Genomic DNA, 65,929 nt, shown 5'->3' with positions numbered 1-65,929 from the left:
ACACACACACACACACACACACACACACACACACACACACACAATTTCCTTCATAAGCACTGAGAGCTTATTTTTAAATCAGTCATTTTAAATCAGGATTCTCCAGTGGCCTGCAGATGAGAATCATCTGTGATCTCCAGGACTACAATTTTTGGAAAAGGTTCTGAAATGTAAATGTTCAAGGTCCAACAATGACATGTGCAAGGTCTAAACTTTGACATGTGCATTATTATTACTGATCTGTCAATGTCATCTCACTTCAGTGAGTTTATAATTTCTATGAAGCATGACAAGAAGTTGGATTTAGATTTAGCTATGTGCAACTGGACTGGTCCACATGTCCAGACCTTATTAACCCTGGTCCACATGGCAACCCCTCCAGCCCCTTGAGGACAGTACAGAAGGTTGAGGAACTCTGCTGAATGAGGTGAGGTGGGAAGAGGTGATCCCCTGATTTGGGCTGAGGCAGCTTCCGTGGAAGGAAGATCCTAAAGCTAGCTCATGTTTTTCTAGAACTGCTTCTCCTCTCTTGCAACGAGTCTCTGAAATGCAGCTTCAGCTATGGGAGCACGTGACACAGCAGATGCTCAGCTGGTTTGGGGCACTCAGTGCTGTGCAGTGCCCACCTTCTAACAACACAGGATGATGAAACTGAACTGACAGAGCTTTTCTGCAAGCAAACAGCACGTTATCTAGCCAGAAGCAAACTCGGGAGACAGGAAGGTCAGAATGGAAAGCATATGTGCTTACGATGTTTTCAGGCAGCCAAAGGATCTGGTGTAGTATTCCTAATCTATCATAATACTGACCTTCTCTGCCTCTTAAGCACTTCGGCACAGATCATCAGATGTGGTTTTGCTACGCGCATCTGTTATCACGAAGAGATGATTAGTTGCTCTGTGCCAGGTTACTGCTGTGAGTCACAGCTTCCCATTCCATTTTAAATTCTGTATCACTTTCTGCATAAACTGCTGGGCCAGAATCCATCACAAGAGTTAAGTGTGATTAAACTCATCGAAATCGGTGCGCTCACGTGTGCTTAACTTTTTGCTGGACTGTAGCCCTGCTATTGAGCAACAACTTAATGTGAACAGAAGATGCATATGAAATCTAGAGCCCAAGGAATGAACGGTTATTTCCAAAATGGCAAGATTTTTTTTTAAACAGTTACTTATTTTATTAAAATGGTTACATATGTGGAAACAAAGACCAACAATTCTAATGATGTTTGGTTTTCTACATCATAAATAACTGAGTCTCTGTTCATCGCTGGCTTAGTGCTGAGCGTGTTTCTTCTTGTGTTTTTAAGACAATACTTAGATCTGTGCTTCCAGAAACCATGTAGCAACAAGATGACTAAATTAAAGGAAAATATGTGTGGGGGAGGGGGCAAAGACAAATGTTTGTTAAGTTTAAAATATAGGTGCTTAATTGAGTTTTTGTTGCACGGAAAACAGAAATTTTGTACTTTCCCATGAATTTCTGCTCGTTTTGAGAAAAAGAGGCCAGCTAGCTTGTGGTGAACTATCCTCGTCCCATTTTTTCCTGTCTTTCTTCCAGAGGTGGTGCTGGGAAATAGTCTCCTCAGTCTGCAGAACTGAGAGAAGTCTGTTGCTTGCAGTAAGGCAGGGGGTCCAGCTGAGGTCCTGCCTCTGATGGACGCTCCAGGCTAGCTTCGGGGTCCTGGGGCTCTGCTTGATGTCCAGTTGAACCTAGAATGCCCCCTGAGCTTATGAAGAGGGGCACTTATGGGGTAGTGCTGAGCTCATGGGGCCCTGGCCCAGAATTTATTTCCTAGGGCCCAGAACCATTCCTTGGAGTCTTGATGCCAGGGAAAAATTAATCTCCTTAATTTTCAAGGGAGACTGCAGCCAGGGAGGAAACAGTTAACACTGCTCTCTTCACATGCTCAAACAGTCCCTGCACTTACACTGTGAATAAGCTCAGAAGCAAGACTTCCCTTGGTGTCAATGGAAGCTTTCCTTCTACACCTGATTGAGGTGGGGGCAATTTTCCTCTGGGGGGAGGCAGAAGTGACGTGGTGGGGGAAAGGAGAAGCAACAAGAGAATGCAGATTGACGGCAGTGAAGGAACTACTGGAGCAATATGCAATGAATCGAAGACTTGATTTTATTTCTATGATAAATTGAGGGGCTGGCTTTGCCTTCTGAGAAACTTAACTAAATCCTAGTAATTATTTCAAACTTTTCAGATGTTGACATAAATTATCATAATTTTATTATTACAGTATTATAATTACATTGCATTTACATCCTGCCTTTTTTCCCTTCTGCAAGGAACCCAATGTGACTTATTTCATGTTTATCCTCACAGTGACAACCCTGTGAAGTGGCTTAAGGTGGGAGACTGTGACTGGCCCAAACTCAATCCATGAACCTTATGGCTGAGTACTGATGGGAACCGGGATCTTCCAGGTTGCCAGTCCAACTTTCTGTGTAACCTGATCCTGGAACTTTGAAGTGTCTACCAATGCCCTTGGAGATATAAAATATCACCCTTTGCATTATGGATTCCTTGGATTGGCCAGGCCTGGTATAAATGTTGATTATACCTTTGAAATACTGATTATACATTTATTGAAATAAATATTGATACCTTATGTGATCAATAACAGGGCACTGTCAACAGTGACCAAAATATTTGCCCATCCAAACAGCTGCCCGGCAGAAACCAGGAAAAGTCCCCCAAAACCTGTTCCCCAGGCCTGTGGGGTACAGTTCTCAGGTGACATGATTTCTCACTGCTGCCCCTAAAAGGGCTGTGGCACTGGCCCTACAGGTCCAAAGAACTTATTACTTCTGTTGATCCCAATTTCTTTTATGGCGTCTGTTCTTTCATTTACTTTCTTTGTAATGTCATTCACCCAAATGAAAAACACAGAGATGACATCTTACAGAAAAGTTTGACGAGACAGTTTATTGTCACAAAATAGTTAATACCAGAATAACTTATTATAGTATGAACTAAAGTGAAGTGTTTACTCTGTTTTTATTTAAAAACTCACATTGTTATGACAAAATCCAGCAGATCAAGTCTTGAAGGCCATTGTTGTGGGGAGACCTCTTATGTGCGATGAAGATGCAAGTCACTCAAAAGTATACTTCAACTGTTCATACAGTCGTCACATAAATTTCCTGCTTTTATGTCAATGCAAAACAGCCCTTCTTTAAAAAAAAGTAAATATATATATATTTATGTACAAAATACTTTCATATCAAATCATTTAATCATACACTTTAAAAACAACCACCAAAAAATGCTATGTTACATCAAGACGCGTTCTACAAGTTACAGCAAGGTTGATGTCTGCTATCTAGGTTTTATTAGTGCAATTGGTACTGGCTACGCTCAAGGAACATTTTGCATACCTGAAAGTCAGCTTCACCAAAAGTTTGCTCCTCCTTACTATAGGTAGATTTTTGTACATGTCCAGGAAAGTATGGACAACTTAGGCTGTAATCCTATGCCCACTTTGCTGGGAGTAAGTCCCTCTGAATTCAATGAGGCTTGCTTCTAAGTAGACCCATTTAGGATTACACTATTAGGACCAAAAAGAGCCCTGTGAGAAGCAGAGGTTTTGCAGTAAAAATCTAGCAAGTTACTCACATGATAGGACCTGATTCAAACAGGAAAAAGGAACCTGGTTTATTTTGATCTAGCTGTCTTGGTGGTTACTTGGTGTAATATAAGCAAACAAGCAAATGTACAAGGGAATCATCCAGGCCTCACTTCATCCCTGTATCCTGTGCTGTCCTATCTGCAGGAGCATCTGAAGGCAGGAGAACACTGGCAGTCCTGGAAGGCTGTTTATGGAAAGAATGAATATACCCAGTTCATGTGTGGGGAGGTGGATCTGATCGGGGCCTAGGCTTTTTGCCTGGTAAACAGAGTGGTGTCTTTGCTTTGCCCACCACAGCTAGGGTTCCCTCAATGTTTTTAAATGGACAAAACTAGGTCCAATGAAGCAGGAATTAGCAGCTTTCCCAGACTGAGAACCCATTTACGAACCAGACTCTCAAAAGCGATTCACAAATTTAATCTGGATACTGTTATTTGGATGTAACGTTCAACCTGATTTACGGAAAATAAACTAGGTTTCAACTTTCCCCTGAACTGGACCATAGACAATCAACTCTTTTTCCAGTTTTCTTTTACCAACTCAACATAAACTATATTTGGCTTTACTGTTGTTTATTCAAGAGGGTGAACCTGATTAGAATATTTTTGTATGGTTGAAGAAAAATCCAGTATACCTCCATAAAAAACTATTTTATACAACTCACTTTACTAAATGGCAGTCAAATCCAGGGGTTTAAAATGTAGTTTTTAATGCCCAATTTAGCATCTACTTTGACTTTAAATTGAGTCTGTGCCACAATTGTTTGGTGTTTTGTGTACCCCACATGTTTTCAATTCAAGCTTTTCACTTTATATAATATATAGATTTCATTATGCCTTCTTCCCTCCCACCCTCCCTTCATTGAAACGGGGATTGTCTTCGTTTGATACATTCCGCACCAAAATAAAAACATTTTGGATGCATTAAGGCCATAACAGTTTCCGTCGTGGAAACTTATTGAGCTCCAGTATAAATAACACACTGAAGGATAGGTTGATTTGGTACCAAAATAAGGAAAAAAGAAAAAAGTGATCTGCTTTGTTTACTTACATAACAGCTTCAATAAGTCAAAAGGAAAGCATCCAAAATGGATTTACTGATGGTTTCATTGTGACATGGACTTAAAGGGTTTTTATACACATTTGAATGCTACATGAAGTCAAGTTTCAGAGGATTAAATCCCTTTCACTATTCACCTCTAATCAGTGTCAACCTGGAAGACAAAGCTGATGTGAATAACCATTCTGGTCAATGTATTCTTTTATATGTTTGTATGTACATTACAATATGATTGAAACAAGAGCTGCTTTAAGTCTCATGTAAATGCCCTGATGTAAAATAATCTGGATGTTCCTTTTTTAAAAAATGAGTTTTTTTCTACAGTATTGCACTTATCAAAGTTATTTATTTTGGTATCTTAACATACTTCAGATGCAGGTGGGGAAAAAGAATACATGCATAGCAAATTCTTTTTCACTTGGGCAGGAATATTTGTACACTACTCTAGTGGACTTTCCTTTATACGATGGAGCAATCGCATTGCTGAGATTTACTGGTCTCTAACGCATACAAGGCATTAAAGAAAAAACCCCATCCTTTCTGAGCTCAGATTTAAATTGATCAGGATGCATTTAGAACTGCATGCAAAGATTAAGCATTATGGCGTTGACACTTTGAGGCACGGCTGTCTTGAGCTATGCCCACGTTCTAGCTTATTGTAAGAAAGCAAGGCACTTATTGTTATAGCAATGCAGACGCTTAATGCGCAGTTTGATTAATACAATAAAATAAGTTAATAGCTTGACTTAAAAAAACTTGGGAGGGATTTTTCCCATAATTTACATGACCTTTAAAGAATTGATTTTACATTTTATTTAACAACAACAACAACAAAATACTTCAGCCTGAGGGAGTGTTGGTTTATCCCCGTAATTGAGCACAATTTTGTCAGGCAGTTCTCCTGCACAAGCACCACTGAACTGAATGGGAACCCCACCAGGAGTGCTTCCAAGTTCTCATGAAGTACCCATCTATTTTCATGCTGCTTGTGCCAAAGAACTTTCCAGCGGGCTGTGCCTATTATTATTTTTACTGACCATCATATAAAAGGTATCTGTTTTTCCAATACTTGCTCCAGACCTCCTGGTCCAATTTGATGGGAAAACCAATGGCAAGAAAAATGTCCATTTGTAGGCGGGGAGGGGAAACACATGACCCGCGCCCTTTAAAATGGCGGTACTAGTGGCACTTTGACAGTCTTTACTTCTGATATATGTGACGATTTCTGAATGATGCAGCTGGTGGTCCCTTGCAGCTTGTCCTTCCCTTGTGCAAGGTTTGTTAAGGCCATGGCTGCATTGATCTCCTTCCAATAGGTCTCGTCTTTGTTTGATCTCTTTCTGTTAGCTGCACTGGAATCAAGCAACAAGAAATGTCTCTGTGTCTGATTATTGTTACTATTATAACTGTGATGCACTGAGAGAATCATACATGGCATGTCACCATCTTCTCTGTCAAAATAAGACAGATTGTTGGACTGGATGGGCATGTTGGGAATTGTAGTCCACATATCTGGAGGGCACCGCGGTAGGGAAGGCTGGGATAAGGTTGAGCTTCAGGGAGGAAGGGTGCACTTCTATGCATGTTAAGACAGAAAGAAGTACAACAGCTTCCAGCCTTCCCCAGCCAATGCACACAGGAAAAAACCCCTGCTCTTAGGGTACAGGGAAATTAATCCTGGGCCCTCACAGGGAGGGAGCTGTTGTCAGCATCATTTTCCCAGGGTAGACTGTAAGATGGGCTCTGCCCACTAGTTCTCCTCCTCCTCCTCCACCACCACTTAGCAAACAAATGTGAAATGTGCAACTGGCAAAGGCAACTTTTACTCACCTTTCACACTTGTTAGGTCCATTCTCTGGAGTATCTGAAAGAAGAGAATAAGCTTGTTAGTTTCTGTCTCCATACATTTATTCTTAATGCTACCAAAATAAAAAGTATGATTATTGGACAATATGCTTTTTAAAGATTTTTTCCCCAAAAGAGCCTAGGAAATAGAAATTCTGATACAAGGTTATGGGTCAGATCTAGATTTGACCATACTGGGAGAAGTCCCTGTGAAATCAACATTTGCATCTCAGAAAGGATGCTCTCCTTCTTGCATTGACTTCTCCCAGCACTCTGCCAACCCTCTGGTGCTACTAGAGCACAGATGTGTAGCATATAGTCTGCAGATTATTTTTTTCCTATTTGTTAAAAACATTTGCTATGTGGTACTTTGGTCTGACAACTTTTAGGGTGGCTTGCCTTCCAATTCTGAAACCAAGAAACAATAAAAATAAAGAAATCCTAAAAAGTAAACATCAACACAGATTTTTTTTTAAAGCAATACTAAATAAACTAGCAGAGCAGAGATTGGATGAGGTTCTTATTATTTTAGCCATAACTTAGTCCCACTGAAACATATCTGCTCAGAAGAATAGCCCATTGATTCAATGGGGTGCACTCCTGGGTATGCATGTAGAGGATTGCAGCTTTCCTCTGGATACAACCCAGTAAACACATTAAAAAAACTTGAATGAAAAGGTCCTCACACATTGACAGAATGATAAAAATCTTGGCTTGAAGCAAGTTGCATTCTACAGATTTGGCATCGCACATGAAAAGTCCCTTTCCTTTGTTTCCCCCACCTAGGCTCAGAGGGCAGGGAACTCAAAGGATGCTGTGAACTTTTCAGGAGTTCATGTGCGGAGTAAGCAGCTCGTTAGATTCCAAGCCTCAGTGGTTCTGATTTGATGAAACATGTTCCATGTTGCTGGTCTTGCCCAGCAATCAGGCAGCTTGTGTTTTTGACTGCTCAAAGGGTAGGCAGTTCCATACAGGAACTGGAGAAGCTCTTGTTTGGTTCTTTGGTTTGCTTGGTAAGAATTTACCCGAAACTGTATTATTCCCTACCAGTCCACCTACCATCAGCTGGACAGGAGGAATGTAAGATTCATAAAATGTGGGTGACATATTTCTTCATACAGACAGAGAGCTTTCATTAGGCTGGCTTTGAATCACTGCATGTTCAACCAAGTTTATGGTGCTGAATTGGGACTGTCCTCTCCTATGCAAAATTATTTTAGGGTCAGGGTGGCCACCTTGCTCTGCCTAATAGTTGCTCTTGCCTGGTGCAACTATTCCCCACAGCTCCCCATGGCATTCTTGGCTGCTGTCCCCTAAATACAGTTGAGGAGTGATGGATGAGAAATCCATGATGGCCTCAAGTTCAATAAGAGCTTACCAAATACACATTCCTGTAGCTAAATACACACAAACCAGAACACAATTATACATCAATATCCACACATTCCCGGATTTTGCAATGCAGTCCACACATTAAGAATATTCACATAACAAAAAAAAATTTATGCAGTGGTTAGACTGCTGAATTGGAGACTTGCAAGATCTGGATTCTAATCCACACTTGGCCATGAAGGTCACTGGGTGACTTGGATCCATCACACTCAGCCTAACCTACCTCACATGGCTATTGAGGTGAGGATAAAAATGGAGAAGGCCCTTTCAAGCCACCTTAAGTTCCTTACAAGAGGAACAGAGCAGGATATAAATGCAATTTTATAATAACGTATTAGGGGAAAGTGCACACATGAGATATATAATTGGGGAAATTGTTCATGAAAATGAATACATTTGGAAAAAGACACACAAATGTGCATAGATTAGGAGAATGAAGTTCAAAAAAATGCATGGAGACTTTTTAGGGAAAAAAACTGATGCAGAAATGGCATGGAACAAAGTTAATGTCGGAAAAATGACAAACTGAGTGGAATCCAACTTGGCAGCCTCGTTCATCTGTAATGGTAAGTTGGGATTCTTTGCCATTTGCCAATAAGCAGAACCTGCAATTTTACACCGCTCTCCAGTAAATCCACACTGAAAAGGTTGTTTTGCTCATGGCGAACATTCCAAAAGCCCCATTCACTACGAAGAGGGGACAGCCGCCATAGGTGGCAAAGGAAGGCTGGCACAAGGAGGGTAACTGTGTGCATATTATTTTCCCGCTGCCATTAAGTGACTGGTTTGGCTGCATATTCTCTAAAGAACACAAAAGTCTGCAGCTCAGTTTGCACATCAGCCATAAACGCATTAGGCTGGAGAGTAAGACTGACCAAATGTGCCACGATACTGTAAGGGTTATTAGAGTAATGCGTGCCAAAGAGTGTACTGATTTATTTGATTAAATTTGCAGCCTACCTTTCTACCAAGAAACGGCACTCAAGGTGGACTAAGGGTACAGAGAGTCGCCTTTCTCTCTCTTGACAGTGATCTCACGGTGAGCTTGCATTTGCATCTAATGAATCAGCATGCGGTGACGTTCCAAACTGAGACTTCTGGGGGATTCAGACTGAGACATGGCAGAGCCTGACAGACATGTGTGGTGGTGTGCAGAGCACACAGAACAAAGCGCACATCAAACCATGGGAAGACCAACCTACATCTTAATACCTACGTCTTAATATTTATGTTGTGAGCCGCCCCGAGGCTTCGGCGAATGGGGCAGCATAGAAATGTTTTAAATAAATAAATAATAAATAATACTCCCAACAATGTGAGAGCAAAAAGTCATCTTGTATCTATAAAACAAATATGTGATTTGGAGTCATCTTTAATATTGCCACTTGCAGGTATGTGGGGGGAAATCTTAACTCTGTACTATTTGGAAATGTCAAATAAGAATTCTCATGCTAGACTGAGAAAGCAAAGAATTCATTTATGAAACTATACAATTAGTTCTTCTTTTGCCACCCTAGAGCAGAGCTTGCTGCTCCACTCCCACACTATGGGATGGCTGGAATAGCATGTCCACGTGGAAGAAACTCTTCAGAAATTTTGAAATATACAAGTGAAAAAATGCTCTTTTCTGTAGGTAGAAATATATATCTTTTGTACTGCTGTACTAATAATCTGTGCTCCTGTAACTTGAGTATAACTTAATCTTGCATCAAAGATTATTCCAACAGAGAATATGCATGTGTTTCACACAGGGGTGTAATATTAAATAAATCGTTTAGAACATTTACCAATTATAAAAGTGTCATGATTAATTAGCCACTTTTTTCCTAGAAAAACATAAAAGATGTTTTTTAATAAGAATACTTATAAAAAGTGTCAAGCACTCTCTTAAAATAGAAAGTACTCTCTTAAAAGAGTGACAGTCCTCTTCAAGACGATGAAGACATTGTGGCACCCCAGTGGATATTCTAAATAAAGGCAGCATGTTTTGTTGCAGAAATCTTGTTTCATTTCATATGTAATGTTAATCAGTTACACTGCTGTAAAACATGTGCAATTTATTGACCAGAGTTTCTTAACTGGGTGAGAACCCTAGTTTCAGACATATTTTTGTTTGCAAAGCATCAAATCAGAATCACATCAGACAGATCTCTGATTTGTACAAAGCTGAACACACACGCGGCTTCATGTGAGGCTGAGGAAATTTGGTTTTCAGAGAAAGGTTGGGAAGAAAGCATCTTGGTCCCTAAATAAGAGACCTGCTGTATTAGGAACAACTAGACAATCTGGTAGGAGAAGAGATCACAAGAAGGGATTTTCTTTATAACCCTGAAATGGAAGAATCTTATCAAAACGCATCCACCGTGGTCCTGGTAAGTCAGACAGCGCTTGGAATCACTTCTAGATCAGATAATCTGGATGCACATCTGAATCCGAGTCGAAATCCTTGCACAATTTGGGCTGGCTGTTTACCTCTTTACAAATTCATCTTCTTACTTGGGACTAGCTAGCTCAAGGCTTGCTTCACTCTCTTGCTTGCTAAGAACTTACAGCAGTATAGTTGGGCATCTGCAGTGTGACATGGATATGACATTTTTAAAATTCAGTGCAGTCATGGCCATAAAAACGGGATCTTTCTTATTTAATTGAGGGGAAAGTACTGTAAAAGAAAAGCAGTAAGTGGACAAAAATAAGCCCAAATGATAGATTGCAGCACAGGAAATATATTCTAAGGCCATTGGAAGTTGCATGAGAGATTGCATACTCTCATCAGAATTCAATATGCAACACTAAAGCTATGAAATCTACCACTGAAGAAACTGGGCATTGTCCAGACCAAAAATATGCAGTTAGAGGTGCAACAGTTAGTTGATGAATGGATTTTTTTTAGAAGTCAGCTATGTTCATGTTACACTGACTTTGGTGAAGGTCTGAGTTTCAAGCACATTGCAAGATGAAACCTCTTTGAAAGACAGAGCTGCCGATGTTTTCAAGGCTCTTCATCACTGATGGGTGAAGAGATCTGTTCCTAAAATCCTTAAAGATAAACGACACTCATGGAGCATCTAAAAATCCTGTGCCCTTAACTGTGCAACCTCGCCATTCCATTGACCCCAGGGGAGAGCTACTGTCTGGTCGGTTAGGCACATCTCAACCCATTTCCACCATTTTCTTGATAAGACTTGAATGTCTGCCTTCCTTGTTCCTAGAGAGTTATGACTCTCTTACAATTATAATTCTAGACAGTGTCGATAGAAGCTGAGTGTTCAGCAAGTGATTAATCTTTGCTCAGTACTAGTTCTGTGTTGCAATGTGCTGTTTTTTGGTACCACATATTTATCATTAGCTTCTAATTTTGTATTTTGTGTTCTGCTGTAAATTGGAGGTTGCTTTTGATTGTTAAATCATGGACTTCACTGTAGGACATCCAGAACTTCTTGTGGTTAGGCAGGGAATAAATACATTAAAATTATTTAATCCATGCCAAGATTCATCTGAATGCTGTCTAAGCACACTAGGGTTATCACATTCATAACCAGAAAGCCAGTGTGGCATACTGGTTAGAGCGCTGGACTGGAACGCAGGGGATCTGGGTTCTGGTCCAAGTGGCTTTGGGTCAGTAGGGCTCTCAGCCTAACCTACCACACAGGGTTGCTGTGTGAGGATAACATGGAGAGGAGCAGAAGCTTGTACATCACCTTGAATTCCTTGCAAGAGGAAGAAAGGCAAAGTATAAATGTAACAGCAGCAGCAGCAGCAACCAGAATAGATCAGGTAGAGACTAATTTAAAGAGGCATCTTAGAAAAATAGGTAAACCATACCATTTCCAGCCTAGAAATAATTTTGGCTTTTGTTATTTTTCCAAATGGTTGCTAGGTGCCTCTAAATCCAGATTATGCCTGGAGCAAGACTGAGCCTCCTAGGTCAGGGGTGAGATGCGGCATCTGATACCGTGAATGACCCTGCTTTGGCATGTCAGGCCTTGCCCTGGGCTGGGGCTTTCAAAGGGTAGTCAAAGGAGCTATTGAAAGGGTATATCCAGATTTTATTGTGCAACCACATGGCTCAATCACGGAACTTTGCAGTTCACACCACGTGCTTTTCTACTTGCAATCTTTCCATATTTCCCCACTCCTCCTTCTATCTTTCTCCTTACAACAGAAAAGGCATATAGGACAGAAAGATCCAAGAGCTGCATGGTGTTGGCCCTCTGGAAGCACCCCGATCTAGAACCTGCCACTGAAATCTGGATTGTTCTGATTTTGGCAGCATTTCTGATTTTTAAGTGACTTTATATGGAACAACCTGCTGAAAGTCTTTTGGTCACTCTTCATGAATTACATGTTTTTTGTTTCGTGTTTTAAAAGATTCTCCTTTTCTGAGTTATTGTGTGAAAAATCCTCCCAGTAAAAGAGGGAAATGAAGAGCTCAGCTGTATAAGAGGACTGGAAAGTGACTCCACACATAGCAGCCTATTTGTATAAACAGTATAGCAAAGGAGCAAGAGAAAGAGAGTTAGTTCTTCTTCTGATAACTTTCCAATTTTTCCTTCAGCAAATGGAGAAACCAAGACTTATCACTCATTATGTCTCCTGGGTATGGAGTGTAGTGCTTATTTTGAGAGTTTTATGTATTGCACACCACTCCAAGGAACATTAATTGTGTACAAAGAAACAGTGGAATTTTGCAAAAATTTAAACAATGGAATAATGCTGTGTTGAATTAAAGCACAGCTGGGTTAAATAATGCAAGTGTTAAATAAGTCACTCATCCACAAAATTGTACATCTCTTGGTGTACATTAGGCTTGCCAGATGTGCCTTATTGTGCTGTTTTTTTAATCCTGTAAAGGACAGCACTTTGTAAGAGTAAAACTTGCTGGGTTGTCCCAACTCCAGATCAGCAGAACCTCTCTGCCCCCAGCTCCCTCTCTATATTCTGAGCTGGCTTCCAAGTTTCCTCAGGCACAATTCAGAGTGGAGTATACACACACCACTCAGCTTGGTGCCATGTTATTTGAAGAACCACCTGCTCACATCTGCAGCTGCCCTTCCCCTGAAAACTTCAGAGGCCCTTCTCCGTAGTTCCAGCCTTCAGAGATTAGGCCAGGCCAGGGATGGCGGTAGGTGCTGAAAATATGTGCGGTGTGAACCCAGACGAGAAAATCATATTTGCATATCCTAATTAAGTTAATTAAATTAACTTTGTGCATGCATCTTTAAAAATGCTTTTCCTGAGCACACCCTTTTTTGTTAAATGGGATGTGCGGGTGATGGAAAGGAGGGCATTTGATTTTAGGGAAAAAACTTCAGCCAGATTTGGTCAAAAAGCCAGCTGCTCAGATGCAAGAGGGGTCAACAAGACCCCAGTGTCTTTATCTTAGCAGCACCTGTGGTGGTGCGGGCAGGTGGCTTCCCAGAGATCTGGGGCTCCAAACGCAAGGCTCAGGCCTCCAGCTCCAGGGGGTTGACCCCTGACTGCTTCTGGACTGGGCAGGTTAAAGGTCTCTTCTGTAGCGATGTCCACGGGGACAGGTGCAACCCTCGTTGTCCAGACACGGAGGGCCATGGCTCCGTGGCAGGGCATGTGGTTAGCATGCCACAGGTCCCAGGGGCCTCTCCAGGGAGGGCTGCTGGCATCCTGGCCAGTCAGGGCCAACAGTACTGGACCAGATGGACCAGTTGTCTGACATAGTACCAGGAAGCCTCTTATGAGGCTCAGGACAATTTATCCCCCCAGACCTTTACACTGGCCCTTACTCTGGCATGGCATGCAACTTGGCACGGCTTCCATTGCTGGAACTGTCCTATTATTTTAACGCAGCCTTTCCCAGCCAGGTGCCTTCAGCTCCTATCAGCTCCAGCCAGTCCCACTGAATGCTCTGACTTACTTCCAAGTCAACAAGCAAGTAAAAACCCAAGAAAAAGGAGCAAAGGATTTATTTTGTTGCTTTTTTGTGCTCCATGAGAAAAGACCTCCATCTTTTCAGTAAGAGAGCCAGCACGGTGTGGTGCTTAAGAGTGTGGGAGTGGGGACCTGGGAGATCCAGGATCTAGTCGAGTCCCCACTTGGCCATGAAGTTCACTGGGTGGCTTTGAGTCAGTCTCTGACTCTTGGACCGTCCTACCTTACAGGGCTGTTGTTGTAAGATAACTTGGAGAGGTCAAACATGTAAGCCTACGTAGATTCTTTGCAAGACAAAAAAGGCAGGATATAAATACAGTGTAATACCAGCACAGACTCTAAAACAGAGGATTTCTAGGGCCACCAGTTTAAAAAACAATGTGCGCTCTATTCCATTTCCCTCCTTAACAGATCTTCTGCAGAAAGGAAACAAGGCAGACTAAATGGTAGGAAAGCATAGCCGCCTATGGAATTCCTTGCAGAAGGCTGGGTATTGGCACAGCAAGAAGAATTTTGTACTTCTGTAAAGTTCAGGGCTTATCCAAAGATAGCAATGTGGTGCTCTTTTTTTGCGGGGGCGGGGGGATAGACTTATTTTGACTAAAATCCCAATAGCGCTCACCTGTAGTGATGCCACTGAAAATCAGACAAGTCAATTCCTAAGCTGAATGCAGCGTTTATTCATTTACTGTGTTTCTGTACTGGGCCACATCCAAACAGATTCCAGAGCAATGAACAAATGAAATGACAGAAACAAAGCATTAACTTATTTAAAAACAGAATAGAATTAAGACCACAACTCATCAGCAAGAAAATACTTTCTGGAGTAAGACTGTCTTTAGCAGCCAGCAAAAACAGCACATTGTTGGTGCCTGCCTGAGCAACCAAGGCGGGAATTCCATAGAAATGGGGCCTCCACCCTGAAGGCTCTTCTCCTGGTAGACTCCAGTCAGGCCATGGGTCCTCTGATGGCTTCAGTGACCAGGCAGGGATTTAAGGAAGAAGGCCACTCTCAGGCACCCTGGTCCCTAGTTGTTCATGGCTTTGCACACTGGTACAAAATCCTTCATCCTGACCAGGCAGTAAACTGGTAGTCCACACAGTTCCTCCAGAAAAGGAGAGGCAGCTCCTCCTCAACAGCTGAACCTCTGCGTTCTGCACTAAGTCCAGCAGCAAGCAGGGCAGCCCACACTGAGCACATTACAGTCCTGAGGGGACCCACGCCTGCATCACTGTGACCAAGCTGTCCCTGCCCAGGGGAAGCTGTAGCTGGCAAAGCCATCAGAGATGCTAAAAAGGCATGGAGCCCCAGTGACGGCAATGGATCTAGGAGGGCCTCCAGACAATGATCTTCCGGGAGTGTGCAATCACATCCTGCACAAGTCCTAAACCTAGCTCCTAGACACAGGGTCCACTCACCCACAGGTGTCCAACTTGCCAGGAGTCAACTTCAGTGTATGGGCCCTCATCCAGCCCATCACTGATCTAGGACTTGCACAGCTTCTCCTGCTGACGCTTGGGAGACAGGAGGCATCTAGACCTTAATGACCATTCCTAGAGGCTTCGCATAGATGTTAAATAACAGTGGGAGAGACAGCGCCACGCAGAACGCCGTAGCTCAATTGCCAGGGCTTCAAGGAACAGGCACCCAATGTTCCTCTCTGGAACCGACCCTGCAGGTAGAACCAGGGCCACTTCAATACCCAGCCCACAGAGTCACTCCAGGAGGATACCACTGAGAGATCAAGTAGAATCGACAGGGTAGCACTCTCCCTGACTCACTCTTGGTGAACGTCATCCAGCAGGGTGATCCAGGCTGATTCTGTCCCATAGTCACATCACAACCGGGACTGAAATGGCTCTAGGCAATCGGCATCCTCCAGGAGTGCCTGAATCACCATGCTCTCAAATGCCTCTGCACAAAATGGGTATTTCTTACTGGTTATCACATTCCATTTGGGCTTAGCCCCCAGCTGCTGGGGTGGCTGCACTGCTGCCTCCCTGAGGTTAACAGGGACCACCCCTTCACACAGAGATGTCTTTGTCACCCACGGGGCCCACCCAGATCAGCCCCACTCAGCTAGCCTTGAGCAGCTGGGAAAGGCAAAGACTGAAGGAGCATGTGGTTGGCCACATGGCCGCAAGCACCTTCTGCACACTGTGGACCATCAGAACTGGAGCTGAGTTCCATTTTGGTAAAAGCTGCTTGTGCAGACATTCACAGTCTTGACTCAGTGCACTATTAGGGGATGCTCTGCCTCATTAAAATGGCTCCGCCATCTGTTCCCTTCTCATTTTAGTTCTTTCCTCCTTCTCCAAAAGCGCCAGAGGTGCCTATCTCCATGCTCTGCAAATGCATGTGTGTTGGGGCCAGAGACATACTCGAAAAAGTGCAGGTAGTTGTGGCTAAATCTTGTACCCACATCCTGGGTTTGTCCACAAAATCTCGCTAAGGAAAGAATCACAGAAAGACAGAAAAGGCCCAATCACGTTAAAGATGACCATCACTTCGACACCTCTCAGGACAAGAGCACTTCACCTTCCTGGAATGCACATCTTGCTACGCTTCTTTTGGCACTGGCTGTGGCTCACGTTAGCAGGATCAGGACCAAAGGGGTGGGGCAGGGCTGTCGGTCCTTCCACACCCCCATCCTACCCAGTCACTGTCATGCTGTCCTTCTCAAACTATGCTTGCTCTGCTTCTTCCCCTGTGACAGCTATTGTGGTATTTTCCATGAGATCCACCCCTTCTGCTGCAGACTCTGACAAACAACAACAGCAACAAATCCCGTTAAAGAATGAGCCATTACATATTCAGGGTGGGGAGAAGATTGGGTGCAATTGAGCAAATTTGCATAGCGTATGTGATATATTATAACAACTGCCCAAATGCTGGCACTGTTGGCAATCCCAATGGAAGCGTGACAGAGCCCCACAGGTCTTTGGTAGAATTAGAGAACTGGCAGGAAGCCCAACAAGCATCTTCTATTTACTCTCTCTCTCTCTCTCTCTCTCTCTCTCGCTCTCTCTCTCTCTCTTCTCTAAAGCTTCAAAAAGTCCTCATCATTTAACTGCCCTATTCCAGCTACCGTTCCTGTTGAGCTGCTGAGGAACAGAGCCTGCTCCCAACTTCAGGCCCCACTTCCTTGCGCGGTCGTGTCCCGCAGGCCCACTTGTCATCTGCAGCAGAAGGTGAGGACAGTCCCCACTCCAAGGCCTTGGGCACCATCAGGTCACCTGGTTCTCCCAGGTCTTCAGCTGCCGCCACACCTTCCCGCAGCCCTTCCCAGCTCTAAAGCGGCCCCTGTGACCACCAGGGACGACTGCTCTGCTACTGTGCACAGTCATTTTTCTCTCTGCATACATCTTGGGAACCCTCCGGGGCTGTTCGCTTTCTCTCTAGCAGGATGCTATTCAAAATGGTTCTTCTGCACCCCTGCCAGAGGCGGCTGGCTATGAAAGAGAGGTCCTTTCCTGTTCTACAATGTGCTTCCAGAGAGGCTCACTGGATGTCTACTTTATGAAGTGCCAGGTGCCTTCACTCCCAGGTGAGGACCTTATTTTTCCAGCCTTTCTAGCCATTCAGTTTTTCTCATGTTTGTTTGTTTGTTTAGGGAACTTCTATGCCGCCCCATTCGCCGAAGCCTCCGGGCAGCTCACAAACATAAATAGATACATCATATACAACAATATAATTTAACACATTATAGTTTTAAACGTTTAGAAGTTTTATTGCACTGTATTTTAAGTTTTTTATTTTTGTGATGCAGCCAGACTGCTTCAGCTTTTTGCTGGTATAGAAGTGCAATACATTAAATGAATGCCTGAGCAATCAATTCCCCACCGACACTTTGAGCCTATCCAAGCATTCCTGTACTAGAAGGACTACAATTAGGCTCAGGGATGTAGGCCCTAAGCTTGTACCTGCCAGCACATAATCAATATGGTTGGAGTCTGGGCCCCACACGGCCAAGGATGGGAAGCTGGCAGGCATGTGGTGGGAGAAGAACGGATAAAGAACGGAGCACTGATATGGATCCCTTCTTCTGGGGCACTCTGAAGTCGTAGCAACTTCCAAAATCATGCACTAGCTTCTTCTACCAATAAGAAGCGGAAACAAGAATTCTTAGCTTAGAAGAAAGACAAAGTACATATTGTATGTTTGGGAATGGAGCAGCTTTGATTTTCCTATCAAATCTGGCACAAGCACACTCAACCGTTTTGCTTCCCATCTCGTGTGAACTGGCCTTTGTTACTTTTGGATATGGCTGTGTTGACCCAGATTTTCCAAATAATCTGAAGGAGGAAATCGTGGGAAGGAAAAAAATAACAGGACATGGCTGAATGACACACACATATGTGATTTAGGGGTGATCTCGTGTAACTTGTTAGGTTACTCACAGTTCTCCCAAACCACAGTTTACAGGCAGATGTGAGGTATGCAGCGTGAAGATTCACAGGGTTATGGCAAAGGGCAAGCTGTGCTAACGACAGTTCATGCAATCATATTGTGCTATAAGAACAGACAGGAATGTTCACAAGGAAGACATGTGTTTATAACTTTTTTAAAAAAGCCAAAGTCTACATGGAATTTTACCAAATGATAATATAGCCAAAACCATTTCACTGAACGACTCAAAGAGCGCGGCCCTTTTTTCTGTCTAAACTTGCATAGGATTGCATCCTAAATGATCTAAACATTTCAGTGAATGACTAAATTCCACGGCTGATCTTAATTTGTTTATTATAGTCCCATTTTAGGTAGACATTTTTGAAACATGCCTAGACAAAGTGTCTGGCAGGGCAGATACAGTGACTGAGAATGCATCCCATATACCTTTGTGATCCTAAATTGATAGCGGATTAAAGGCATTCTTACTTCATATTAGAGATGGTCTTGTCTGGGCTTTAGACATTATGCAATTAGTGGCAGGCAAACTTCCCATGGCTTAATTTGAAACTGGGCTCAGTCAATCAAGCTATTTCCCAAGCAAGTAAACAAACCTCAATATAACTCCATTTTTTCCAAGTCTGATTCCAAAATTCAGACCCTGTCATGTGCCCAGTGACATCACGGGAGGCAGAATAGATTCTCCAGCCCTGGGCCCTACGGCCTCTTTTGCCTCTCCTTTTAACTCCTTCCTCTGACAGCAGAGATGGAGTGAGGTCCCCCGGCCCCGGCACCTGAACCCGGCTTGCAGCGAGGATGCCAAACATGCTGCTTTTCAAGGCACCCCCATCCTTGATGCACAGTGTAGAGAAAGTGAAGAAGGAAGCATTTTTCTCCCTCTCCCATAACACTTGAACCCAGGGTCATCCCATGAAGCAGACTGGTGGGAGGTTTAAGACAGATAAACTTCTTCACACAACTTGTGGAAAACTATGTAATTCGCAGCCACAGGAAGTAGTGATGGCCACCAATTTGGATAGCTTTCGGAAGGGACTGGGCAAATACATGGAGGAGGCGGTGGTGGTGGCTATCAGTGGCTGCTTGCCTTACTGGCCAGGCGCTCCCTTCCCCTTCACCCAAGGTGGCCTGCCTGCCTGCCTACACCAGTTGCTGAGGAGCCTGGACAGGCAGAGGTCTTGCACGCATCCTGCTTGGAGGGATCCTGTGGGCAGCTGGTCTGCCACATGTGTGCCCTGCTGGACTAGATGGGCCTTTGGTCCGATCCAGCAAGGCTTTTCTTATGTTCTTATATAGGTAACAAGCACCCTGAAAAAGAGATGTCCCAGGTTTCTTAGTGCCTGGAACCCTGTCATATGTACACTAGGCAGCACCCCAAGTACAAAGAAGTGAGAGACACGGCTTTTCTAAGCTACCTGATGTCCGTATGAAGGACTCAACTGCCCTGAGAAAAAGTACATGCTCAGATTATATTCTGCTCTTGACAAGAAAACTGGAGGAGACACTTCACTTTTTCATAATGTGACCAAGAGATGTGTTAAAACAAATTTATATACCAGACCAGATCAGTATGAATTGGAACTACACTGACTGTGTTCCAGGTCATCCTACTGATAGGAATGTATTAAGGAGGACACTGTCTCGTGACCTGCTACCATTGGATCAAAATGAGTCAGGGTTGACTCTGATTTTGCACAACTTGTGATTGCATTTTGAAACTTGTTCTCCGAACCTTGTCACTCACGGACACATCCACGACCGAGGTCTTGCAGTCTCCCTGTAAGAGTCAAGGAGGAAGCAACAGAGAAGCAAGCCTGGCTGAAGCCGCAAGGGATTCACCTACTTGCTCATCCTACTCCTCCAGTGGCCAGCTCGCATGTTTTAACAAACTGGTATACATTTCGAGGCCCTGCCAATTTTTAGATAGCTTACTATAGTAAAATATCAATAAAATATTGCAAAACAAATACAATATATTTATTTGTATTTATTTTTCAATTTATATCCTGCCTTTTTCCTGCAAAGGGCTTAAGGCAGCTTACATCCTCCTCCTCCTCCATCTTGTCCCCACAACAACAACCCTGTGAGGTAGGTTGGGCTGAGAGTCTGTGACTGGCCCAAAGTCACCCAGTTGGCTTCATGGCTGAGCGGGGACTAGAACCCAGATCGCCTGAGTCCCAGTCCCGTGCTGTTAACCACTATGCCACACAGAACTCCTGATAGTTTAGCCAAAAGTTGCACCTTCTTGTGCATTATTTTAGAAAGCTGCAATTTAAATATTTTAAAGCCTAAAAGGAGACTACACAATTTGAGAATTAACATTTAATGGAGTCAGGATAAGAACTACGATATGGAGGCCTCATGCCACTGCTTCTCACAATAGAGGAATGATAGGGAAGAGACTGAAATGTGAGCTGCAAACAAAGTGTTATGAGTGCTGAATAAAATAATAATCTAACATCATGAATGGACTCTTCTGGAGCAGAGTCAGGCTCTGTAGTGGACAGAGACATCCATGAAATATTTTCTTCCATGAGGCCAAAACAGGGGATGTTTGCTACCAGTATCTATCTTACTTCTTCTTTTCATGCCAGATGTTACTCTCTAGACCACCCCTTTGTAATACGCTGGCTGTAAATATCTGTAATGATTTGTTCCTCTGACACTGAACTCATTAGGCACCACAGATTGTAAACTGATTAGGGATATATGTGCTTTATTCTCTGCAAGGCTTGGGATATGACAAATACTAAGATGCTGAGGTTGTGCAGAATCTGAATGAAACCTGCATCTTGCTTGTGAATGCAAAGACCTGGAGCAACTACTTCAGCACATACAGGAAAATGGAATCACAGTTTCCTCTTTTGGCAAAATGTGTACAACTGATTGGGAATATAATGCAAATGGGAATAAGGACAATTGAACAGATTCCTTCTGTCAATTTCTTGTCAGAACCGAGGAATGGAATACTGATTTCAACTCTGCTTTTACCACTAGACTTTGCAGGTAGGCAGAGTGATCCAGTTCTTTGGATTCCCAGATCTGAGGATGCAAGAGCAGTCTGACCTTAGTGGGGATCCACAGCTAGGCCACCCCCTTCCCCATGATCAGCTGGTGTGGAAGGACCCTGCAGCTGCCTCTCCAAGGTCCTAAGAGCAATCTTGCAGAAGGGGTGAAAGTGTGTTCCTGGGTGGGGAGGAGCCCGGGACTGACAAACCGTGGGGGTGCTCCAGAACTTGCACATCAGAAGCACTGCAGCTGGATGCCAAAATGGGCTGTCTTGCTCATTTGCAGAGCAGCAGAATGGACTCTGCAATCCCCCTGCTCTGCACAGGACACCCATCATACTCTGAGTTCAGATACCAATATTTATATCTGTATCTATATCCTGCCTTTGACCTTTCAAGGATCTCAGGGTGGCTTGCATAATTCTCCTCCTCCCAATCTTATACTCATTCATTCATTCATTCATTCATTTATTAAAACATTTCTATGCCGCCCCATTCGCCGAAGCCTCGGGGCGGCTCACAACATAAAGTTAAAATACAAAAAATAACAATATATAAAATAAGTCGCCCTGGCTCATTGCAGATGGCCCTGTGAAGCAGGTGGGGGCTGAGAGCCTGTGACTGGCCAAAGTCACCCAGTTGGCTCCATGGCTGAGTGGGGACAAGAACTCAGATTGCCTGAGTCCAAGTCCCACACGCTTAATCACTACTCCATATCAGCTGTCATTAGGCATCCTCAAAGGATTGTGCCCCAAATCAGTCTCTCACAATGGGCCACATGTGGCCTTGCAAAAGGAATAGAAAGAGAAGAGTGAAAGACTTAAATCTTTCAGCAGGGCTGGTGGAGTGTCTCCATGTCCCCTCAAATCAGTCTGTGGGAATGATGGGGAGGAGAAGCCTTCATGAGGAAGATCTTTCCAGCAGAGCTATGCATGGCCTAATTGGCTGGGTTCAGACAACACGTTAACCCACACTCAAGCCATGAGTATGGGTTGAGTATGGATTGCTGTTGAACTACTGGAATATCATGTTGTCTGAACCCAGCTGCATTTGCAAGCAAACTGGATCCAAAAAGGGATGCATGTGCATGAAATCCCATTTCTACCTCCCCCTGCTGCACTGCCACATTTTGAAGTTCACTGCTTCAGTACACATCATACAACCTTATTTACAAATCTGCCATGACATCAAACAGTTCCAATCTCAGTTATTTCAGTGATAAGTGAAGATGAATTCATGGCCTCTGCCAAAAAAGAGCCAGTGACAACCAGGGAACAAAGACCATCTCCCCAGTCTTGCAGGGCAAACTACTTTATCCTGGCATGTGAGCAAAAGAGTATTGCTCCAAACACTCTCCAAAAAGGAAGAATGGAGAACGATTCAACAATATTTCAACATTTAGTTCATGTAGAGGTAACCTGCCGGGGGACATAAAGGCTTGGTTAGGTTTACTTAGGACATCAGAAGTTTCAAATGGGGTGGCCAAAACGAGGCAGAGTTTATTTGGCAGCCTGCCACTCACCACTGTGGGCACCCACAGGTGCCTGCTGCCATGGCACACGGGCGCCTGTTTGGAGCTCAAACAGCTGACATTCACCATGTGTGGCTCTTCCATCGAGCAAGTCTGGCCACCCCTGCTATGTACCTTCTCCAAAATATGAGTGTCACACCTACACATATCTTTCCCTCTTCCTTGTAGCCAGGTATGGCACGTTTTTAGTCTCCTTTCCATTGTTAAGAGGAAGAAAAGACCAGGCACTGCAGGAAAATATCAGTCTCTCCAATGATCTAAGGGTGTACTAAAGAGCATAAAGAGCAGAGTATGCATTGGCTAGACCAGTCATTTTTATTTGATTTTGGAGCAATATAATCTTTATAGATATAAAAATGATCAAAGTTTTTCATATGTATTCAGTTTTGCAGCAGTAAAAATATAGTATTTGACTAGTTCCAGTATAGATAAAGATAACACAGAAAATGATTTAAAGACTTGGAACTGCTCTGTTGGGTCATTTCAATAGCCTATCTAACTGACTCATCATCATAATTATCATCATATTTCTATACTGCCCTGTAGCTGAAGCTCTCTAGGAAATTCACAGAATTTAAGTCACCCATCCAGATTTCAACCAGATCAAACTCTGGTTAGCTTCCAAGATTAGGCAGGATCAGGCACTTCAGGCTGTACGGAAACTACTTTATCTCATAATGCTTTCTACTGCTCCTAAGGAATCCATGAGGTCCCTAAGGGGCATCAGTCCCATAATTCCTTTAGAGACTAGATATTACTGGCATTAGTCAGCCTGCCTGTGAACAAAAGCCCCGTGAAGCTCAAACACATCCATGTGTCATGGATACCATGCCATACTGGACAACGTTGGACTTGGACTGGGGAGACTGGATTCATAGGAACATAGAAAACTGCCTGAGTTTGCTGTTAGCTCATCTAAGTAGTTACCAGTATTTACTAACAGAATAATCAATGCTGAAGAGCTGAGTACGTGCAGAGTATGGACAGTTGCTGAAACATGGATGATTGCGCTGGCTGTGCCAATAAGCCACAGTTTGTTTACCCTGAACAGCCCAATAAAAGAACTTATGGCTTGTTGTATTGTGAACTGTGGGTTCTTCACCATGGTTTGGTATCTCAGCTGGCTTCACACAGCACAACAGCCCACATTTCAAGAACAATCTACAGTTCAATGACAACCCTCATGCAAGCTCTGTGTTGCCTGAAGCCAGTCAATGGGACTTACTACATCACGCACCCTGAAGCGAGGGTTCACGAGTTGAGTATTTCCTATGTCCTTACAGGGAAAAAGTGTTCGAGAGTGAAAATGGCAGTGTTCGTTTTGCTCCCCCCTCTGACAAATGAACTCTTCCCTGCACATTTCTATCAGGTGGTATTGAATAACTCTAAAATTGGACAAGAAACTGTAGAACATGAACATTGTTGCAAAAATGGCTTGGTTCTATTAAGAATTAAAAATGCAGAGCCCTTTGTTATTTTCCATAAAGAACGATAAGCCACTTACGTATCTCCAAAATATATATGGCTCAATGGCTTCTTAGCAAAGAAGCTGGCATATATAACAAGAAATAAATAATATTTTTTAAATGGACAATAGCAGAGCAGAGACTAGAACTGATTTAGTGGTGTGACTGTTGTTTCCCTACCTTTTACAGAAGGCCAGTCGGGAGAGTCTCTCCTGCCTCGGTTTCTACCCTAGCAACCTTACTTTTCCCTGTTCCATATAATGGGGCACTATTCCACTGCCTTGATCCAGTGAAACACAGCTCCATTCCACTACACTGAAAGGAATGGCACTGAAGAATCTGAGTGTTAGGTATTTTTCAGGGTCCTGGCTTGGAAAAATAAAGCGAGGTCTTCCATACTTTGAGGAACATTCTCCTATCATTTACAAGATACTCTGCAGGGACACCAAAGTACTGCTCCAAGTCTAATTGCTTGGGCCACCCTAAAGCACCTCCCAACACTCGGTTATTGGTCTGAGTTTATTTAACGAAACTTCTTAAATGCTTTTGGCAATTTGTGAGCTAGTGAAAAGACGTACACCAGTATCTCTTCAACATGTGCATGTTCAAGTACTTTGACACAGTTGTAACTTCACAAAGTCTGCCTCTCATTATGCATGGCAGTCATCTGACCAAAGATAAACAGATATTACACAAACTGTTGGAGGGAATAATATTTGGCTGCTATAACTTTTGAAATAATTTATTCCACATCCCGATCTTAGAACACCAAAAATGATTCATAATGTTTTTGGGATCTGAGCATAAATATTTTTATTGAACAAAGAGACTGGCCTCTCTGACCTCCACAAAGTTTGCACTACACACATTACTCATGAAGAGTCCTTTGTTTCGGGGCATCCTATCATATGCTGGTGAAAGATGGTGGCTGGAGAAATTGGCCTACAGCCTTGCAAACATCCATTGTGTATCTCCCACTGGTCTTCATGGGGTCCAATCCCCAAACATCCTTAAGCAAAAAGATCAGGAAGTCATACATGTTAGGATTTAATTCTTCTTTAAAGGAAGCTCTCTGTATCATAACAACTTCAACTGAACTGTGAACTAGCTCCAGAGAACCAATCTAGATACACCCTATGCGAAAAATTAGAACTGAAGTCAATGGGCTTTTACCAACATATGTGTTTTAAGCAGAAACTTGTTTCCTTTGTTGGCAGATATTTATACAATGAAAAAACAGCTTATGCATCTTATACCCATGAAAGGCATATCCAGATGAGACGAGCCATTCACCCCAGAAAAAGGATGATTCGAAGCACAAGGGACTTGTCTTATCAAAGGAAACAGGCTGGTGTGAGCACTGATTCAGATAACACGTGCTTATAGGAAGGTAAAGCAGGTCCTGTGCCCACCACCGGAGCCCTTTGGATTGGGAGCGCGAAGGGGAGCAGAACTGAAGTGGGGTGCAGCGCCAGTGCAGCAGCAGCCCAAGCTGCTACTGAAATCATTGGCAAAAGGGCTGCAGAGGCTCTCAAATGGCATCTGGCTCCACTGAAGAAAGGCTGGCCGACTCCAGTCTTGCTTCACTGAGTGCCGTTGGAGAGGATGGGGGTGGGTCAGATAGTGGGGCTCAGGCCGTAATGGCCATCCACTAACACTGCCTTGGCTATCCTAAGTCCAGCGTTTACTTGCATGCAGAAGCCTTGTGCTCCATACACTGACAGGAGTTGATTTTAAGGATTGATGGACGGATTGATGGACTGATTGCTTTCTAACACACATACTTTCACGTGAAATGAAAACGGTTTGCATAATTTGCAAGTTACCCTGCCCAGGTTTGGGGAATTGCAATGCTGCATACACTCAGCATGAGTCCCAGTATTATAAGATATTAGGAACAGAACTGAGGTTTGCAGTAGGAGTTTTTCTATCTCAGTCCTTCAAGAATGTGGATATTTTTATACCAGCAATAATTTACAAGAGAGGAAAAGAACAGGGACTGTTAAGTTAGGAAAATTAAGTTTGGGATGCTCAAGAAATTTTGTGTATTCTGGCATGAACTCACCCGATTCACATCCGTGGATCAGAACATAGCTATCCACTAGCTTTTGTCCCTCCCAGAGTCTTGGATAGAGTTCTTTGCTCAAAACGTACCAAAGTGCACCTTAAAATGCCAAGTTTGATAGAAAATACATTTAGAAAAGTGGATTATAAGAGAAAATATTTTATGTGGATTTCCCTCTCCAGCCCCATTTTTTTCCTTTTTGCCATTCAATGTGGAAAGGGTGCAGAATATGCTCACAAGTATATACATGCGAAAGTGAAATGGTGTGGGATTAGACTGATTTACCCATTTCTATACAAAATACTGCTTCACATTCTGTGAGTACTAATACATAATACAACCTAACTGTTGCACACTTTTGAAAGTGTTTAATAATATGGAGAGGAAAACTTAGTTCCTGGAGTTTTTGCTCAATCTTGGTTCTAAAATGCAAACGAAATATAAAATAGAATGACCATGAAAGTACATATGGCAGGCTCTGATTAGAAAGAGTCAGACTTTCATTTTTCTTTACAAATAAAAGGCACAATGAAGATGAATTTGGAAAACATTTTATAGCAAAGATGAAGGTTTAGAAAAGACCAAAAAATCTGATATAGCTTTATACAGAATGGTTGTGTTTGATATATTAGAAAGACATTAAAGAAAAGTGAAATAATGTGGAATGCACTGAATTAACACAATGCTGGACTCCTACTAGGTCAGCCGGCAAAGTTGATACCCTTGCTGAGTTTTACTTCCCACTCAACCAATTCAACTAAGATTGCTTGGGAAGGTAAATTTATTTAGGGTTTACTCCAGACTGTGCTTTTCTTTCCCACCCAAACCTTACTCACTTGTTTCTATCCTGCTAATTTTTATTTTACCCTATTTTTCTCCATTCCATGTTTGTGGTATGTATCTGTCACATGTTAATTGCCATTCAGTGGCACACAAAAGCGAAACACAGAAGGATCAAAGAGGAGAGAATTTAGGCATAATTATTTTAAGGACATGACATCTGATCATACACAGGGTTTAAGTCATTCATAAATAGGACCCGTGGGGAGGAACAATGCAAGAAAAACAAGCTGCTTGTTTGGTTGAGCGGTGTTCAGAAACGCTGTCCCCATTGCCCGCAAACAATTTGTAGTCTGTTTGGCAGAGCAAGGACTCTGACTGCAGGCTCCGTGGTTTAAAGAAAATGTATCTGCAGCAGCCTGGATCAGAGTTTTAAAAATGTTCTGCGTTATTTTAGTCCAAGTAAAGCCTTTTTAAAATTAAAAGAAAATGTTGGCTTTAATTAAAAATTAAGCAGTGAGGGTTGCTTTTCAAGCACATGCTTTTTCTCACAAAGCAGAACAGTGAAAAGAAACTATGTGAAATTTAAAAGGCATCCTTCTCTCGCCAAGGAGACATCTCTCCGCCAGCCCCCACGCCCAGTCTTTCTCAATGCTTTAAAGCAAAATATGTGAAAATCATCCATTTGTGGAACAATATTTCGGATGCTTTTGCCATTGCCGTTGTGGATATTTGGCACGACCAGACTTTTTCCAGAATTGTAGCAGCAAGCCTGGAATGAAAGGTGGGGCATCGTGCACATTATGCTCCACTAAGCACAAGCTCCTGCCGGAAAATTTACTCCGTTTGCTGGAATCAACATGGTTCTCCGTACGGTATGTGCAACGTAGCACATTTCACCGCTAGGCAAATGAAAATACGGGGCTTTCTCCAGAGCCCCACTTTGGCAAGGTGGCAAGGTGCTACAATAGAAGCCGCAGCTGCTTGCGGGACGACTTGTGGCCACAGCGAGGCATCTGAAAATCATTATTGTACGGCAGTGGATTTTCCACATGTTCATACGTTGGACAAGCAGGTTGCCCTTGAAGTATTGTTCCCAGCGGGGAGAAGGAAAACCCAGAGAAAAGTATCCTAATGTCAGATCACTCCTTAGCTCAAGCCAGACAAAAAAGTGGCCAAGAGTCTTTTGGCTGTGCGGCTCGTAACACTATAAGGGAAGGTAAAGAATATAGACAACAAATGAGGAAGACAGTGAAGCCTGCACAGATGGCAAAGGGGATGAGAGAGGAGATTTTTTAAAATGCCGGATGTCACAGTAAATATAAGAATCACTGATATTTTATTGCCTCTCACAACACTGACTTCCATTCTTATAATACCAATGTGATGTCCTCTGCATGGCTTTGTCCTGTACCCCATAGAGTCGCTCATGTTGGAAAGAAGCTTTTCAAAAATTCTTGGCGGAATGACGGCCTAGTTACAAAAAGGAGCCAGAAGCGGTTTATGGTATTAGCTATTTGATTTCGAGCAAACTGGTTCTTTGATTCAAAGGTGAAGTGTTTTGTCAGAAATGCGTAGGATAGCTGCTTTTTCCAAGTAAAAGAAAGTAATTTTTAAAGGCATCACGGAAAGAGCAGTGCTTTTACTGGAAAAGCAAGACAATCTAGATGTGCCATGTTTAATTACACAGGAAAACAGTATATCTTGACCTCCAAACATATTTCAGCACTGTGGGACCGATCATCATCATTACTATTACATTGTCTTAGAAATAATAAGAACAGCTAAATATGATGCATATTTTCATAAAACCGATATATCGTGCTTTAGTCTTTGTACTTTTCATGGCTAGCATAATATCTGACACATGAATTTGATATGGTGTTTTCTTTTTCTTGATTTCAAGAAAATGCAAATTGCATATTCTGCAATACCAGTGATGTAAACATGCAGCTGCTTCAAACAGCTGACATTTCATATTGCAGCATAACCAGCCTGCTACTGGGTGCTTTTGAACTCATAGGAACAAGGAAGATTCCGAGCATTTTTATAGAAAGCCCATTTCATAAACATGCATAACACAAATGAATTATCAAGCTGCACCGCCAGCTGCCATTTTCCAGCTGCTCTTTTCCATAATGCTGATGTTAAACATTACAGCATCAGCATCTCCTATTGGTACTGTGGTTCTCTTTCGCTCAGTGACATGGTCCTTCCTTCCTGTTTGTATTAGCATGATTTATTTATTTGCTAGAACATCTGGGCTTTTACTAGCTATATTTTATTCTTACCAGAAGCTGATTGATGATTTTATGAAAAACAGTGGGATAAAAATTAGGAAGGAATAATCATTAGAGGAAGGGAGACATTTCTGTGGATCCATATAAGAACAACCAATTTCCACAGTACAGGGTGCAGGACACTCAACACCTGAGTAAGCATAGACATGATAGAGATGTTAAGAATCATGCATGATGCAAGAAAATAGGGAAGCATTTTCTCTCTCTCTAATAATACTGGAACCTGGATTCATTCTATAAAGCTGATTGGTGGGAGATCCAGGACAGGTAAAAGAAAAGACTTGTTCACACAGAGCATAGTTAAATTATAGAATTCATTTTCACATGATGTAGTGATGAGCACCAATTTGTAAAGTTTTAAAAGGCTATTGGACAAATTAATGGAGGAGCCTTTATCCATGGCTACTAGTCCTGATGTACCACATCCAGATCATAGATCTGTTGCCTATGTAAGCTAGTTGCTTAGGAACATGGATGGCAGGCTATGAATACAACTCACAAGTACTTTTTTACTGCAAAGAAAGAGTAACACCCATTCATCTCAGGCACAGCTAACACAAGATATGATGTTGCAGCATTGCATTCCTTATGTCCCTTTTGCTTAAATGAGCCATATGGCTGTTATTACAATATATTACTCCTTTTTAAATGCTACGTTCTGCCTTCAATCTTCCGCTTTCCTCATTTCCTTTGAGTAATCTTTTAACCTACATCAGGAGTGGACAACCTGTAGCCCTCCAGCTGTTTGGCTGAGAGCTTCCACCAATCATAGCCAGCCTACTCAATGGTGAAGGATCATGAGAGCTGTAACTCAAAACATCTGGAGAACCAATGGTGTCTATCTCTGATCTATGGCACTTTTGTCTTCTTTGCATGTTGGATTTCCTAACTTTATTGAAAATGGGGTTACTGGCCAGGTTCTGATAGGACACTTGGTATCTGCTAGTTGTTTAGATCCTTGCTCAGCGCACTGAACCAGGAAGACCCATGTTTGATTCAGCAACAAACTTATGCTCTCAAATACTGCTGTCTCCAGAAATTGTACTATTCTTAATTTGAGGACCTTTGGAGAACAAAATGCCAATGGTCTTCCCTCTCACAGTGATTCTATTGTCTCACTGCCATTGTCACTTGCTGCTGCTGCAGCTCTTCCTTGTCTTCTTTCTCATCACTGCTACCATGGTGACAAACTTGTTTTGGGGGTGGAGTTCAGCACCATGGATAGCGTCTATAAAGATCAGCATTAAAAACCGCAATGGATAAGCAGCCCCATGATGGTCAGAGACACCTATTGTCCTGTTGCTTGACAGGCAAAGCAGCCAGGTGCAAGTAGTGAGGGTCAGCTGAGGAGGAGGAGGAACAGCTGCAGGAGGATCTTTTCAGTGGGCCCCTGCTGGGGTGTGGGTCCCTGGCAAATGTTAGGCAAAGCCCGCCCATGATGCTGGCCCATTCTCAAGCAAGAACACCTACTCCAGATCACCTACATGCATCAGTTATGTCATAACTATTACTGGATCCTCGATATGAATGCTTAGTTTATAAGTTTAAGACACAACAAAGGATCAAAGATGTTCTCATTTTTAGAAAAGCTGAGCCCAAAAAACAATTCACCTCATACTAGGGACAATGTACTATGCCCAACAAAAGAATTTTATCCTTGGAGAAGAGGCAGAATTTTAACATTCCTATTTTAAGGATTGGTTGTTTGGCATTGTTGCACTCTGCCTTGATGGCTTTTTATTAGATAAGGAGGTGTGTAAATGTTGATAATAAAAGTTAATAAAACAGAGAGGATGAGGAGTAAGCAAACTGACTTGAGCTTCTTGCAGAAAAAAGGTGGGATATAGATATAATAAAAAATAAAATAAATCAGGAATTAAATAAACGAAATCTACTTCATCTGAACATATCTCTCTTTTGTGGATTCTGTGTTATCAACCTTCTCTAAAGGCAGAATTATTTTAAGCAGTATCACAGACGAGATGGCAAATATCTTGCTTTATGGCATTGAATGGAAGCAGCAGGGATAAACAGGGTGCAAAGAACTGCAGTATTTAGGTTCAAATCCAGATGTACTAAAATCAAGGAGATTTTTTAATTTGGCTTCCCTGAAATGCAGACTGGATCTTCAATGCTGCTTTTAAGGCATATTAAAGGAATTTTGGTTTCAGCCAAATGCTTCCAACACAAGATTTCTCTTTTGCAGTGATTATGGACAAATAGTCTATTTCAGTGGAGCACAAATTCATTTTTTAAAAAATTATGAAAAGTCAGAACACAAACCACAATTCCATAAAGAGAAATGGGATTTGCTCAGACAGATAAGGGTATGTTGGTTCATTGACTCTGGCATTGCGTAAAACCTCCTGTTGCCTTGAGTAGACAGAGATTTATTAGCACAGCCAGAAGGATCAACAAAAGAAAAAAGTATTAACTGCAAGAACATTTTAAAACTCATTTTAAAATGCACCTAAAATTATTTCTTTTTCAGGCAAACCTCTTTCAACAAAAGCAGACTATCTTTCTAACCAACAGTTAGAATAGTTTAAGAAATGAAGTGCAACACAATGCTTCTTTGGATAGGCTTCCAGAGTTCAGAGGTACAGAAATATTTTCACATCAACATGATATTAATTCCAAAATGCGCCTGAAATGAAATTTAGCTTTGCCTGTTCTAAGGACAAATGATACAAACAGAAGTGTGGAAGCCCAAACAGCTTTTTTATCCATTTGGAGAAAAAGCTAACTGGAGTAAACATGTGCACTTCCAACAGCTGATCAGTACAACGGACTGAATGTTCACAAGCGGCAGTTGCGTGGATTACAAAGGCATACAACCAGCATTTCTAATACAACCCTCCCAGCGTGCAGGACACAGAATAATGGGCTCAAGTTCCTGACGGTGAGAGCAATATGACAATGGAACCAATGACCCAGGGAGGTCGTGAGCTCTCCTACACTAGAGGCATTCAAGTTGCAGCTGGACAGCTTTAACCGAACATTCCTGCACTGAACAGGGGGCTGGATCTGATGGCCTCTTGGCTCCTACTAGTCAATGATATATAACTTAGAGGAAATAACGGTCCCTACAGCAAGGCTAGCTCTGGTGCTGACACACACCCAGGTCTGTTTGCCATTACACCTATCACCTGTTACTCACTAGGTAGTCGTTCTGGATTCTCCTGGGATGCAAAGCCAGGCTTCTTCTCCGACATAAGTCAACACAGCCCTCACTGGTCCACTGGTCTAAACTGCCCCAGAGGAAGTGATGGGACATTTTGACTCAGCCCTGTTTCCCTTCACTCTCCCAACCAAGACAGTGCCGTTCAAAAGCAACATGCGTGCATTGTTCAGGTGAAAGGGATATGAGCAGCTGTGATACTCCGGCAAGAAACTTACTGAAGAGGTAAGCAAAGCGCAAGCACAGGGCAGTGCTTGGAAGGGTGAGGAGCCTGGTCGAGAGAGATCACAGCACGAGATGAGGCTGGGGTGGAATAGGAAATGGTTCCATTTCACTTAAGTCAACAGCAACACTTGCACTGGTTCTGCTGAGCATACAATGCGGCAGACATTAACTGGCTGCAAAATAGCTCACTTTTTAAAGAATAACATTTTTTAAAAATCCTATTTTTATACCAGGTCTGCACAGGAAGCTATTATTTCTTTTTTCAGGTTCATCTAACTCTCTGTAAATTGCCTCCAGTTTTATTTTCCCTTCAAAGAGCAAGCGATTTGCAAGTGCATTAATGCACAGACTGATATCGTTGAGATGTACCTGCTTAAATCCATTCAGCACAGATGGGAGAATGAGCCTCTCGCTTTGCCAAGTTTCAGCTCAGACTGAATTTTTACAGCTGGATTATAAAAGCTTGGCAATGTATATTTTAAAAAGGATTTCATGGAAAGACTGATACAACTTGAAATGCAATGGTAGGAGCGACAGCACGATACTCTAATATTACACCAAGGACATGGACTGACCCAAACGACCGTATACAGACAGAATTTACCAGTTTGTTAAAGCTGCTGCTGCTGCTTTATTTACATCAAGTGGTGGAAATAGACTGGAACACACAAGAACACTATTCCAGGTATGAAGTTTCAAGTCAGACATTTTTCCAGAAAGAAATAAAGTTTTTATGGGCTCCCCTTTCCCTTAGGTTTAGTGCCAAGAAATGTAGTCTCCTCACCTCCAAGCCCAGCCCCACCCCGCCTCTGGCTACTGCAAGATCGACTTTTGCTGCTCCACATTAATCACACCCCTGCTTCCTCGAATGTACGCGTGTGCTGCCCTTCAGTTCAACTGAGCACTAATGCTGAAGCATTAATGTGCGCTCCCACAGGGTAACTGGTCCTTGCATGGGCGACAACATTCCCCTGCAGAAGCTCTTTGGTTCGGGAGGGTTCTGCTCATGGAAGTGACATTAGCCGTGGACACAGGTGTCCATGTGCTGAGACGCATGGGCAAAATCATTTGTAGAGGTCAAACTAAGGAACTGGAATGCTCAAACTAAGCAGAGCAGAAGGTGGGTAATGGATGTTTACCATTTAATTGAAAAAAGGTTTCATGTTTTCTACACTGAGGTCTGCACACACAGTGTAAGAGGCTGAATAGACCTACAGATTAAAAAAAAAATCTAAAATACCATAGCCAGGGCTTCAAAGGGAACCGACCCTTTTCTGAATATTCACGTTAGTTTTTAATCATGAATCGACAGCATCCTGCCCAGTTCTTTGCTGCTGCTTGGACTGCAGTGCACAGGGCAGGCGGTTTCACGCCTTTTTCCTTCCCACCATCCTGAAGAAAGGCCACCAGCAGGTCTGATAGTTATCAGGACAACAGTATGGAAGAAGAGTTAACCCCGTCCACACCATGCCCTGCCATCCCTACAAGTATTGCCTCCATTTTGTGGCTCTTAAGCATACATTTAGGCTCAAGTATAGTTTACTTTTGGTGGCTCTGATGCTACTCACTGTATACGGCACCCCTGAACACACCCATATTCCCTACAATAAACAGGTAATAGTAGCGAAGTTGCTCAAAGTCCCTAAACCTGTAGCATGTATCTACAGGTTTGTCCTATGCACTTGTAGTTTATCTACGCAGTCCCTTGGGTATCTACCAGTCACAGCCTTGATTCACTTTTCCGAAACAAATGCCAATGTACCCAGGCTCCCACAACAAGGAACTGCTTTTCCATTTCTAGATTTGGTACTTGCTTTAGAACTGGAGTGTAAATTCAGCTCTCCTTCCACATCTACACAGCAAGTCTCAACACAGCCAGAGCAAAGGATGCTCTATACAATTTCACAATTCTGGGTGTGGTATTGTCCATCCATGGACAATGTGGACGCAGCCAAAACCAGAGATGAGAAGGAGCGCCTGCCAAGAGAAAACCAGCTGCACATATTGGTCCTTAAGACATTCCCCTTGCAATTGGCTTTTAAACGGTCTTGGACAAGAACTTTCCCAAAAGGATCCTGCCAGCAAAGCAGCCTGATGGAACAGGATTGCCAAAGCACTACAACCCTCCTCCAAGCGAGAGGAAACTTTAAAAAACAGCAACCCTGCAAGGCAGAGCACGAGCTTCTGTCAGGAATAAATGGGAGGCCTGACTACAAACTGACTGGATGGGAACCAACCATTTTCACCTACCCAGCATCAAAAGAAACTTACAATTCAATCAGTAACGTTATTGTTTATAGAAATCTGCATTTTCTTTTCCTGTTTTCACACTCTGTAAATATCATATTTTTGAAATGGTGACTTTTGTATTCATTCTGTTGGCTGCAACCCTAAAAGTGGACACGATACTTGGAAGATCTGCATGAAGATCAGTGCAGCGGCAGGAGAACAAGGACTTTTAGAATTGTGCCGTTCTTTAAAATGGTCCCAAAGACTGCCTTGCCTTATCTGGATGGAGGTGCGGAGTTGCTGGGTTGCTTTCCAGGCAGAGTGACTCATGTTTAAGCCCCCGTGAAGCAAGGTAATTGGGCTGAACCGGGCACAGTCTAGAAGATGCATGCATCAGATATGGCTCCACACCAATCCCAAAGCGAGAGGGTCATGCCGGCAGGGATCGTGGACCCTCCTGCTCTTTCTGCCATCTGCCCTCCCAGTGTTTCCCCCCTCCTCAGCTGAGCCCCAACATCCGTGTGGAGCTGGGAAAAAGGCACTCAGAGAGGGAGAGAACAAGGCTCTGAAGTCCTCTCTTCTCTTTAAATGGGAAGGTCCATGGCTCAGTACAGGAGGTACCACGGTATATGCTGGCTGGGGGTGATAGGAGTAGTAGTCATTGCAGCCAGGGACCCAGTTGGGAAAGGCTGCTTTAAAATGATGTTTTCACAGCAAGCCAGGATCTGATACAATAATCTGATCTTGCCTTCTACTCACTATTCATCGCTGAAACATGCCAGTTTTGACTTTACATGTCATGCAGAACTATGGTCAGGTTACACCAGAAAAGAGTTGTTTCTGATCTTCCCCATGGAACAAAAGGGAAGCAGGGAGGAGTGATTTCCTGTTACATCTGGACCAGGAATTGAATGAGGGAGAAATCCCAATAATAGAAATGTGTTTCAGCCCCATTTTGGATGCCTGGTTCATTCGCAGACCTTCACCCTTGCATGTATATTGTGAGTGCTGGTGTGCCTGCTTCCATGCATGTGTATCCAGCATGGCTTTTCTTAGGTTTTGATGTTCTTATCCACTGTAGCTTCTATGTTAAGCTCTACGAAGGCTATCCACAGTACAGAATGCCATCCTGAAAATAGGTTTGCCAGCACAGAGCACCACGGGTATAAAGCTCCAACACCACAATAATGAACAGGCATTCTGCAGCTGTTCTTTTTTTCTTCATAGATTTTTTCGTAGTGAGAAAAAGGATGGGAGATGCAGTGGGAAAACACAAGAGAGCTACAGATGGAGGTCAACATTGTCTGGCCCACCCAGAATTCCTGGTGAGGCAAGGCATATGGCATAATAAAAGCACTGCCTGGAAGTAGCCCATATCAACTTTCGCATTACCAATCAAACAGTATTTAAGAGACTTAGGAGTGGCAGATTTTCAGATCAGAACCATCCTTTTGTAAGGACTGCCAGCTTCATCAATGATTGAGCCTAGTCAAAAGAAGTGCACATTAAAACAAACCAATTTTCTACCGCCGTTTATTCAAGAAAAGTTATTTGTATCATTAAATGAGTAAACATTCACTCTGATTTCAGGGACTGTCAAATTGTACAGCTGACACGTAATTACAGCTGTTTACTAAAAGAGCTTTAGAATGGGGATGATTAAGCATTCCTTTTAATCAGTTGGCACGGCAACATTTTCAAATGTGTACTCTGCAGATACCAGCAGGGTGAACTTGTGCTCTGTTTGATATTCAGATTTGCATTCTATCGCATACATTTGGTTTTGCACTTTGCAGTGGAGGCATTTGTCTTCAATGCCTGTTTCCTTTTGAGAAATCTGCAACACATTTCACAAAAACGCAGTTCAGATGTTAAAAAGTGGCTCACAAGAGGTTTTTTGTCAAGCCCTTGAACCGTTCCAAAAGAAGAGTGCCGCTTATAGCCTCATTTTAAAAATGCATGTTCTGTTTTGTAAACGTTAGCTAAAGAGGAAAAAGTCGGCAAAGCAGATAAGATAAAACAGAAATAAATCTAGCATTTACTGAAAAGTCTTCTAGTTAGATGTAGATCTCTAACCTTTAAGAATAGCCACTGGGAATTGTGGCACACGGTTTGCTGCAACAGAAGATATTGGAGGTCAAACTCCATAAATTTAGGGAGCAGGAAAAGGCAGAAAAGAGAGTAACAAGGAAAGTGAGAACAGTTCCAGAAGCCACAAAACCCCCCTAAGCATAAGCACCTAAAAATAAATCACAGTCTTCAAAATCTAGAAGCTTGATGATTTACTTTTTAGAGCCATTTCTTTCCACATCTCCCCATCTAAATCGCTTCATTTTTATTTGCTCTGGCTTCCCTGTCCCCCTGAGTAACACAAATTCAAGCGAACCAAAGCCAAGGACTTTTCCACCCTTTCAGCTCTTCTTTGCGTTAAAATGGTCTGTGCAGCTCATCATTTCTAAATACAAACTGGATGACCCTGCTCTCAAATATACCCTGGACCTGATGTTTTTGAGTGCACGGTTTCTAGGATGAGAGATCCTGGACCTTGGTTCCGATCGTAAGTACCAACATGGGATCCAGCAGCCATTCCTCCTAAACTCTGATGAAGAGTTTCACTGTAGTTCCTCGATGGTGAGGTTCTCTGTACCTTATACAGATTCTAATCATGCCAAGACCTGGCACAAATATGTTTTTTCATAGGTGCATGTGATTCATGACTTTTTCATAAGTTGCTCTAAGGAGTTCAGGCATGAAGACTGGTTTCTGTATGCCAGCAAGCCAGAAGCCCTCAGCAAGGAGAACGACCATACGCAGTACCTGCCGGTGTGCACCTTGCAGCAGAGGGCACCCAAGCATCTTCCCAGGCATCATGATGGGAAGTTCCTTGCTAAGCAAGGGCACATCCTTTTAAGAAATGGGACGTGCCAGCTCTCTTTAGCTGCAGCCAGTGCTAGAGAAAATGCACGAGCAGCTGCGTTCTGCTCTGCCTGCAATTCTCCAATGTGGTTTCGGCTACGATTCACTTGCGTCTTGACAAGTGGCCGTGCTGCCTAGGACGTGCAGTCCAAAACATCTCAAGGGCACCAGGCCACCTACCACTTTAGACCACAGTTCATGGGTTTAGAACACAGATGTTCTTTATGGGCCAGATGTTCCATTGTGTCACCCCTGCACAAACCAGAGCAGCAAACAGACAGAAGTAACATGAAAAGAGAACACCTACTATAGAGTGGCAAATACCCATTTAGGTCAGACACACATTTAGCCTGGAAACAAGCGCAACAGTGGTCAGTTCTGCCTCTTTTCAGCAGAATCTGGATGTGCAAAGAGCTGATTGGTTAGCCCATGTGGCAATCACATGGCAAACTCTTGCCCAGAGTAGCGTTTGTGTATTTTTTAAAAACAGCAGGCATTCACATTTTGATTAAGTGCTGAATAAATGCTTGACTGGATGAACATTACTTCTAAGAGCCTGTTTGTATTTAAGCTCAAAGAATGTCCAAAACACAGGAATATCAGTTTTAGATTCAAAGGAGAAATGTGTGCATTACTAAGGAATTAATGACAGAGGGGATGCAGGGAGCCCAGCCAATGATGGAAAAATGCATTATCTCTGGCATGTAAGTACCGGCACTTCTGCATCCTCCTACAGTTTATTACGCTATTTTAAGATACACAAGTGATAATAAAATTAAGTGCATGTAAAATGCAGTAGCAGCCAATAATGGATACAAATGTAATGTGAGAGATCATTTTTAGCACAAATTTATTTATGGATTTATTACATTTATATCCTAAGGTGACTTGCAGAGACCGCCTCCTCTTGCTTTGATCCTCACAACAACCCTGTGAGGTAGGTTAGGTTGAGACTCTATGACTAGCCCAAAGTCACCCATTCAGGTTCCTGGTCATGTGGGAATTAGAACCCAGAACTCCCAGTTCAGAGTCCAGCACTCAAACCACCACATGATGCTGTTTGTTTATGTACTCAGAAAGTGTTGTGGCAAAGAGGTGGGTTTCATGCTGATGTTTGCAGAAAAGAGCACAGTGGTACCACATCTCCACCACTATGGTGAATAAAACCCGGGAAATCTATTAGCAATAAAATGGCAACGCAGCCTCCATATTCAGGGCAAGGACACCTCTGAATGTTAGATTTTGGGTGTGCAGCATTCCTGGAAGCAGCCTCTGGCTGGGTAATCTTGTCTGTCTTTGGTGGATTAGCTGGATCCTCAATCAACCCACTCAAGCTCTTTCTTCCTAAATTTGTGTAGAGGGTTTCAGGCAAAAGGGGTACCAATGAAAAATGGGTGGTTACGCACCCTGTTGCATGTTTTCAGATGCGGCACTCACTTTGTTTCATACGCATGCGAGAAGGAGCATTTCCGGAACAGACTGGCGATTTCCATGGCAGGGGGGCTCTTTATGTCAGTCGCACCCATCCTGCTCGAGGGATCGTGTGGCAGCTGGCAGGGGTCATGCGGCAGATCACGCTTGCCTCTGTGTGTACAGAGTGCCGGACTAGATGGACTGTTGGTCTATCCAGCAAGGCTTTTCTTATGCTCGGATGTTCTTATCCATTTCAGCTTTTATGTTAAGCTGTACAGAAGCTATCCACAGTGCTGAATGTTGTCCTCAAAATAGGTTTACCAGCACAAAGCACTGTGGATAGTCCTATAAAGCTCAGGATAAAAGCCACAGTGGATAAGGTGCCCCGTGGACATGGGAGTCACTGGCCTCCTGGGAATTTCCCACCCAAAACTGTCCCTGTTGATCACACATTCCCTGTGTTATGTTTCAGAAGTCTTACAACAAAAGTCTTGCCACAGAAACCCAAAAAACAGGCTATGTGGAGGAACAGTCTTTTAAAAAGCGACACATTCTCTCACTGTTAAGGTTATACCATTAAAAGCAAGTCCACATGAATGGCTGTACTTGATGTTCCAATGCAGCTGCAGCTGTTCTCTCCTAAGATACCTGCCACAACAGGGGAGGGTTGTGCTGCTGGTCATGCATCCCATTTACACCTGTGGCTCCTGTTCCAGTGAGCCACACACCCAGGGAAGTCTGCGTAGGTAGATCAAAGCGCTGCACTTAAAGGAAAAGCACAGCAGTGCTTCCGCACCTGGCACGAAGAAGAGTTTTGAGAGGTGGAGCCAGAATGCACAAGTAGTTCCCTTTTGTCTATCCAAACTTTAAAGTGTGGTGCCTTGTTTTCAGCACTAGACACCAAGCTCCTCTATGTCAAAACTGAAATCAGGATGTGATATGTAACAGAAGTCCAGAGTGAAAAGCCAAAGGATCTGTTTTATTTTTTTTAGCCATGCCAAATGTCTATGTGGTGAGCTATGGTTATGCAATACAAACGCCTTTTCCCAAAGCCATGAACTTGTTCACAATGCATACAGATCCAAAATCCCGCACCCAGCCAGTACAACGTCGTTCCAAGCACTTCTCTTCTACTTGGTCCAAATGATCGGATGGACCGGGAACACTGGCGGCTGGGGCTGAGCAGAAACAGACTTGAACAGTTCTTTGGATAGGCGATTACTGAGTGTCCCATGTTATATAATGTATATAATTAACCAACCTACCAAAGCATTACACGTATTAAGGTAATAAGCATGTCATTTGTTTGATATATAATGAATTAATTAAACATTTCAAAATAAAACTCTTTCTCTAGAGGCTACAGTGTCTTCCTTCAAGATAGTTTGGAATGCCAATCTGCAGAGCTACAGAGATTCCAAAATTTAATTTTAAACCGTGTGGGAAAAAGTCAGAATGAATGAACAAGAAAGCCATGCATTTAAAGTTTGACTAATGGTCACATATACCAAGTTTTGAAACGTATTTTTAAAATATATAAGCATGCCAAAGATGCAAATTGTTTTCATAATGGCTGTGGAATACAATAATCTAAAACCAACCAATGCTAGTAGTAATAAATAAGCTAGTAGTAATATAAATTATAGAATATATTATATCTTAGAAAGAGATGCAAGGGATTTTAGCTTTAATACACTTTCAGTGACTGCATTTGTAATGGCTTCTGCACTTGCAATTTATAAGAACACTGGAAAAAAGATGCAGGATTGACAGTGATGAAGATCCTTTTTTAAAAATTGACAATCTTCCTGCCTGGCAGTGTGACTAGAAGTGCCCCTTTGCACTTGGCAAGAGCAGGCTGAATTAAAGTAGCTTCATTTTTGGACTTAAATTTGCAGGAGTTCTGCACACATAAAAACAGGGAGATTAGGGTGATCATATAACAATTCATAGCTTGTTTTTCCAAATGCTCAGCCTGCTAATGTTAGCGTGGTTATCGTACCACTGCCTTGGCCTATTAAAAGAGCCCCCCACCCCCTACTCCGCTCAAAGCTAAAATGCTGGCAGGCACGAAGAACGGGCCAAGTAACAATTCTGTTACTCAAGATTATGGCCACTTTTAAATTCCAGTTGTATAAGTATAGAAAACCAGAAGTTTACATGTCTTAAGTTACTGTGTGCTCATTTGAACAACATTCATTTTAAAACTAAAATCTGGCAGCTGATTATCAATAATGTAGACCAAATGCACTTGGAATGTTGAAAAATAGCATTAAAAAACCAAGAGATTTCACTTGGAAAACATTCCCTATGCAACCACAGCTCCTACTCTACGCAAAATATTTTAGCGCTCCAAATATACTATGTCCGGCGGTCTCCTCAACTTGCAACTCACATGAAAGGTGTGGTCATTTTGTCTTCAATTGGAAGACCACAGAAGATCAGAAACTCTTGGAAGTAGACCAAATGGAACATGCATTATTCATTTCTAGCCATGTAATCTGGGAATTCCCACAAAAACCCCCAGATGTTTACTCTGCCTCAGATCCCCCACTTCCCATGGAAGAAAATCATATATGATTCAAAGAACCAACTTTCAGAATCTGACTTTTAAAACAGAGGTATGCATTATGACTGTGGACTGGATCCATATTTAGTCATAGTTAGAGTAGAGTATTTAAATCAATGGGACTTTAGTCATAACCAACTTAAATCCCACTGATGTTGGTGGGTCTACTTGAAGCATTAACGAGTTTGGATGCAACCGACTCTATGTCCTTTATCTGAAAATATATTCCTGGAAGTACAGGAACAAATTAGATGAAGAGAAAAAAGTATTTTTCAGAGGAAAAATCTATTCCTAGCCTGTAGAAGCAGTGTCAAAAAGCTGTAGAATGAACATTCCTTTAAGGTAGTACAGGGATTTCTATACCGTGAATCAAGAGCTATAAAGAGGTTGCAAAGTTGCAAAGCAGAGTTAAGGTCCTAGGGATTTTGTGGGGACTCTCAGATTGCTTGGAAAGAACGATTAAGGGCCTCCATCTGCTCTCATTTCCAAAACCTCTGCAAAAGTTCTCTGAGACAGTTGAGCACAGATGTGGCTCACAGGGCACAGCATGCTAAAATGGAAGGGTGGATCCCACATGAGAGGATACAGCTGACCGTTGTGGACTGAACAGTGGCAAATTTCAATCGGGGAGTCTCATTAGAAACTTTAGAAATCACTCGATTGTCCAGGAAATCTCTTGTTCTTAGCACTATACAGACAGGCAGTCAAAGGGAGCCCTAAGTCATTTGAAGTAGACAGTCCAATGCAGCTCAAAGAAACAAGAACATAGAATCCTGATGCAAAAAAGAGACAATACGATTTATGAAGGGACTAATCATGTCGGTGTGTTTACCACAATCAGTGACACCACCAACTTGCCAATCTCTGTTCCCTCTGCCCACACTTCTGCTGGCTCTGGGGGGAGCGGGAGACATTCAGCAAGAGGATGCTGGCATTCCATGTGCTAAGGAATGTCACACGTTACAGCCAGGACAGGGCCCAATTGCTGTGGGGAGGCTATTTTTGGCAGTAGCCCTATAAGCATCTGACCTGAGCCTACCATGGAGGAGAAATAACACCATGCGTTGTGGGAGAGTCATTCTCCACCAAGTAGAATGAGGGGCCCACCTCTTAGCGATGCTGTAAGAATAGGCTATATAAAGAGATGGGAACGCAGTATTAAGAGTGTGTTACAGAAATCATACAGTCCATCTCCTGTACAGCTCTCTTTTCTGAGATAGCTTGGCACCAAGAGACCAGTCCAACAGTAACTCAAGGTTCCCCCATTAATCTGTAGAAGGGCCCCAAAGAGATACTCTGAAAGAGCAAAATAAGAGTTGCTGGACCAAGGAGTGATGCCCTTCCTTCCAAAATAGCCCACTGCACATTCAGCAGATGCTGCTTATCTCAGCCTTTCCTTGGCTTCTTCAGTGGTGGGACAACCAAAGAAGTGGTGGTTTTGATTTAAGATTTGCTGACATCTAACGTGCAGCTTTGAAGAGCTTTGAAATCAAGATGAGGTTTGATTATGTAATCAATACATTAGATCATGTATTTAGATTACTGAACAAAAGCAATGGCATTGCGCCAAAAAGTCAAGATCTGGAGGGGGAACTTTCTTGATTCAACAAAGTTGCTTAACTGTGATCCCAGCTGATGATAATGATACAGAACTCTGCATATCAGTAACTTCTGTATACCAAACGCACTGTGGGATAAACAAAGGATGCCCTGAACTGGTCCAGTAAATGCACATCTTCAAGTATCAACTGACCAGTTTCTCACAAAGTCTGCAAAAAGAAGATGCTCTCTTCCATGGCTCAGACAATAAAAGCCATCGTTTCATTCCTGGCTGGCTTCACATGACTTTAGATAAATACAGAGTTTACTCTGTACAGTATCCATTCAGCAGTGGCTTCCAAAATGCTGATATATCCATTGTCAGCAGCTGATCTGAGCTGTACATACCCTTTTGTACCTTCCTTGAAGGAAGAAATAACAGAGTGAGAGTAAGTTCTGTGCATGCCCAGAGATATTATTCTTAATTTGTGCTTTGCACAATCCCAACATTGATCCTGGCAGGCAGAACAATGAAGGAAGAGCCCCATCCATCCATCCATCCATCCATCCATCCAATTTCCACCAGGTCCATTTCAGAACTCGCTGAATTCTCAAACCTGGAATTTAAGAGAGATTTTTCCAGCTGATCTATTATAGGAACTCTCAGGAGGGTTCTCCCATCTTAAACTACTCATCAGCAGAAACAGGAATAATTATGAGCTGCCTCACTAGGCCGTTAATTAGATGGCCAAATTTTCAAGCACTTGGCATATTAAAACTGCCACACGTTATAACAGCTCTGAGAAGATGGATTAGCACTGCTGGGACACAAAATTTCCAGCATAAATAAATGAACAAAAGACAACAGCACTGGAAAAGTTACCCTACCTGTCCGGTACACAAAATTGCCTTCAGTCTCAGAGGATGACGGAGACACCAGTTCCTCTTCAAATTCATTGGAGCTAAATGATCCCGAATGATTCCTTTGCCTTGTTTTTTCCATCATGGCTGCATTTGTGGCCATGACATGCCTCAATGAGTCATTCAGGTAGCGATTCAACAAGCTGTTTTTGTATTTGGGGGGCGATACATAATCCTCATTGGCACTCCCTTCTGGTCTTACTCCAGGTTTTATTACGGAGCTTTCAGTTTTAATCACACTGTGATGAACTGTGGTGTTGTATCCCCCTTCATTCATATGGTTTCTTGTAGGGTTTTCACCATCTGAAGGGAGAAGGCCCATCAAAGAAAAAGCATTAGCAATGTGCCTCCTTAAAAATAAATAGTCTTAATTAAGTCTTCATAGGAAAAGTGAGATCAGACTAGATTATCATAATGCTATTTCCTAAAATCTCTTAGCTTATTACCAAGTCGAAATTTTCCTCCTATCCAAAAGTGTTTTCAAGCAGATCTTTTCTTCTTCTTTTTCAAAGTAAAAGGGGAACATTTGTCCAGACACCTTTTCATGCCTCGAAGGGAACACAAGACGATTCAGGAACAGCAGATGCTTTGTATGCCAGGCAATTTCACCCGAAAAGCTGTTTATGACAGTGTGTGTTCAAATATACCGTACAGCATATACTGCCGAAGGCATTGTGTTCCCGGCTGCGGGAATCTTGCGGTGCTCTTGTCAGGCTGATGGCTGGCAGTGCCAGCACAGCAGGCGGGGACGCACTAGGGCCCCCGCTGCCACTGCCCCCGACAATGGGGAAGAGGCGAGGAGCCACTTCTGCTGCCCACACTGCAGCAAGGGGGGGGGGGGGCGGCACAGGCCGCCACCACTGCCGCTCTTCCTGCCTGCCAGCTCCTGCCACCCACCGTCCCCTCAACCCCTTCCTCTGAGTGGGGCATGGCCTGGGGGCCACAGCGGTGCAGGCCCCCTCCTTGCCACGGGCTCACTGAGGGAGGGATTTGGAGAGCTCCGGGGAGAGCCGTAGTGGCTGCCGGCCGCAGCGCAGCCATGCTGGGGAAGCAGCTGGCAGGGCTGCTCTCTGCCTGCTTGGAGCGAGGCGTCGGGGGGCCGTGCTGTGGCGCCCTGTGCTGGGCCCCTCCTGCGGCAGCATTGCCAGAGCAGTGCAGAGGCCAAGCGGGGCTCTTTGGAGCAGAGGGCAGGGACTCCCTCGGAAGCAGTCCACCGCTCTGAAGACTCAGGCCACGCGTTCCCTCGCTGCAGCCCCTGCCGTAGTGTGGCAGTGGCCAGCATGGATTCCCCCGGGCAGCCCGCCTATGACTTGCTCAGGGTCAGGCAAGGGGGCCTGGCAGTAGCTGCCCCGGAGAGCCATGGCGGGTGCTCCCTGCTGCATCCAGAGTGGCCGCTGACAGGACTCCTCTGTGGGCATGAGGCTGCGGCAACGGGGGCCATGGCAGGACAGCAAGCTCCACCCCCTGAGGGCGGAGACTCACCCCATCTCATGGAAGGGCGACTCTGGTTGGAGGGTTCCAGATCCAGCCCATGGAGGGTGATTTGTGACCAGAGAGGACTTGGGGATTGCAGTGGGAATGAGAAGCTGAGCAGCAGCATCCCTTCGCTACCCTGAATACAGGGGGATCCCCCCCTTTGGGTACCACTCAAGCCCCCTCTGCCACCGTGTCCTGCAAGCCCCCTGCTCCGTGCAGAAAGGGGCGTGCCTGTCTTGGGGAGAGAGCAGAGAAAGGAACAGGCCCTGCTGGCCTGGTCAAGGTGGGGCAACCCAGCCCAACACGGGTCCCCACCTCTGATAGAGCACAAGGATCAAATGCCCCTGATGGTTTGCAGGGAGGTAGGTGGGGGCAGAGAAAGGCAGCCTCGGGAATTGCAAAGGCTGATAAAAGAAAGCACAGCATCCACAGGACCAAAGGGGGATCCCAAGAATTACTCTGAGAAGATGACGGAGGACGAGAATGAGTCCTCCCTTTGCCCCAGCATGAGTCCTCTCTCCCGAAGGAGACAGAGTGACGAGCAGATATCCTGTGGCAGGCACCTAGCAGGGGTCACCTAAGCAGAACTGGCTGAGAAAGCGGACTCCTCCTAGGTGCTCCAGGACTTTAAGAGCACAAACGTGGGCAACCATTTGGCTGTTCACTTCTCACAGGATGCCATGTATGCGGGCAGAAAGAGTTCATTCCCTACACAAAATTGCCAAAAGTGGGAGATCACAGTCACAGTGGGGAGATTCATAATGTTGGAGGAGTTATAGAATCCACTTGCATGCCTGATACAAGAAAAGCACAGCTATGGCATCCCCAGGAGACGACCACCCAGCCTCTGCTTGAAGAGCTCCAGCAAGGGACCCACCCTGGTTGCATCGCTGAACTGCTCCCACCATTTCCAGGGCTCTCCTCGTATTCAGCTGGACCTCCCCTCCAGAAAGAGAAGCCCTAGTCTGGTAGAAGGGACTAAAGGAACGTGAGGCAGCTACCTTCCCGAAGCTGAGCAGGCCGAGGTCTGGTCAGTGCTTTGAGCGGAGACCCCCTGAGAGCCATATATAGTAATCACCTTGAATTTCATGAAGAAGAAAGGTGGACTATACTGTCTTGCCCTCTGCAGCAGCAGAGATTAAGTCTCTGTCTTCTTGGAGATGTATGGTAAACAGCAAGTAGCCACGTTGCATCAAAACACCAATGGCTGATGGTGGCAATTATTGATTTGTTCGCATGATGATAAATGAGCTTAATGAAGGCTGTCATAGGAAAGGTCCCTTTTCCATCTGGTACTTCTTTGCCTTTGATTAAGAGGTTGCCACATTAAGATGACAGCATTTTAAAAAGGAATTTTTAAGGTCAGAGTATGACTTGATAGTTAAGATTGCCCTCTGAAAACCACATTTTGTCTGCAACTGCAAAAATTAATATAGGGTTCTAATCTGGGCAAAAGAGACTCTAATTTTGTAGATACACTTCTGGTTACGTACCTTTGGCAAACCTAGTGTCCTTTCTAGGGAGAGATACTGAGATGGTTAGCAAAATCAGAGTGAAATATAAATTTCTCCATGAAACTGAAAGGAGATGGATAGAAAGTTATTTGCCTCTATCAGCCTAATAAGGTTCTATTTAACACACACTGGGCAATTTATGTGGCACTACAGTTAGCTTAGAAACCAAATAGGACAAATAAAGTATGACCCTGTTCTACACTGTCTGCAGTGTGTTCTCTGGATCATGCCAGAGTCCAAAGAAAAGCCCAACAGCTTGTGATCTAAAGAAGGGAAATGCAGGAAAAGAGTCTCTTAGTCAGCCAGGGCTCTGCTGACTGTTATCACTTCAGTAGTTCCCACCAAGACGAGGTACTGTTCAGTGAGAACTGCAGTGGTTATCATAGGAAGCAAGTCTCTTTCTCTTTCTCTGTCCTTCACTGCCCACGCACACTGATCTCCCTAATACACACATCTGGCAGATTCGAACTGCAGCTAGCTGAAATCTCAAAAAAAGTCTGATGCATCCAAAGAACTATGAAGGCACAGGGACCTTTTCATGATAAGCTGAAACCCTGGGAGGAGATGGCACGGGGACCATCTCTTCCCACAAAGCTCACAACATATCCGAGCTACACAGGTGGCAGGCTTTGCACTGGCCTTATAGCTGCTCTTAATTCAGAAGAGCTTGGAGCATGCAGAATAGATGCATCTGCTCTTCCTCGAAAGCCCCAAGGAGATGCCCCTTAGTTAATGAAAGTGTGTGCATGCGGGTGTGTGTATGAGAGAAAGAGCACGCAAGAGAGTGAGCTGAGAAGACAACTCCATACAGGACGCAAGAACACCAGTTTTTTGAGAACTAACAGCCATTTCCAATTTTACTGGTTTTGCATGGACAACATTGTGAAAATATTAAAAACAAACCTTCTGAGCATGACTCATCGCTGCTTACACTAAGCCTTTCAGCATTTCCTTGAACATACTTGTTGTACAGCTTTATTCGTAAAGCCCAGCTGAGGTCTGGTTGTCGGACGGTATTTTTAAGGCGACGCCTTGCATTGGCAAACCAGTTGGATACCTAAACAGAAGACAAAAGTGTCAGTTTTCCTTCCAGCCAGAGGAGGGAGCACTCCTTCTCACTCATGCATGTTATGGGACAGCTGAGGGAAGATCCGCGTGGAGGTGGCTCACAGTAGTACCCTTTTAAGGAGTGCCACATTTGCTTTGTGAGAGTTACGCGTAAAAGTACCGGGGACACTTTCAGACCTGACTGCAGCACTGGAAAGAGCAAAGTTTATCTCCAACAATGCAATGGATCAAAGAGCTAATGACTCTTTCAATATTTGTGCAAATGACATACAAATGCCACCCCGAGTGGAAATATAAATGGATATTCATCTGCCTTTACTGAAGCTGAGGTATGACTGACTGTTTTTTTTAAAAAATATGCAACTATACAGATATATATGCACACTTTCATTTTTTATTAAGATGTTCTTTTGTTTACTTTGCTGAATTTCTCAATAAAAAACTGAAGGGAGAAAAAGGATCTCAATATAGTCTAAGTGATTTTTGGTTGCACCCAATGTTAGCCGTACTTAAAGTAGACCCACCGAAATGAACTTAACTATCCAATTGGCTTACTTTCAGTGATGCTATCACTGGATGCAACTCTTTTGGAAAAGCAGCACACAGATTTGAAAAGCCTTCCTTTCAAGGCCATGCATCCATTTTCTTGCAGTTTGGCAGCCCCAGAGGAACAAGGAACAATATATTATTGCATTCTGGTCATTCATCTGGAGGACATGCAGTGGGCTGGGCCGATCGGGCTCCACCAGTGCTAGCACAAAAATGAGACACAGCAGGAAAGCTGCTGTTTTCACAAATCTGGCTTGCTAACACAGCATTTCTGAGCCCTGCAGCCCAATTCTGCACCTCCCTTCTCCAACTTGTTGTGGTTGCCCTCCAAACCACACATCTGTGGTTGTGTACTAGTCCTAGGGAGAGTACTAGCCTAGGGCCATGCAATCTGCAAGCACAAATGAATCAAAGGGACTAATGCCAGTGCTCCATGTAACTCAGCTTTCCCCAACCTGGAGTCCCCCAGCTGCATTAGACCACAACTCCCATCATCCCCAACCAGTCTTTCTTCTTGCATATTTACACTATTCCACTATACCACAACTCCACCTAGACATTACGTGGTGGAAACTCAGGAATGGCATAAGTCTTTGTGTAGAGCTCAGATTTCTGCAACACAAATGAAAAAAGAGGCACCAGATTAAACTGCCTTGTATAGAAATGCCTCACATTCCTCATTTGCCGGAGCTGCAAGAGCAACAGTATTTGCTAACACTAGTTTTTTAAAAATGCCCTGAGATCATCCACTTCTGCATTTTCAACTCACTTAAATCAAAGCACTATCATTTCTACAAGGATAAAACGGAGCTTGTTTCTGTTGCCCTGATGCAAAACATACTTATTTGGAAAGAAGCACTACTTTGTTGTAGACAAGTAAAAGAATGAAATGAACATCCGTAACCAGTATATGAAAGGCCCATGCCATGTGCTGGCACCAGGGCTGTTTGCTCCTGCCCTGACCACCTGCCAATCTCTGGGTGGGCCTTTACACCCTGGACTGCGAGGCCCTTGGCATTAGCCCTGATGTCCAACCCAACTGCGCCACCAACCAAGGTTCTGAATTGCGACTAAGGCAATTTCCTATGTTCCGTTTCCCAGCTGAATACTTCATTTTATTAATGATTGCAGCAGGTGTCTAAGAAGATGGATTTGGTTGTGAAACAACAGCACAGCAGCATACCTGGCATTATCGAATTGCCCTGTACAACAACGGAGAGGACATTATCCACACAGCTCTCTGTACAAGCAATATAAAACCAGTGTGATTTATGCGAGATTGCTACTACTTGGTTGAAAAAGCCAACACTGCACATTCAACATTTCCATGTCAAGTGCAAGCATTATTCATGTGAATATGAAACATTCCTGTTTAAAGCATTCCAGCAGGCAGCAAAATTCAGCTCTTGAGAATGAAATAGGCGCATTGTAATGAAAGAACGTGTCTCCAAATACTGATATTTTGGGTGCTTCCTTGCCCTCATGGAAACAATTATAGGATCGTTTTAAAATTGGCAGTCTGGGGACTGAACTTTCCTATAGGTTCAACATAATTCAGGAGAGTTCAAGTTCATTGTTTGCTACAGGGTCTCAGAAAGAAGGGAAGGAAAACTTGCTCATTCTGAGCATTGTACATATGATGGAAAGGAAATATTTTTAGGCCAGACAGTTTTCTGACCACAAAATTCATTTGATAAGGAATATTGGTGTGCTGCATCGTGGGCTGCAGGGAATCAGATACTTCAAAGCTTCTGAAGTTCTATGCAGAAGCCAGGGAGGATGTTTCAAACTTTCCAATATTTTACAGAGGACAATAGGCACATACATGTAGTATACAAATTCTCATACCAAGGATCAAATCAGTCTCCCACCCAGCACACTGATTCTTTCTAGTCCATCCGGAATCATAATCATCCTCATCATCCTCATCCCAAATAAAAATGACCTACAGTTAAGTTAGCAGCTGTTCAAATATTCCTCAGAGGCTGCAGCATGCGAAAGAGCTGTGCACTGCCTGGAAAAGATGGACAATGCTGTCTATTTCAGAGGCCCCCATTTCTCCTTTTTCCAGTCTTACGTTTGATTCATGATGAACTCTGAGAATGTTTTTAAGGCCAGAACAATGTTTATGCATTTTTGTGGGGATCTGTCCTAATGTAAGCATTTTTATACACATTTTTGACTAATATATATGTTTTTCACAGGCAGCTTTCGTAATATAAGCACAGCTTTCTGTGATCTCCTCTCACCACCACCTCCCCATATAGGCATGTTCATGCATGCTTTCCCATAAGGCTCACATTTGTGTATTTTTGCTAATCAGAAAACTCTGCTCCAGCATTTGGAGAAGTGAGATTTAGAAAGGAAATGTTTTTTCTTCTTGTATTGTTTCAGAAGAACAAACAGTTAGATAAGTTCACATTAAGATGTGGTTAAAGCACATTTCTCCCCTATCCCAACGGTGCACAGAAACTGAGTGGTCATATTCATGGTGGTAACACAGCCACTTTGCACTTGAATATTGAACTTCCAGGGCCCCAGGAAGGGAAATGAACCCCAAGAACATTAATCAAACAGTTCCCTAAAGAGCAAATTTTAAACCATTCCCAAAAAGGTAAAAATAGAAAGATCAATTACCAAAGACTGCACTGACTTCCCGCACCTCCCAAAAATAACTCTGCAGAAAGAGGGAGAGTCTCTTGGCAACCAGGAAAGTTAGACTATGTTTTTCCCAACATAATGTATAGCAGAATACCTAAAACACTCAGAAATAAAGGGCTTTTTCCATTTTTCCAGTAGAAACCCCAGCATTCTGGAAAACAACTGGAGGGTGTTTATGTGAAGTCTATGAAATATGTTTTGTTTGGAAATTAGGAAAATGGTTTCTATGACATGGTGCGGAATGTGGAATCTACAGCAGTACGACATGGTATATCAGATGAGCGGTATGAAAAGAAGGAAGGTTGTCCAGGTGCAACAGGTATGGAAGTGTAATGAACTTTCCCAGTATTAAGACAGCAGTGGAGCCATGTCAAGACATTATGGCCTTCAGCTTGTTAGGAAGAGTACCCAAAAATAATTACCTTGAACTGCTTTCCTCCAATACATTCTATAGATAAGAGCTGCTTTTGGCCATGAGAACTGAAACCGTTTTTTTAAATAAAGCAGCTTTGTCCCTCTCCCAGGAAGTAGAGCCTGTTTGTATCCTGGCAGCCTCTGGAACTGGAGGAGAGAGGAACTTTATAAAATCTATGGAAAGCAGTGTTGCTTTTTGTTCTCAGCATGGGGAGAGAATTACTACATCTTTGCTCCAGGAATCTTTGGAGGCCCACAGAGCATTCCCTGACCTATTCAAGGAATTAGTACAGTCACAGAGAAGGGGATGTAAGCTTTCTTCTTCCTTGAATTTTGCATTCATATCTCAGCATTGTATTCAATAACAGCATCTTTGCTCATTCTGAGTACCCTAGAATCTGTAAGTAAGGTGCCTTGGCTGAACCAAACCCCTGAGATTATACATAATAATTCCCACGGACTTCAGTGTTTTCAATCTTGTTACAAAGCCCTTAACACTGTGACTGTTTCTGTCTGAATAATTCATCTTCTTTTGTTTGCAGTGCGGTTTCTATTTCAGCATTTACTCTTTTCTTACGGCTCAGATGCCAATAACTAAAATACATGTGCATAGGGAGGCTCTGAGTGCAATAGTCTGCATCTCTCAGGTACTGAGCAAGTTTGCCATTTTGCTTTCACAAAACTAAGGCTGTAATTCTATACATAGCCGAGAGGAAGCCCCACTGAATTCAAGGGGCTTATTCCAGGTAGACACCTATTTAACTGTACTGCCAGGAATGTATACTTTTGAGCCTGCAAACCTACATAGGCGAAGCAGGAAATAAAATCACCTTGGAAGGGTCTCCCCTCAAAGGCAGCCTGAAATATTTAAATGAAAATGCTCTATAAATTTCAAATGCTCTGAAATGCCACAATTTTATGTGATATTTCAGTTACGAAGTGAGTAATTTATATTAATAAAGCAGTAAAATAAGGTTAGGCTTCATAAGAAAATGAGGGCTGCATATTTCAAATTTCCCCCATCCACCCCATGGCTTCAACACTTTGAGAAATCTGACGTCTTTCCTCATTTTTATTGTACTCAGTCAGGGTCTTTGCACACTCAGAAGATGAAAGCTGTACACATTTCCAGAGCCAAGGAAGCACAGGTAGGTGATTGCTAGTTATAATGCTCTTCAGATCTGTTCAGAAGACAGGGACAAATGGATGGATTTGTTCCTTTATGCACCCCCCGCAAGCAAATGATTGCATATACAAAGCAAGCAAAGTTCCCAGATGGAGCTTTTCAGTCCTAGGAAATAAACATGTAGCACGCCAAAGACATGACCTGGCAGAGTTGCTAAAGCAAAGCAGGGTCTGATAAAAACCTGGATGAGGGATCTCATGAGAATCCTAAGTGTGCTACCTTGAGTTCCATCATGGAAGAAAGTGGAGTATAAATGTCATAATTCTTTTGGCGTGACCATGGTCCTATTTGTGTTAGGGAGACTGAAAAAACTAAGGTAACACTGCATTTTTACAGTACTTACTTTACTTATAGCAAGATAAGTAAAGTGACATAGGAACTAGTGTAGGCACTGGTTTTCTTGGCTATTTACTGAACCCACTGAATTTTATTGCCTGTAGCTTAGTTTTGCTTCGGTTGCTTGGGTGATTAATGTGGATTTTATGTGTTGGTTGTTTCAGATTGAAATATTTTATTGCTGCACCCTTCCTGGAGATCAATTGATAGACTATGGGTTAGAAATAGTCAAACAAATGAACAAACAAACAAACAAACAAATAACACAGTGTACCCATTCAGCCAACGTTTCTCCAGTTTTTTGGCAATTCTTCCATTTTTCCAAACAGCAAAACTAAATTAATACTGAAAATATAAGTGACAAAAATGCGGCTCAATTTTTATCTCATTCAACTGAGGAATAATTCTTAGGGTATCCTATGTCAAACTACACAAGGTTCATGATCTCGCAGGGGGTACGACCCATTTAAAGGACTCTCCCTTACCACGTAAACGGCATGCTGCAAAGGCCTGCAAAGAAATGAACATGGCAAGATTCTCAGAAGCCCAGAACCAGTACATTAGTCATACTATGGCAAATACTTTCATAGTCAACAATAAAGCCATTCATATTTCTCCTTCTGGAAAGAAAGTTTAGTCCCTTTTTTTAAGTTCATATGAATGGTGAGACCCAAATTTAAAATAAAATAAATCCACCCCAATGGGAATAGTGCAAATGAAAACATGACATATTCATTGCAAATTAGCAGGACAAATTGCTAGTCTCCAAATTTGAGGCTAATTGGCGAGATAAATATAGGTTGCGGCTTTTAGACGGATATGGCTTCCTGTTCTAGTTCTGCAGTTTTAGGAGTATAAAGTTTCTAATGCTAAAGCAAAATAGAGGCGCTCGGTAACTTGCGCTGCACGCTGTCCACTGGCATCAGGAGGGCTGCAGGAACAGAATCAGCCACAGTATCCAGTCTGGTTAGGCCACGTACCTCGTTTCAGGGCTGGGACTCTTTCAGCCAGGTTTTTCCTGCCTTGGGGTTAGAAACACCAAGCTTGCATCTAATGTTAGTCCTATTCAGAGCAAGTCCCTTGTATGACCCACTGGAGTACAATTCAATTCAACCATATACCCTACGCAGGACCAGCGCTGGACTGGATACCATCACAGTGCACAGAATGCCTCCAACTGGCCCATGTCCTACCCTATTTCTACCTGACCTGCCATCCTGGCCATTTACCTGTTTGTAAGTTACCCAGGAGGGCCTCTCCTTACATTGCTATGTTGCCCATTTTTCCTCTTTTCAGGTAGGTGCAGAACATAAGATGGTGATGGTGCAGAACATAAGAAAGGCCATGCTGGATCGGACCAAAGGTGCATCTGGTCCAGCACTCTGTACACACAGAGACAACCCAGCTGCCTACAGCAGGATGGATGCCAGACCTCTTCTTGCCCAAGAGGAAAAAACAGGAAGTCTCCTCTCTGCTTTGCCACATGGCTTACGGTCCTCCTTCACCTTCCGGCCATGCTTCCTCATTCCACTAAGTAGGCCAAACTTTGCCATTGGCTGCTGGCTAGACGCCAACTGAACACACTTTAATTACATTTGAGGGCACGGTCCTGTGAGGATGCCCACAACACTTCAAACACAGAGAATTGTGGGCATTCTATGGAGTGTAGGAGGAATACAAACACGAAATGTGCTTCCATACCCCTCTGCTCTGCAACGCATTGAGGTGGCCCATTTCAGCTGCCTAACTGAGCTAACTTCAGAGCAGGAGGGAAGGAGGTGGAGGTGGCCCCTGGATACCTCCCCTTCCCCTGGAACAGTCCCCACCGCCCTTATCTGTGGTCACCGTGATCTCAGAGAAGCAGCAAGTATGACTCTTTCTGCACCAGTCACAACGGGGTTGGTGTGGAGGTGTCCTAAGCAATTTTCAGACCACACAGCTGGGAATCTGAAAAACCCCAGGGCAACTAGATGCTGTCTAGCACCTATAGATTCGGGGCCCAAAGCTCAGAAGAACTCAAAAAAGTGTTTTATTGTTCCACAGGATTATAGTTAACAAACAAGGAGTGGCCTTGCATGTGTATTGACATGGAGCAATCCAAAGAAAAAGGAGTTAAGAAAATGGCAAGAACAATTCAGTGGCATGGTGAAAAATGCAGATAACAGACATAATCAGGATAAACTGGCGCACCATGCACACTGTAGCACAGTTAGAGGCACATTTTCTGTACCTCCACGGTAACTATTAATTCCAGTGTTAGCATTTGATTCAGGCAACAAATCTTGACTTTACGGAAAAGATCCACCACCCCATTAAGCTATTTTTAAAAACACACAAATTAATACAGCAACAAACTGCAGAGAAATTACCAGCCATAAATGAAAGTGCATGCTGTGTTGTGCGGACAGCTAGCTGGGGAATGCTGGGCATTATTGGGTTCTCTCTCTCTCTAAAACATGTGCAGAATCACACCCCAATTGGCTAAAACTAGCACGAATTATCACCTAAGAGCTTTGTAACGGCGCAGTGGTCAATCTAAGCATTAGGAATTTAGGGCAAGGGGAAAAATCAGGAAAACACACTTTATTTTATTCTCTTCCAGACGTGTCCTGGCACTTGACAATGCTCAATTAAAGCCAGGAATGCATTACTGTTTGATGATCTAGAATGTACCAGCTTTGGAGAATGAGAACCATTTTAAATAGATGTAAAAACATGTTCTGGTTCTCAAAGATACATCAGTTTGAATCAGTATGGCTTCAGCAGAGTTATTCTACAGTCACTCAGGTGTGAGTTGAAGCCATGCCCTGCCTTGAAGACTCTGAGATAGTTCTTTGTAATCAATAATCTGATCTGGACCACGGTTTCATTCTTTCCTTTCCCTTGAATGATGTGTTTGCATACAGATGTGACAGCGGTTCTGGGCAAAGTATGGAAGGAGCATCTGGAATTCTTTTATTAGTGTGTATTTTTGAGGTTTTTTGCTTTTGGACCACATGCTCAACTAAGATAGGTCTGCAAATAGAAAGGAAGTGTCCTTTTACCAAACATGTAGTTTTATTTCTGTGGAACATATTGCCATGAAAAGTGAAGAAGGCAGAGCTGAAAACATCTGGCCCTTAAGGGTTCCTTCTAAGTTTAATATAACTCCCCCTGAAATAAATGGAAACTGAACGGAAGCACAACTGTGCAGAAGGCATTCTAGAAAGGCAGTTGTAGTCCTCGACCGTCTCCTTATTATACAAGTGGCCAGGAAAGTCATGGAAGGCAATGCTATTCCACAGCCACGTCCTCAACCTTGCTTTCAAAAAGCTGTTTTGGAAATTAATTGCAGTCTCACTCGCTCTCTGTTATGTCCCACTACAGCAACCTTCCCCAACCTGGTGCCCTTCCCATTATTTCCAGCCAGCCTGCATTAGACCATCCTCTGCTTGCTGCTGCTGGAGACAAGTTGCTGCTTTGACCAAGAATAGCCATCAGTTCCAAGTTTGCTTACATTTTATGAGAAAGTATCTCACCACAAATTCTGCAGGGTGATACAATCCCAAAGTTGTTTTAGCAAAGCCAAGAAAAAGTAAGGTCAAAGACTGGATGTGACCTTACCTTATACAATTTCATCTGGAAGCATAAAGTCATTCTGATTTTTACAGCTGGAATTATTTAATGTAGTCACACTACTACCAAGAATCAGTACCTGGTTATTTATTTGCTGGTACAGTTAAGGACTGCCCAAAAAGGTATCTTAAAAATAATGAAGACATTTTTGGGGGAATCCCAGTTCATAGCAATTTTTCTGGAATGTTCTTCAACAAAACATAGCTGCTATGTAACTTCCATTTGGGGCGGGGCCATACCTTATGTGGTGCCTATGGGCCAAACTAGACATGATGGCAGATCTGAACATAGTACAGGAAATGTAATACAGGTTTGCCCCAATAATGTAAAAAGCAGGGGTCTATGTCAGCTTTCCCCAACCTTGTGCCTTCCAGACATATTTGGAAAGCAACACCCAGAATTCCCAGTCAGTGGCCCTGCTGGATGGGAATTCTGGGAGTTGCAGTCCAAATGCCTCTGAAGGCCACGGGGTTGGGGAAGCCTGAGCTATGTGAAACACCAAATGGCGCATGTGAGGAAGGGGTCATGGTCCCTTCCTTTTCTGTGGCTTTTCTCTCAGCAGTCCACCACGCAGACCTCCCCACACCTCCAGCAGGCTCAGCTGGGCAAAAATGCCCAGGGAGTGGAAGAACTCAAAGATAATGGAAGATTCCGCTCCCACATTCTGTTCAAAAAAATCAGGTGCCCACTCACATTCTAAGGCGGAGTGAGCAAGATGCAGCCCTCCAGACCCTGATGAACTGCCACTCCCATCCTCCCTTACTTATACTGGCTAGGGGTGGTGGGACTTGCAATCCCACAACTTCCAGAAGGCCACAGGTTGCCCACGCATGCTCTGCGAGCACAGGCAGCATAGAACCAGGGGCACCCCCAGGTGAGGCTTTTACTGTACAATCCTGGCCCCTGATTCATGGGCTGTTATTGGGGTGTGGGGGAGTGGGGTCTGGAGGCGGCTACCCTCAAGGTGCAGCCCTCCCTTGCTTTCCCACCACTGCTTCCCTTCTTTTCCTTGCCAGGCCAAAAAAGCATCAAAGCAGGAAAAGGTTCATTAGCTGCACGATGCCTGTCGCCTGTCAGTGCAAAAAGGGGCGTGAATACCCATCTTGCTGCTCACTTCCCCACTCTATCAGCCCAGGAACCTCTCTCTCATCCAGGGTCACTTCCAGCATCTGACTCTGGGTGGAGGGAAAGTATTTTGGGCAGATGACTGTAGCTTCCCGGGGAAGGTGTGGTATTCCTCTTCAACAAGCTCCTTTTACTGTCTAACTCAGATGCCGCAACACACACACACACACCCTGCTTTCTACAGGACCTGATTTAAAACACACGCATCTGCTCCGACTGCATCCAGCTCAGCTCTGAGGCACTCGATAGCGGCACTCGCACACGCACAGATCAAGTGAGTCAGAGGCACTGCTCTTTCTTACCTGCACCAGCGTCATCTGGGAGCCAAGAGCCAGCAAAATCTTCTCTGTCTTAGTGGGGTACGGATTGTCCCGGTGCTTGTACAGCCACTGTTTCAGCGGCCGCGCCATGTCCTGCAAAGCTTGACGCTTGTGTCTCACCTTCCCACTGTTCTGCCGAGTGCTGTAAAGCAGATGGTGAAAGAGGCGTTTATAGCAAGACGGCTTATCAGCCCTGAACTCATCACAGCCTCCTGTCTCGGGACACCACAGGGGGAGGGCAGGCGGGGAAGCCTTCATTCTGCCACTCACTCCCCATCTGTGCGGAGCGTCATCAGAACTGCTCCACAGAAAGCAGACGGAGTGCATGATGGTAGAGAACAACACGGCGAATGTCATATACCCTGTGTTGAGCAATGGGCGCACACAACATCAGTATGGAAAAAAGATACCAGGGTCCTGTCATGCCCTGCAAAACTTCCACTGCAGAGAACCAGGCTCCTGTTTATTCTCCCCCAGGATTAAGGCTCAACTGCACAATAAACAAACTGCATACTGCAACTGAAGAGGAGGAAAAAACATGCATAAGGAAATTAAGTTGTCCTTTAAATCATTTATTCCCTCTGCCTCCCTCTCCCTCCGGTTGCAGAGACTGGTTTCTATCTCACGCTACTCTGCACTGGAAGTGCGACTCTTTGTTGTCTATCTGTTGATCGATAAACGTGAACATGTGCACAGCTGAAATTATTGCTGATGACCCTAAAGACAGAAAAAATATCAGCCAACAAGTATCAAATGATTTTGTTAACTGCCCAGAGAGCTTTTTAGAGATGGACAATGTAGAAATATAATAAATAAATATTATATCTACATGAATAGTAAATGTGCTATGAGGACACATACAGATCTGTGAACATGACACTATACTTTACATGCTATGAACTGTACATAGGAGTTCCTGTCAGCTGTGGCTATCAACCAGTTTAAGAATGTTTAATTGCTTGTTTGTCTGTCTGTTCAACTAATCTACCAGTTCAATGCATTGTGCACTACCCAAATCCTGATACTGATACATTTTGAGATATCTGAATTAGCAATTGAACAAAAGCCCCTAATCACTGTTTTGATGATGGTGGTTTTTTAATGTATTTATATGTGTCATTTCATTGACTGCAACATCAGCCTACACATACAAGCGCTCAGGTGCCCTTAAATCTCAGCCCTGCCCATCAAAGAATTAAACTCTCCATTCAACTCAAGTTTCTGAAATGATGGGAATAACTTAGCTAGGATAAACTTAAGTTCCAGTGCTTTGGTGAAACTTGTCATAGCAACTATGTTGAGCTGCTTCATGCGTACTCAGAAATAAACTCTGCTGTGCCCAGTGAGTCTAACTCCAGACAAAGAAAGCACGGGATCGCAGCTTTGTTAATCAAGGCACCATTAATGCTTGCAGCTCTGAGACGGTCTTGTTACTGCACAGTGTTATCATCAATAGTTAGAAGCAACATAAGAAGAGCCCTGCTGGACCAAAGGTCCATTTAAGCCACATGTTTCTCACTACAGCCAACAGGTATCCATGGGAGCCCAGCGGGGAGCATGAAGGCAGGTGTGTTTTATTTGAAGACATACGGAGGGGAGAGGCTGCAACAGGGCCGCCTTCCCCTGAAGTCACTGAGTCCTGGCCAAAGCACTGGCAGCATCCAGGCAGTTGGCCTTTGCTCCCCTTCCTCCCCTTTCCCAGCTAGGGAAAGCCTGGAGGAACACAGCCCATCAGGGCATGAGCTCTGTTCTTCCTCCATGTTCCTGGTGCATGGGAAGAGCGCAGCAGACGCAGCCAACAAGCACCAGCCGCCTCCTCTGCCATGCCCTTGTGGAGAAGAAGTGAAGCAAGAGGGCGACGGCATGATTACTCTCCTGCGTCCCTCCTCTGGGGAGAAGAGGCTTCATGGAGGGCAAGAGGTCTTATCCAAAGCCCTGGAGCCACATGTGGCCCACAGGCCAGAAGCCCCCCAGGCCTGAAGCCCACGTATATAATTTTAAGCCCATTATATAAACGGAAGCGCATCTGTATAATTTTAAAACAATTAAATAGGTACATGATTATAGGCAAAGCAGTTTGTCTGACAGTACAAGCTACGCTGCTGAGCCACAAGTAAGCTCATCCTCTCACCATGCTGGCTGCAGCTTGCTCGCCTGCGTGGCAGATCGCCCCAAACAGCCATAATACTGAGAAATATGTATTGGGGTGGGTGTGCTGGTGCCCTTGAGATATTTTGGTCCATGTTGGCCAATGGCAGTCAGCACAGGCAACAGACGGGATTTATGAGAGCTGCACTCTGTATCAGTCGCCTAACCAGATCTGCCCAGTCTTCAAAGTAGCCCTGCGAGGAACAAACCATCAGGGCCGTGGTTTAGGAATGCAAGGCTAAGCACCTGCAGAGTTCTTCAATTATTTGATCTGCACAGCAGTTCTGGAGCCTGCCTGAAATCAGTTCGCTCAAGTATTCTTGCAAACTTCAGGCAGCCTGGATAGCGCCAGTCCGACCACTTCTGTGCCACGAGAGCTGCTTGCAAATTACACACGTGCACAGAGGTCCATATGGTTGCTCCGCCGCAATGGGTGTCCCCCTCCCATAGCTATCTACAACTAATATCAAAGCAGGCACAACAAGCAATTTATAACAGCACTGCAACAGCTGCATTTTTGTACCAAATGATTTAAACACACGACTATTCAAAATCTTGCAATGGGCAGGAACCTGGTGCCTCCAGATATTTGGGCTACAGCACTCACAAGTCCTTGGCTGCTGGTCATGCTGGCTGGGGATGACGAGATCTGTAGTCTAAAATATCTGGTGGGCAACAGATGGCCTACACCTCTTGCTGCAGATCCTGTCCCCAAGGCTCAGGCTCATGGTCTGGTGGCCATCGACACCCTCCTCTGCATGCCAAGAATCAGAACCAGGCCATCTCACTCGGAACTGAAACTTGACCTTGTTGGACAGTCCAATGATGATATGCAAGTGTTTTAGCCACACGTAATAGTTGATATGGTATCTATTTCCAGATACTGCATCACACATGGAGCTCTTCACCACATGGAGGCAAAGGGCGGCCTGATGGACTGCGTGTACATTCCTCCACTGAGAAAAGGGCCATCCAGTGGGAGATTGAACCTTGTCCTTCAGGCATGCCCGGGCTTTGCATGCATATGCTGTTTAACAAGTATAAAGCCCCATCTTGAGCAGTGCTTCTTTTGGTGGAAGGACATCCCACGGAGTCCAAGAGGATTCATGCTGAAAGAAGTTAGCACACGACTGCAGCCATCGGGTCTGAAATAACCACATCTTCAAAACCACTGCCACCTGCTCGTTCAATGCAGGGGCTGAGGAAGCCAGTCCAGGACATTCTGGGGGCTGAGGCGGAATACATGCACGCATATTTTAGAGGTGGGTACTCGCCTCTGTTCTCTCACTGAAATGCCTGTTCTTTGCTTAGCTAGAGAGCAGCTCTGAGAGCTGAGGCTGTAATACCGTTTTTTTCCCAGAAGGTGCTGCTCTCAGGCCACATCTGGTACTAGTTCCATCCCACCCCCCCATTCTCACCTTTTTTCTAGCCTCTTGGGCTTTTTGCCTTTTAATATTTTATTTGAAATCTAATTCTGCCTGAATCAGCTGGTAATAAAATCTTGATGAAACACAGTTACCATCTTGCTAACCTGAAATGCTGTTAGAAGTTTGAGCTGATGCAAGCGTTAAACCGATAACTTGGCAGTAGAAATAGTTTTTCTCAAAATCTTTTGCATTTTGACATCTCCCGATTGCTCATAATTATCAAATTATCCACTGATTTGCAGCCTAATCTCATGTATGATTAGCCTTAGGTCTGCTGCATTTTGTCCAGTGAAAGTGATTTTCAAATGAAGGTGTGAAATGGGATCCACTGCCAGTGCCTTCTGCATTTAATTTCCTTCTGCCCTCACCATGTTTACTGCACATACACCTGAACTCTCAGCAACAATGCATGCATCTGATGCACTGGACTACAGTCCACAAAAGTTTATACCAGGATAAATTTGTTGTCTCTAAAGCACCACACGACTCTCTCTCTAACATTATCCTCTTAAATGGGTGATAAGACATTCCCCTCCCCCACCACCACTTTCTGCCTTACTTCTGAACAAAAGGGGTAATCTCAGATTGTTAGGGACACATACTTTAATGGGGACTATATGGATTAGATTTTTTAAATCAAAGTATTTTGTATCTTGACACCTGTTGGAGCAATTAATACAGAATAATCATATTAATAAACGTATTAATGAATTTCAGCAGAAAAGAAAGTGTTATGACTTGCAGCTTGCCACCAAACAATCTTTTTTAGAAAAGTACATTTAGAAAAAAATGTTTTTTTTAAAAGAAGACCATTGTCTCTAAAATGTATCTCATTTTAGCCCTACATCGAGCAGACTCACAAAAACAAATGGGGTTTAATTAGGCTAGGGTTCGATATACCACAAGAACTACAGAGAGCAATAATCTTATCTTAAACTGTTGGGATTTCCATTTAAGCCAATAAGCTTTGCATTAATCAATTCACCATTAATGCACTTGGGTGGTGTATAATTTATCTCTTGTTCTGTTTCCCATATGCAATTTTCAAATATTTCCTAAAGTTTATAGCTTTGCTGTCCTTACATCGGGATTATCTTTTCTGGATTAAACATTTACCCTTGAATTATTCAGAGCCTATGTACGCACAGAAGCCCCAGTGAGAGCAGAAGGGGCTTACCCCCAGTTACACGTGTACTGGACCAACACCCTCCCACAGGGTGCAACAGGTTTTCAACACAACAGCACGTTCAATACAAGTGGACAACTGGAACAGCAACCGTAGGCCAGGGATGGGCAACTCATGTCCTTCCCAGTTTTTGGACTAGAACCCCCATCAGCCGTAACCCTTGGCTAGGCTGGTGAGAGCTGCAGGCCAGAACACCCGCGGGGCCACAAGCTGCCCTCCTCGGCCTAGGAAACACGTCGCTCCAGCGGGTTTACGCCACTGGCTTGCAAGCCTACGCGCAGTTTTGCACAGCGAAGCAGCAAGTCCCAGGGAGCAAGAGCGGGGTTTACGCCTGAGTTAACAAGCACGAGGCTCGCCTGGGGGCCAAGGCCTTCAGGCCTAACTGGAAGCAAGCTCCGCTTAGCGAGATTTACCTCTGAGCAACCGCGAGGGAAAAGCGGAAACAGCCGCGCCGCGCACAGACCGGGACGCCGGGAAGCCTCGCGCGGCGCCTGCCCGGGTCCCCGACAGGGCGAGCCTCCCCGCGCGCCGCCAGGGTGGGGACTCCGTGCTGCTGCGCGCCCCCCGCGGCCCCCAGCGACCCACTCGCCTGCTCCTACCCGGTCCTCCGGTGGCGCAGGCTGAGGTTGTCTTTCATGGACGGGCTGTCGGGGATGAGCACCTCCGGGTGCGGGGAGACGTCCAGGACGCCCCCGTACGGCCGGCCGCCGCCCCTGTCCCTCTCGCCGGCGCCGTCTTCGAAGAGCCCCGCGCTGCCGAGCTTGTTGAAGACGATCGTGTTCATGGTGGAGCAGGACGGGAGCTGGCGGGCGGGCTCCTTCGGGCGTGGGCAGCCCGGCCGGGGCGCAGGCTCGATCAGCGGGGAGAGCTGCTCGGCGCTTCCGAGGTGGGGAGGACTCGACGGGTGCTGCAACGAGACGCATCGGATTACTGGGAAGAGCAGCCAAACGGATCGCGGCGGCGGCGGCGGCGGGGGGGGAAGGACGGAGGGAACGGGCGAGATCAAGGCGAGCCGACTTGGCAGGGCCGGCGGAGTGGCCAACGGCAGCTGCTACTGAACCGCGCTTCGCTCCCCCCCCCCCCGTCCCATCGCCAGTGTGAACTTTTTGGGGGCTGGGAGGGAAGGAGGCTGAACGCCGCAAGGCTCGGCCTGGGCCGCTTTGTAGCTGCGGAGGCAGCAGGCAGTCTGCAAGACTTATTAAGCCCCGATCCCGGGTGGATTTACACAGACGTAAAGCCTCTAGGGATCCAAATTCTTACAATTATTGCATGACTATCCTGACTCCGCCCCCCTTGCAAGGTGCTCAAGGTCCCCCTTCTCCCCTCCACTTTATCTTCCCAACAACCCTGTGAGGTAGGTTCGGCTGAGAGCACAAACACCTCGTGCGCGTCAGGGCCGAGTTGGCACTGGAGTACCAGCACTGGCTTTCTGATGGGTTCGACTTTCCAGTTGGGTATGTTCGAGGTCTGAAAGCCCCAAGCCATTTCAGACCATGTCAAGCCTAGGACGTGGGGCATATGTTGCTTGCCAGCATCTCCCAACACTCCTTGCCATTGGCTATGCTGACTGGGGTTGATGGGAGCTGCAGTCCACCAAAGTCTGGATGGCTCCTCTTCCCCGCCTCTACTGTATGTGGTGTGGCGGGCATTTCCTCCCTTCTCCGCCACATAGTTGGGTCAAATGCCCGTCCTTCCCTCCCCACTCACACGAGTCAAGGGGTACACGAATATTTCAAAAAGAAGCGGGCTCCATTCTTGGAAGTATCTCTTCGCTGCAGCAGTCTCCGCTTCCGAGTCATTCAACACCGTAGCTTCCTGCTGTTCTCACAAACGGCCCCGCGCAACTCATGTAAAGTGGAAGTCCTCGATCGCCAGGACTCCAAAGCAGGGGGTCTCCCCTCCCCAGCCAGGAAAAAATATTTGCTCAGGGTCCTCCTGAACCGAAAACGAGAGGTTGGACCGAGAGCTGATCAAAAGGCAGGCGCAGGGGGGACTTTGGAGATCTAAGAATGACAATCCCATGCTGAGTTTCCGCACCTGGGGAGTAGGGTTGGGTTTTTGTTTTAAGAATAATTTAAAATAAACTATCCCGTCCCCCTTGCACACTCTGCCTTAAAATGTGCTGCTTGTGTGGACGTGCAGAAGGCAGGGTATTTAGGAGACGGGGCGTCCTCCTTTCAGATGGGCATACCGAAGGATTCCTGTGAAATCGTTTCACGGCGCAAGTGGCACGGATGCTCTTGGTTCAGGCCAGGATGCAAAATAAAGATCACCATGTCAGAGGTGCGATGGGGGGGGGGGCCGGGGAGGGCTACCAGCACTTGAGTGAGAACTCCTGGACGATTGGTTTGAAAAACGAAAACAAAAGCCAGCCAGGTTTAAGTCAGCTTTTCCTTAACCCCTTTTTTCAACCCGCCTCTTTCAGGTTCTCTCCCTTTTTAAAGACTGGCACAAGCAGCCGCGGAGCGGGGTCCAGGTCGCGTCTCAGCGCTCCTGTGTGACAGTTCTTTAAA

At 44.1% G+C, this 65,929-nt stretch overlaps 1 protein-coding gene across 1 annotated transcript; it reads right to left on the bottom strand.

Moving 5' to 3' along the window:
* Positions 1 to 5,275: 5,275 nt before the first annotated feature.
* On the bottom strand, positions 5,276 to 64,200 carry MKX (mohawk homeobox). The gene is made up of 6 exons (XM_044425059.1): positions 64,016 to 64,200; positions 58,638 to 58,797; positions 48,285 to 48,438; positions 44,359 to 44,694; positions 6,530 to 6,563; positions 5,276 to 6,051 (listed from the first exon to the last, which is right to left on the bottom strand). The coding sequence occupies exons 1-6, from the start codon at positions 64,198 to 64,200 to the stop codon at positions 5,865 to 5,867; spliced, it is 1,056 nt and encodes a 351-aa protein (XP_044280994.1). The 3' UTR covers positions 5,276 to 5,864.
* Between the last annotated feature and the right edge of the window lie 1,729 nt (positions 64,201 to 65,929).

Source organism: Varanus komodoensis, unplaced genomic scaffold (genome assembly GCF_004798865.1).
Source record: "Varanus komodoensis strain SLA01 unplaced genomic scaffold, ASM479886v1 scaffold15, whole genome shotgun sequence".
Classification (NCBI taxonomy): Eukaryota; Metazoa; Chordata; class Lepidosauria; order Squamata; family Varanidae; genus Varanus; species Varanus komodoensis.
Note: the sequence above shows the minus strand (reverse complement) of the source record. Positions and strands in the feature narration are given on the sequence as shown.

Coding starts and splice junctions, on each gene's coding strand:
- MKX (XM_044425059.1), bottom strand. CDS start 64,200: ATGAACACGATCGTCTTCAACAAGCTCGGCAGCGCGGGGCTCTTCGAA. Junction 58,798..64,015: donor CTGCGCCACCGGAGGACCGG/GTAGGAGCAGGC, acceptor TCTGCTTTACAG/CACTCGGCAGAACAGTGGGA. Junction 48,439..58,637: donor CCCAGATGACGCTGGTGCAG/GTAAGAAAGAGC, acceptor TCTTCTGTTTAG/GTATCCAACTGGTTTGCCAA.